The following is a 58,719-nucleotide window of genomic DNA, read 5'->3' on the forward strand; positions in this document are numbered from 1 at the left end:
AAGCCTGTAGTCTTATTGCTAGCCTTTTATTTTCAAATAAAGCATCAAAATTTTTAATTCTAGCACCGATTACCGTTATTGATCAATGGATTAAACAAATTAATGAGTTGAAACCAACACCAAAAATACATCGAAAAATTGACCCTAACTTAGATGGTGTTTTTATTATGAGTTATGAAAGTTTTAGAAGCATATCAATTATGCCCAAATTTAATTGTGTATTTTTAGATGAGGGGCATAAAATTAAAAATAAAGATTCATTAATTACTCAAGGAGTAAAACGAATAAACTGCGCAATAAAATTTGTAATAACTGGAACACCCATTCAAAATAATCTTAGTGAATTATGGTCAATTTTTGACTTTATAAATCCAAACCTTTTAGGCTCCTATTCAAGTTTTCAAGAAGAATTTGAAAATAAAATTAAAAATTGTAAAACTGAACAAGAGAAACAAGTTTCTTATAATCATTCTGTAATGCTAAGATCTATGATAGAACCATTTATTATGAGGAGGATGAAACATATGATTGATCATAAATTGCCAAATAAAATTGATAAAGTGGTTTTTGTATCACTCTCAGAAAAGCAGTATCGTATGTATGCTAGCACCTTGGATTCTGAAAGATTTATAAATTGTGCTATAAACGGATTTTCTGCCAAGTGCTCTTTTCTTACAGCTATTACATTTTTAAGAAAAATTTGTAATCATCCAGTTCTTATTAATAACAATTCTTCATTTAATGATTATGATTTCAAGAAAACGGAAATATTAAATAAAAAAGAAAAGCTTTCTAAGATATCGTACACTTTAACATATAAAGAAATTGTAGAGGACTCATCTAAACTAAGAATAACTTTTGAGATGTTAGACAAATGGTATTTAGAAAAAGAAAAGTGTTTACTGTTTTTCCAGAGTGTACAAATGCTTCAAATGGCAGCAAATGCACTTTCTAATTTTAGAAAAGATTTTGAATTCTTAATAATGACGGGGTCTACCCCACTAAAAGAAAGAGGCAAATTAATTAACAATTTTAATTCCAACAAAAAACTTTTTATTTTCTTATTGACGACTAGAGTAGGTGGGCTTGGCATTAATTTAACGGGTGCTAGCAGGGTGATTATCTATGATCCTGACTGGAATCCATCAACTGATAACCAAGCAAAAGAAAGAATTTATAGATTTGGACAGAAATCGGATGTGGAAATCTATAGATTAATTACCCGAGATACTTTGGAAGAAAAAATCTATCATAAACAAATCTATAAAGATTGCTTAAGTAAAAAAATATTATTAAATCCTGATACTGTTTTCGAAAAAGATTATTTTTTTGATTTATTTAGCTGCCCACAACATATAACTGAAGATATTAAAATGGAAAACAATAAGATGGTAGAAATCATAGATGATGAGCTTGTAGATATTAAACAAGAGGATATAAAAACGTTTTCAATGTTAAAAAATTTTAATTCTATGGCTTTTTTATCAGGCCCAGATTTAATAGAATACATTAAAAGAAGAGAGGTGAGTCTTAGTGAATAAAAACACGAAAGAACCAGTGGAATTTGTTTCTGTTATTGGGCCAACAATCCAAAAGTAAATCTATTTTATAATTTTTTAGCAGGTAAAAAGTTTGAGCTAAATAAAGCAGTTTAAATATAATTTTTTGAAAGCCTGTTTTAAAGTTGTTGTGTTATCCTCTATTAATATAATTTAAATAAATACCCTTAATGACTAAATACTTTAATAATGAAGAGCTTACGCCATCTTCGATGGCACAAGACAAAGTAAATAATTTTACGATTTGTCTGTTTTTTGTTTGTTAAACATATCTATTAAAAGCCAATTCTCTTTATGATTGACATACTCTTTTAAAACTTAAATGTAAAGTTCAATTAATTTGCACCAAAAGACTAGAAATAAGCGATAACAATCGGGGATCTTTGCATTTTTACTATTTTAGCTCTTGGTGCTTTTATACGCTCTTATTGTTTATTTGATCGTAAAAATTAATTTTTAAAGTTAGATTTTCAAGTCTAAGATAACCATACCTGAGGTATTTAATAAATATTAGTGGTTTAAATGGGTATAATACAACTATATATTGTGACATTTTCAATTATGGGGCTTCTTTTTATTTTAACAAATAACTTTTATTTTACTTAAACAGTAATTAGGCTACTGGAAAAGAAGATAGCAGAATTGTAAACATAAAAACACTCCAAAGATTCCTTAACATGAAAGATAATTGTTGTGCTATCCTCTTTTAATATAATTTAAGTAAATACCTTTAATGATTAACTACGTTAATGTGATGGAGAGAGCTTACGCCTTCTTCGATGCCACAAGAAAATAATGTCGTTTTAAACTTTAAAAAAAAAGTAAGAGGTTGTGGTTAGCATGGGTATTTATTTAAGTTTAATAGCGGCGTTGGGCTAGTGGTTGGCTTGCTGATTCACTCCCGAACTGCCCGGGTTCGAGCCTCGCTTTGGTAGGTAAAAGAACATTAACCGGGACGCCGTTACAAAAGTGGGCGCTAGTCGTAATAACCCCACTATAAAAAGACTAAGACAGTATGGTACTGTCTCTAATTATAACGCCAGCTCAGGGTCAATGGGACACTTAGTCCTAAGGCTAGCCGACCGTCGGCAGAGGGATTAAGCTGGCATAAGGGCCGTGGGGGGGTTTACGCAGCAATGCGGTTCCCCGACCGGATTACAGAGAAACACACGAAGAAAAATAACAAGTATTAACAACTACAGCTTAAATAAATCCGAACATTTTTTTTTTTTTTTATTTAAGTTTAATATAAATCCAACTATAAATAATTATTAAATTTAATTTTTAAAGATATCGATGTGTTACACAAAATCAAAGTTAAAATAACAATTATATTTATTTTAGCAAACAATAACACATGTTAGTCGAAAAGTGGTGCCAAAAAGTCTATTTTCTTCTTAAATATCACTCCTTTAACATCATCCACATTTACAATCTTTCGTTTTTCACCCAAACAAGTCAAATGTGACTCTTCTAAGATTTGAATAATGAAAATTTCTGTTTTTTCAGCTATACTTTCCATTGCTGCTTCTGAAACTTTAAGTCGATGATTTTAGATATTTTTCAATTTCTTCTGTTATCCCTCTACATTGACTCATTTCAGATTAAAAATTTAAAAATTTTTAATTTTATTCCTATGGATATAAATGTGACCAAAAGACTAGCCATTCAAGGATTGGAGTTTGAAGAAATCACACTTCCAACAATATTTAGAATATTTGAATCGGAAGTAGACCAAAAAATTGTAAAAATTGGTTTATATAACAGCGCCAATTCCCAAATATATGCTGTAAGTGAGTTTGCATCTAAAGAATCTGCCATGAAAGTTTATGATAATTTAGATGGTGTAGAAATAGAACAAACGGGCAACATATTTAGTTTGAGTTTTGTTCCAGATGACTTTGAACTTGGCACACTTATTTCTGAATGTACAAATTCTGATAGCTTTAAACAATTAGAAATCTCAAATAAAAAAATAGAAATGGATGAAAATATGATTGAATTATCAGAAAATTTACAAATTGATTTTGAAATCCCGGAAGAATTTAAATCTAAGGAAAAGGAGACTTTGGATTATGAAAAAGACTATAAAGTAGAAGCGGCTGAAAAGGAGGAAAGTAGTAGTCATCATGTCTTTGATGCTTTGAAAGCAAGTGAAGAAAAAGAGGAATCTGACTTTACATTTGACCCATTAGACGAGAGGTTCAAAGATCTTTATGAAGATGAAAATTTCATTTTAGATGCTTCAAACAAAAAGTTTAAATTACAAAAATCTTCAAAATCTATCATAGAAAAAAAAATGAAAAAACAGGCGAATAAATTATTAAAATAAATAACTTGCGCTTCTATATTTCTAAATAAACTATTCTTGGTAAAAAGCTCGATAACATTAAATCTTAGTTTCATTTTTGACAAATAATTTAATCTTTTATAGCACTCAAAGGCATTTAATTTATTTAAGGGCGCGTGCACTTATTTTAACCATCATAAGATTGCATATTACTATGAACCCGATCAAGACAGTATGGTACTGTCTATAATTAAACGCCAGCTCAAGGCCAATGGGACGGGACACTTAGTCCTAAGGCTAGCCGACTGTCGGCAGAGGGATAGAGATGCTATAGGGGCCCCCAGAGTTTTGTAGGAAACTTCTTTTTTTGCTGTAGGCAACCACTTTTCAATAAATCCGATTTTTTTTTAGTATGAACCCGATATTATCTTTGTGGCTAACTGGTCGTTGTTAACTTCTTCCACGATTTCTGTTTTAGTCATTCTGCTTCGCTCTGGTTTATTATCCAGTGTGGCGTTCTCAAAATTGGCAAATAATTAAATATTGATTTTTTTATTCAAAATAGTAGAATATTACTTAAGGCATCAATAGATTTACGAGAAAGCGCCTCTGATGCAAAACATTTATTTAATACGTATAGAGTTTATTGACTTAAATATAATATAAATTAAAAAAACCTGGGCCGTAAACCCATTAAGTATTGATAGTGGTTGGTTTTAGCTATTTAAGCCAATAATATTTAATAAATACCCCAGTTATGATTATATTCGAGTATATGTGGTTGGATTATACCCATTTGGGCCAATAATATCTACTAAATACCTCAGTTATGATTATCTTGACTATATGTGGTTGGATTATACCCATTTGGGCCAATAATATCTACTAAATACCTCAGTTATGATTATATTCGACTATATGTGGTTGGATTATACCTATTTAGGCCAATAATATTTAATAAATACCTCAGTTATGATTATATTCGAGTATATGTGGTTGGATTATACCCATTTGGGCCAATAATATTTAATAAATACCTCAGTTATGATTATATTCGAGTATTAATAATTAGATAAATTGTTATAAAACTATCTTTTTACAATTAAATCCAATATTTAAAAATAAAATTTTTAATAAATATTTATTAAATTAGAGAAACCAAGTCTTTGGACATTTTAGCAACGCACTCTTCATTTAGATCAAGAATGCCGCAAAGTTTGAATAAATGTTTAGCCATGTGCTGATCATTTGCTTCTTTTACAATATCAATAGTTTTAGTGAAAATCTTCTCATTACAAATCTAAAAGGTTTCAAATTAACACTTTGATCAAATAATACAGAAGCATTAAGATTTGATATTACTGGATTCTTATAAAACTTGTAAAACCCGTACATATTTTCGAGATCATTATAATCTTTAGATATTTTATTTTTAAGATATTCTTCAACTATTTGTGTGTCAACTGTCCCATCAATTAAAATAGCTTCTTCAATAGCATCTTTTAAGAATTGTATCATACTAACATCATCAATAAGATTGTATAGTTGAATTATTTTACTTTTATCACCCCTTTCTTTTAAAAGATTAAGTACACGAGATGCAATTTTATCATCTAAAGCAAATTCTATATTACCAGTAGATTCTCTAGATTTCCCTAAAATATCAAATAAATTATATTTTATTATATAAAAAGGTACAATATTATAGTATTCAGCGTGATTCTTTAACATTTCAACAAGTTTAACTTTATGTTCTCTTGTAGACATTTTAGAAACGATATTGAAAAGGAAATTAAGGAATACCGGTGTAATTGAAAATGTTTCTTTTTCATTAGTATAAATTAAGCTTGTAGTAGAAGAAATATCTTCATGAAGAACTCGAGTTTTAAGTTGTGGGATAGGAATAGTATTACTCTTATCAAACACACTCGTAGTTTCCAAAGTATGAGTATCAATTGCTTGTTCGAGGCATAATTCTCTCAAAAGAAAAAATTTAGGCACTATAGGGAAATCTGATTTGAGTAAAATATCAATAGCTTTTACATACTTTTTTGAAAACAATGCAATCATAAATTTGATTTTGTTATTTGAAAATTCTGTAATTGTGTTTTTAAGCTCTTTATTAGAAATTAATTTCAGCCATAAATAATCTTCCACTGTATTTATTATTAAACCATCAGATTTAGCCCTTTCGTCTGTAATTTCATACATAAACTTTTTGAATTTGTCTTCATTTCTAAAATTGTGAACAAAATTAGATTTCTTACCACTAATGAAATTATTAAAAATTGATTTAAATTTTGTGGTCATAAATTCAAAATAAATTTCATTTTCTGTAATACAATCTAATGCTAAATCTACTCTGCCTATTCTATAAAATACAAAAACTTCAGCCCATAAATATCTAGATTCATAAACTTCAATGTTATATTCTTCATTATTAAATCTTATTTTTACAAATTCTTTAACAATTTTTTTTAAAATTTTTATATCTAAATTGTCTAAATCAAATTTTACACCATCAATAGTATTTTCACCAAAATATTTCAACATATATTTCAAGTATGATTGATGCAAAAATACTAAAGGATTCATTTTTTTATTTATATATAAATAAAGATCAAATAATAAATCATCTTTAAAAGTAAATAAGGATGGTCTAATAAAAAGTAGTTCTTCAGATTCTTTGAGGTTCCCAATTTTATTTGAATACACTTTTTGATCATTTTCTGTTTTTATTTCTTTAATTTTAGATAAAATCGACTTATCAAAATCTTCAAAAATACTTTGTTCAAGATCTACGAATTTTGATTTTATTTTATCATGTAAAAAACCATCGAAAACACTTTCTAAATCCAATGTCTCTTTATAATTACCGAGTATATTGCTAAAGGCTGTATTTATTGGCATGGCTGTATATTCTTTGTATTTTTGCTGCTTTACTTTAAGTAATGCAATTAAATGTGTATAATTGTTAATTCGGTATGGATGCAAAATAAAAGGCGCTAATTTGGGTTCTTCTTCCATGGGTAAAAATTATGAACTAAATAAAATATAACAAAGAAATTATGAAAAAATGTAGGGAAAGTATTATAACCAAACAGAGATAATTAAAACAGAAAACTTGTTTAATAACGACGTAAATTCAAATACACGCCAGTGGGTTTTATTACAAAACATAGATAATTAAAACTGAAAAGTTGTTTAATAACGACGTAAATTCAAATATGCGCCAGTGGGTTTTATTACAAAACAGTGATAATTAAAACTGAAAACTTGTTTAATAAAGATGTAAATTCAAATACGCGCCAGTGGGTTTTATTACAAACCAGTGATAATTAAAACTGAAAACTTGTTTAATAAAGTTGTAAATTCAAATATGCGCCAGTGGTTATTGTTGCCAGGTACAAATAAGTGCCAAAATGCAGGTAGATTATTGTAATTTAAAGTTGTATATAAATGATATATGTTGTGTGATCCTATATTAATATAATGTAAAAACATCCATTAATGAAACATACTTATTAAATGAAGAGCTTACGCTATCTTGAATGACAAAAGAAAATTAACTTAAATAAATATCCATATTTTTTTCAAACTCTTACTTTTAATATACAAATGTATAAAATTAGATTTCGACTTTATGACGCAACCAGCCATTTGCAAGAAAACTATCTGTTTTTGATTGCCATAAAGCCCAATCCGAGTAATTTCTTTACTATTTAACTAGAACATTCTGAAAAATTTTAAAAGTCTTTTTGTAATTAGATTTAATTATAATTATGGAAATATATTGATCCAGGAAAATTATATTAAGCCCAAATATTATGCCCGAGTAATTTATAGGTGGAATAGCAGCTGCCTTGCGCATATTATGTATTTTTAAAGCTTTATTAATTCGGCTTTAAATTCTCTTAAAAATTTCTAAACAACCCTCTTTGTTTTCAGAAATATTTTTAAAGATAATTTTGGTGTTCTTGGGCAGCTCTTTAGAGTACACCAGTTCATTTTTTTCACGCTAATTTAGAGTTTGTAATTTGTGATTGAATAAACATGCACAGCAGTGCAAGGACCGGCAATTGTAAGTTTAAATCTGTTTAGTTTATTAAACTTCAAGAATTTATTTTGAATCATGGATATCATCATTTGAGATGGTGTTATTAATTAAAAATTATTAACGTTTTATTTTTATTTAAAGAAAAGGATAGATTAAGCCGACTCTCATTTAGAAAATCAATAATTATTGTCTAATGACCTGAAAACGCCTTTGTTTTATAAATTTATTAAAGAAATTCATACTTTTAAATTGCAAATTAGGTATTACCTATGCATTCCGTGGTATTACAGTAGGCAGTGAAAGACCTATTTTGAAGTCTTCACCTAATTATTTTGTTTGCTTGAAAAAGGTTCAGGCGGGTATTGTTGTGTAAGGTATTTCTTTTATTAATACTCTGACGTTTTCGCGATTTTTCGTTATTTTAATTTAAAAAACAAATTCTAAAATATGACAAGATTTAGCTTTTAATATAAAACTCCAAATATAATCATTGGCGCTGAGACCGTGTTTTAATTTTATCAAATATACGTCCGTTTCAAGCCCTTTTACTTCTTGTGATCCAATTTAAAAATTATGTTTTTAGCGTTTTTTGCCAATTATTATTAAACAATTAATGAGTTTTGTATGTTTTTGTAATAGAAAAACGTAAAATACATTTAATTTTGCCAATTCTTAAGAGTGAAAACAAGATCTTCTTTTCATTTTATTCTAAATACCATCCTTGATATTTTTTTACTTGCTTTTGCCTTAATAAAAATTTTAGCCCTATGGATTTGTATAGTCACCAGAACTTAGGGACTCACGAAGAAAGGCAGGATGATGCTATTAGATCTATAAGAAACGGCGTACGTCTTGTGGGGGATATTTTAAAAACAACACTAGGACCAAAAGGATGTCTAAAAGTGATACATGGTAGGGAGACTTCTATAACAAATGATGGAGCTTTTATTTTAAAAAATTTACTTATTGATAGTGCTAGCGCCAAAATAATAATAAACAGCAGTATTAGTCAAGACTGGGAAGAAGGCGATGGAACAACTAGCATAGCCGTTTTAGCTTCCCTTCTTTTAGAACAGGCTTTTGATTTAAGCATTCATCCCAATAAAATAATAAAAGGATATTCAATGGCTTTAACAAAATGTTTAGAAGTATTAAATAAACGAAAATTTGTTCCCAAGCCTGAAGATATTAGAAATCTTGTAAAAACTACACTTAACAGCAAAATTTTAGCTAATAATCTTGATATTTTTATTGATATTTGCATTAAAGCCGTAGATCAAGCAGATGATATTGGTTTAATTGAAATTATAAAGCTTGAAGGGGACTTGAGTGAAAGTATGTTATTAGATGGTATTGTTCTTAATAAACCATACAACATTAACCTTGAAAATCCTAAAATTTTAGTTGCTAACACATCCCTTGATTTTGATAAAACTAAAATTTTTAGTTCTAAGATTAACGTAGAATCAATAAAAGAGCTTGAGAATATAGAGATTGCTGAAAAGAAAAAAATGGCTGAAAAAGTCAACTCGATTTGTAAAACCCCATTTGATTTATTTATTAATAGGCAAATCATCTACGATTATCCAAACCAACTTTTAGAAAATCAAGGAATAAAAATTATTGAACATGCAGATTTTGAAGGTGTTGAAAGACTTAATAAAGTGCTAGGAGGTAAACTTGTGTCAACTTTTGAAGAAATAAATGAAGCAGATTTCGGAACATGTGCAAAAGTATCTTCAATTGAAGTTAAAGGGCACAAAATGATCAAATTTAGTGGAATTAAAAAGGGGGCATCGACCATTATTATTTGCGGAAGCTCAAAAGAAATGCTCGAAGAAGCTGAAAGATCGGTTCATGATGCTTTATGTGTATTAAAGCGCGTGAAACAAAGCCCTCTTTGCTTATTTGGAGGTGGTTGTACTGAAACGGCTTTGGCCCTTGAGCTTTCAAAACTTGCTCTTGATACAAAAACTAAAGAATCTGAAGCAATAGAAAAGTTTGCTAGCGCTCTCCTAAATATTCCTAAAATTATAATTGACAATTGCGGCTTTGATGGAGATGAAGCTAAAGCCCTTCTTAAAAATGATCATAGTTATAGAAGAACAGCATATGGTGTGAACATCGAGAATGGCAAAACAGCTTGTATGAAGGAAAAGGGTATAATCGAAGGTTATGAAATGAAAAAGAGAGTTATTGTTGCTGCATGTGAAACTGCACAGACCATTATCAAGTGTGATGGCCTTGTTACATGTAAACCAAGAGACAGATCACATGAAAATGAGTGTCATTAAAAAGTTTTTTTAGTTTTTTTACAATTTTTTTTAAGTAGGGTAATGATTACTCAACATTAGTAGTCAAATATATGTAATTTTTATTCTTGGTGATAATCATAACAATGGTATTTATTAAATACCTATAATCCGACCAGAAATGGTTGTAGAGAAGATAGCAGAAGCAAAGGCAGTTATAACCTCCCAATATTACCACTTAAAACTTTTTGAAATAAATTAATCTATACGCAAATTATAATGCACGACTTATCACAACGCTTAAAATGATTGCTTTTAGATAATTGGTTTTTACTGAAAGAGGCTATTATTGTAAAACACTAATCAGACACACTTTTATCCAAATAAAAGTTAAATTGATTCTCTAATATTAACATTTACTGGCAGGGGAATGAAAGCGGTAATATAACGAACATTTGTATTATTGTGTTTTTTACGAAAAGATTAATAATAGTTGTAAACAAAAATATTTGTTTTGGTTGGATTATAAGTATTTAGATCAGTACTATTTAATAACACCCCATTTAAGATTATCTTCGACCCTATTAAAAAATACCCTTTTAATTACCATTTCGACTGTTTTAAAAAAATAAATACCCAAGAATATAAATTTTCACAGATAATTTTAAACAAAACTACTAAATTTTATAAAATTATTTATTAAAAATAAAATCGAGTGATTTTTCACACATTTTAAAAGCACCTTCTTTCGTATTATTACCTCCTGTAAATCCACTAGCGTGTACAAAAGTACAATCAGGGATTCCTGAAATCTTTTCAAGTGCTTCATCGGCATGACCTCTCCATTCTTGATGTAAAGGATATCTAATTTCATAAGCACCTTTTTTTACTGGTAAAGTTTTTATTCTAAAAGTTTTATTAATTTTTGTAATTACAAATTTGATATCTAATTTTAACATTTCGTTAATATCAAAAACCAGATCAGTTGGTACATTGGTCTCAGTATAATAAATATCCCCTGTAAAGTCTTTAAGCTCTTCGTAGTAATAGGCGTAATTTACTGCATAATCTTTTAAAACGTATTCCAAATAATTATTCAAATCTATTTTAACCATTTCAGCTGCTTTTCTAAATCTTGCCATTTCTTCTTCTCGTGTGCAATCATAAAAATTAAAATTGTGAACCATATCAGCTACAGTTCTAGGTTTAATTTCTCCAAAAATACTATAACCATTGTCAATAGCATCAGCAGGTAAAAAAAATTCGAGATAAATTTTATCTACAATTATATCATAAATTGGAGAACTTTTGGTGAAATTATAAAGCTTAAAAAGCTCTTCATGATAGTATTTATAAATCAGACCAGAGGAACTCAATTTTATGTCGTATTTACCTGAAAAAGTTTCATTAAATGTGCTTTGATGATGATCGAAGCGGAGTTTTTTAGGATCAAATATTCGCCCTACATCATAAACAATATCACCTTGTGAAATCTTATTTTCATCTCTTGTTCTTATTAATTTAGCGCTTGGGTATATCTTTTCTAAGATTACAGTTGATAATGTTTCATCATAATGAAATCTACCATCGTGTGTAACAAGAAGCATGGGTTAGAAAGAGAAAATTTTTAAGTTTTTAGAGTGAGCAAGAAAATAAATGTCAATTTTAGAACTTTCATTTATTGATTGCATGGGTAAATAATCCATGCTTTATTTTAAAGCAAAATTTTACTTAAAAATATTCACTTAAGAAAGCAACAGAGTTACAAGATAACTCTACAGTTGCGACAATAAACTTTTTAAATAATCGCTCAACTCAAAAAAAAACATAAATTAATATTTAAATTTATTACTTTCTTTACAGATTTCGATGTTAAACTAATGTAAAATCACACGTTGGGCTTATAAGTCAATTATTTTTTATTCAAATTGGTACCCACAGATAGAAATAATTATGAAATTATTTTTGAAAAAAATAAGAAAAATCTTTAAGATTTGTTTTTCTAATAGCTTTATTGATTGTTTATGTAAATTTGTCTTGCTTTTTTGGAAACATTTCAAATAGAAACATATTTTTAAGATTACTTTATATTTGCCAAAGAGATGAAAGATAATTAGTGCTATAATGGTGCATTTAAAACGAGCAAACAGCGGGTTAAGATTGCTTTCAAGTTTATTTTATACACAGTCTTTATTTAAAATTTTTAATTGTAAAAGTTAGATTATAGATGTCTAGCTATTACTTTTTTTAAAACCCCTTTTAAGATTATATTCGACTGTACATACCCACTACATTCCAATATTTTTAGCATTAATAATACTAGAGTTTATATGTTAATGGTTAAACAAGCACTTATAGCCTACATAATGGAATTAATTGTATCGATCAAACGTGCATTTATTGTTACAAGCTTAAATAAATCCATTAATTAAAAAATGGTGATCTACGTTAACCCGTGTAGAATTTAAGACTACAAAAATGGTAAAGTATTGAAAAAAAGTTTTTCTTGGATTCCATACATGTGGGGGGATATTAGAAATAAATGGACAGTTTTTCATATTGCAGAAAAAGTCAACATCAAATACACAAATCAGTAATATCAATTATGTTGCCTAAAAAAGCATAAAGCGGCTCTGTTTCTTAAAAAAAATTGATTTTTTTGAATAGCTTTGGTCTAATAAAATTATAAAAAGGAACATTAACTTTTACTTGTAACCCAAATAAACTGTATATCCTGAAATGGCAGATGATTTCAATTTATTTCAAACAAGATCAAATCTCATAATTTTTTTACAATTTCTCGTATTTTTTGGCACAAAACCCAATTGAAATATTTCTATTGATTGTATATGGAATTTTTTTTCTGTTTTACAGAAAGTAAGAGTTTAAGGTAAACATGGGTATTTATTTAATTATAATATATATATTCAACTCTGAAAAAGGAAGCGTTTAAAAATTTAATTGCAGAAGGTTTTTAAATTACTATTTAAAAAGCACAAACCATGGTAAAAGAGCATCTTTCGACTTTAAACATACAATTACCGATTATTATTTTGCCAGCCTGCTCTTGGCCAAAGCTAAATAAGCCAACTTGTGGCATTTACTTAATTAATCTAGAAATAAAATGTCAAAAAAAAATTGTTTTGGAGTTTTAAAAAAAGCTGTATGTCACTAATATTACGAGTCCAATTTTTCAGATTTTAGATTTTTTGGCGTAGATAATATTTTATTTACTCTTGTTCAACAAATTTTCCCACCTGTGGTATTTACTAAATTCAATAAGGTAAATTATTAAAATTTGTGTGATTAACGAGATATATTATAATTAATACCCGTTTATTAGTGACAAATTAAATTAATAATTTGGTATAAAAGTCACATGTGTAAAATATCTTGAAACTTCACATATATGGGCCCTTTAGCACTTGATTTATCACAACCAGTTAATTTTTGGTTTAAACCGATATTTTGTTACCAATTAAAAAAAAAGTGTAATTTCTATTCATTTACGAAATTATTTTACTAAGGCATTGATTTATGAGTTTAATCTTCTCGGTATCAGGCTGCTTTTTCGTTTTTTCAATGTTTATTTTAATCACAATTATTTTGGAAATTTTTTCAAAATCTCCCTATGGAGGAGCAAGAAGAAAATGAATTGATTTTAATAAACAAAAGATTGATTACAATGCCAAAACTAACAAGCACTTTAAAGAAACTTGATATTAGAAGAAACAAGCTCAAAACACTGTCATTTCCTTTGGATTCGCAGTTAATATATCTCGATGTATCAGATAACTTGATAGAAACATTGGAAGGTGTATCTACATTAAAAGTTCTTGAAATTCTAGATTTTGGCTATAATCTAATACAAAACATTACAGATTTAGATCTTCCCAAACTCAAAGAACTCTATCTAATATCAAATGATATTAAAGAAATAAAATATTTAAATTTCCCCAATCTCATAAAAATAGATTTAGCAAATAATGAAATTGCGGTTTTAAAACAGTTTAATTGTCCAAAAGTTGAAGAAGGTTACTTTGGTGCCAATTTAATAGATCAAATAGAAGATTTAACGAGGTTTACACAAATGAAAATATTGGATTTACAATGTAACAAGTTAAAAGAGTTGGACTGCAGTATTCTACCCCCTAACCTTGAAACTCTACTATTAAATAACAATACAGAATTAAAAAAAGTAACAAACTTAGAGAAATTGAAGTTTTTAAAGCTTTTAGGGGTTAAAAATACACAAGTTTCCAATTCTAAATTTCCAGATTTTATTGAAATTTGGTAAAGTTTTAATAAAAAATGTTAAAATAATGTAATTTTTAAATATCATAATTTATAGACAGAATCCATTTTAATTGAACATAAACATTGCATTTATTAAAAACATCTAGTTCCGTATTTTAATTTTTAAGCAATATGTTTTATATTTGTGATGCTAAAAAGTATGAAAATATTAAAAAATTAACATTTTTAAAAGATGCTTTAATATTTTCAAACATATTTAAACAATACAACACATTAAAATTAATTAATTTTTAAAAAAACATGCGAAATAAAAAACAGCGACTTTAGATTGTTAATAAAATTTAATTTTTAACTTTTATATCGACTAAATAGTTTGTTTACTATAAATGTTTTTTTCCCCCTCAAAATAATCCCCAACTTTAAATCCCAATTTTTCATAAAAGTGATTTTTTTCTGACTCAGCATGAGGAGCTTCAGACCATGAATGTTGTAAATTTTGAGGCTGAGATTCTTCACGCTCTTCAATATTTACGGGTGTGAAATCTGTAGGTGATAATTTACACAAATCTTCGTCCTCGGAATTTGACCATCCAGCCATGTTGGGGTGGAATAATTATTGGTTATAAAGTCAAAGAAAATCATAACAAGGGTCTTTTTTTAATAAAATTGACTAAAGCAGAGTTATTTTTGCCATAAATTCTAAAAATGAACTCGAGCAGCACGGTATTTATTGATTAAATAATATTGACTAAAGCAGAGTTATTTTTGCCATAAATTCTAAAAATGAACTCGAGCAGCACAGTATTTATTTTTTAAATTCGGCGTTAAACAGATATAAAATCCAACCATAATAAATGATAGTAAAAAATTTTATTGGTTACTTAAATCTAATTGTTGCCGTAAACCCTTTTTTTTTATTTTTTAAATTTTTGCGTAAAATTTTTATTATAAACAATGTTATGTTAATATACGTTCGACATCTATATAAAGTAAGAGTTTGTGGTAAACATGGGTATTTATTTAAGTATAATATATATATCCAACTTATAATAATAAATACACATGCCTACTTCAAATTCTTAAAATATATAAATAAGACTCTTTTGGGTAGCACACAAGATTTGGGTGAAAATAGGCCCAAGAAAGCCTGAAAGTGAGTATTCATAGATTAAATCAACAAAGGCTTGTTAATTACCAGGATATAAAATTTACACAATACTTCTGTGCAATTATAAGGTGATAAACAAATACACCCGCCTCAAATAAAAAAATTATGTTAATATAAACAAAATTAAAAAAATGAATGAATCAATAACACTTTATTTGTTTAGAATCCCATGTATTTGGTTCCTAATCTTTTAAGGGCATAAATTACATCTTGACAATTTATTGTCTTTCTCTTGCTATGTGTGCAATAAATTCTGCAGCAATCTAAAAGATCTGTGAGGTAATTTACAGCTGCATTCTGTACTTCAGGGAAGCAACCAGCTCCTACTCTTGGGACACCTGCCCTTCTAGCAAGTCTTCTAATAGCTGGTCCACTTATTTTATTTGAATTTGCTGTTTGTTTTCTGTGCCTTTTTGCAGCCGATTTGGCTCCTCCTTTTGCGCTCTTTCCACCTCTTGCATTTCCAGACATGGGGTAAAATAACTTTCCAAATTTATAGTTTGTGGAGGGCAAATTGGGCGGGAAACACCTTTTTGAGAGGGAATCTATCAAAACAGCCTTTATTATTGCAAAAAAGACAACAACACAATTTTCTAGAAATTTTTAAAATTACCACAATAAGCACACGAAGGTGTCATCATATATAAGATAATGTAGTTTTGACCTTTTTTAAAAAAAATTTATTACACTAAGAACAAAAAAGGCGGGAAATGATTTATTGAAAACATTTCTGTTTTAGAAAGATGATATAAGTACTTTAGATAAGTATGCAATACTATTGCAATCAGGTTTGTAAAGATTATTGATAGACTGTTATAAAATGCACTGATAGTTTTGATAACACTTAATAAATTGAAATCTAAAACAAATATTACTATGTATTTTTATAATAAATTGTAGGTGTTGTGTTATCCTCTATTAATATTATTTAAATAAATACCCTTAATGACTAAATACTTTAATAATGAAGAGCTTACGCCATCTTCGATGGCACAAGACAGTAGGCATTACAGTGTTTAAATATTTAATAAAAAGATTTATTTGATTTATTAATTTTTCTAGAAATATAATAAATTAGAGTCGAAGACAATATTGGATTTTAATAAAAACTTTGATTTTGAAAAGATAGGGATTTATGATTTATTTTTTCATTCAAAATTCTCTTCTCTTTTTTAATGTTTAAAAATTAATTTTGCCGCCTTTTTTACGTTTTAAAAAACATTGCATATACAAATAAATAACATTAAAAGTCTTAAAAAATGTCATTGTTAAATATTATAAAGCTAACAAAATTGATTTGGTTTTGTGTATTAAATCAAGATTTATTAGATTTTAAAAGTAGAAACTTAAAAATAAAAAATTACAGCTTTTAAATAATAAAGTGCTGGGCCTGAGCTTCTTTCATGTTTAAATAAAATGATATTTTAAAACACTTTTTATAATTTACTTCTGATTTATAATTATTTGACTTAATAATATTTAATTAATACCCCCTTTTATGCCTATTTTCCTCATTAGGGTTGCCAACTTTTTAATCTCATTCAAATTTTATTATAATATTAAATTTCTAATATATTTGTTAAATGTAAAATATTGCCAATTCTTTAATTTAGAAAAACGCGCGCAAAATTCCCGCCAAAAACTACTTAAACAATTTGTATCTTTACCCCATGTCAAGAGTTAAAACGTTAGAAGTAAAAACAGGTGGTAAAAGACCAGCAAAGACCCTTTCTAGTAATGCAAATAAAAAAATCCCTGGGAGTTTGTCTCAAGGGAAAGCTAAGTTTAAGCCAGGCTCAATTGCACTCAGAGAAATTAGAAAATATCAAAAATCTAGTGATCTTCTTATAAGAAAACGACCATTTCAAAGACTTGTAAGACATTTAGTTTCTTTTAGCGATGAGTTAAGATTTCAATCTGCCGCTCTCGTAATTTTCCAAGAAGCCGCCGAAAACTTTCTTACTGGGCTTATAGAAGATGCCTATAGGTGTGCTGTACATGCTAAAAGAGTAACACTTTTACCAAGAGATATTGTATTAATTTATAAAATTAAATATTCAAGATATTTAAACACAGCCATGGTATGAAAAATAAATCAACAATAATATACTTATTTTCTTTTTTCTAATTTGTAGATTTCTTGCTTAAAATTTTTAGATTTTGTGTGTTAAACAGATATATAAATACATTATAAGTAATTTTTAAGATTACATATTGTGCCTTTCTTTGTTTCTAAGGTAAAGCAGATATATAAATAAATTAACAGTAATTTAAAGATTACATATTGTGCCTTTCTTTGTTTCTACGGTAAAGCAGATATAACAATACATTATTAGTAAATTTTAAGATTACATATTGTGCCTGTTCCTTCAAAATGTTTATAAAATATTACTTTTAAATGTATTTGTTCGGATAATTATAGAGAAAAGACTTGTAAGTTTCAAATACAAGCATAAATACTTTCTTTTATACTGCAAAATATCGTTTTGTGTGTTTCGCACGGCTACCTTAGAAGGTGGAATTCCTAAAAGGGATCTTAATAGAAGTCTACAAAGATCCGGTGGAAACCAGGTTACTATGGGCCTCACACTAAGAGACAATTACAACTTGGAAACAAATAAAACCTGCCTCAAATTTTATTTTATTTGAAATTTTTGTCTCTTTTTAGCTTTAGAAATGTTCTTGTGAAAAATTAAAAATGAATAGAAAAACTCCGTAATTTCAAAATCGATAAAACGCTATCAAGAAATACATGTTTGTCGAATATTAGAAATGTGATATTTTATAATAAAAATCCATGTTTAATCTATTTATTAATATTTGTATCTTTATTTTTCAAATACATTTATATCTTTAGTTTTTAAATAAAAAAATTACTTATTTTTTTCTTTATTAAATTTGCCCTAATGGATGAATTGGTTATACTTCAAACCCACATTGATTTTAATCAGAGCAATCTCAGTCTTGAAAGAAATTTGCCCATAATTACGTTATGGGGAAACACTATTGATGCTAAGCCTATAAAAGTGTTTGTAAAAGGATTTATTCCTTATTTTTTTATAAAGCCACCATGTGAAATTATTGATCCAATTGAACTAGAAAAAAGTATCCGCAATACTTTTAAACAAGCACAATGTTTAGGAATAGAGAAAGTGGTTAAAACAGGACTCTATGGATATTGTTCAGAGCCTTCTACATTTTATAAAGTGTATTTTAGCACCCCTGGTTGCTTTCGCGCCGCTAAATTAATGTTCGAAGATGGATTAATAATAGATAAACGTAAAATACGGTTTATTACTTATGAAAGTACTTTTCCATTTATTTTAAGATTTATGAATGATCTAAACTTAACTGGCATGTGTTATATTAAAATTAAAAATTTTGAAGAGCTTGAAGGTCATTCTAGAGAAATTTCTACAGATGTTAGTTCAATAGAGGCATTGCCAAGTATCGGGGAATACGCTAAGATTCTTCCTCTCACAATTCTCAGTTTTGATATTGAATGTTGTAGTGTAACTTCCTCATTCCCAGATGCCACAAAGGATCCCGTAATTCAAATCGGAAATACTTTTGGAACATTCAGTAAAGAAGATCAAGTTAGAACTATTTTTTGCCTAAAAGAAACAGCGCCTATTGCAGATGCCAATGTTTTCTGGTTTGATGATGAAAGAGACCTTCTTTTAGCTTGGAAAAATTACTTTATAGAAATGAATCCAGATATTGTTATTGGTTATAACATAAAAGGGTTTGATTTCCCATATTTGTTGGACAGGGCTGAAACATTAAAATTGAAAAATTTTGGTAGTTTTGGGCGGGGTGACAAAATATGCAAAGTAGTTAGCAAGCAGCAAAGTTCAAACAATTTTGGAAGATTTGATTCTAAAGAAATAACAATTGAAGGGCGACTTATTTTTGACCTTTTACATATTATACGACGAGATTATAAACTAAGGAGTTATTCTTTAAATTCAGTTTCTGTACACTTTTTAGGTGAGCAGAAAGAAGATGTTCCCCCTGAATCTTTATATGGGCTTCAAATGGGCACAAAAGAGACTAGAGCTCGTATAGCATCTTATTGTCTAAAAGATACATATCTTCCGATGCTTATATTTGATAAGTTAAATATTTTAATTAATTATTCAGAACTTTCTCGAGCTACAGGTGTACCTATAGATTTTTTTTCTACGAGGGGTGCTGCGATAAAAGTTCTCGCTCAAATTTATAGAGTGGCCGGTTCTTTAGGCTATTTAATTCCTGATAATAATGCTACATCTGTTGATGAACCATATGAGGGTGGATTTGTAATGAGCCCTATTAAAGGGTTTTACAGTGATCCAATAACTGTTCTTGATTTCTCTTCTTTGTATCCTTCTATTATGATTGGTAAAAATTTGTGTTATACTACACTTCTTACCAAAGAGCAATATAATAAAATTGGTGGGATTGCATCACCTACAGGTGATTTTTTCTGTAATCATGAAACAAGAGAAGGCATTCTACCTCGAATTTTAAAAAATCTATTAGCCTCTAGAAAGGAAGCAAAAAGATTACTTAAATTAGAAAAAGATCCCCTGATTAAAAAGAGTTTAAACGGAAGGCAGAATGCACTTAAATCCTGTGCCAATTCATTGTATGGGTTTACTGGTGCTGCTGGAGGAAGTCTTCCTTGTATTCCAATATCTTCCAGTACAACGGCTTTTGGTAGAGAAATGATAATACTGACGAAAAATTTGATAGAAGAAAATTTTTGCAAAAAAGCAGGGTTCACCCATGATTCCCAGGTTATTTATGGAGATACAGATTCTGTAATGATAAATTTTTTTGAAAAAGATCTGCATAAAGTATTTGAGATTTCAAAGATGGTCAGTCAATTTGTTTCTGATCGATTTGAAAAACCCGTATCTCTTGAATTTGAAAAAGTTTATAACCCATATCTTTTAATTAATAAAAAAAGGTATGCAGGATTAATTTACACCAATCCTGATAAACCAGATAACATTGATACTAAAGGAATTGAAACTGTCAGAAGGGATAATTGTGAATTAGTAAAAACTGTAATTGAAGGCTCGTTAAATAAAATTTTGTTAGAAAAGGATTTAGAAGGCGCTAAAAACATTGTAAAAAACATGGTGCGAGATTTATACATTGACAAAATAGATCTTAGTCAACTTGTAATTTCAAAAACAGTAACTAAAAATAACTACACGACAAAACAGGCTCATACAGAACTTGCTGAAAAACTTAAGAAAAGAGGAATTGCTGTTGGTATCGGCGACAGAATACCCTACGTTATTGTCAAGGGTGATAAAAAGATGGCTGCGTATGAAAAAAGTGAAGATCCTGTTTACGTGTTGGAGAATAATTTACCTCTTGATAAAGAATATTATCTTGAACAGCAATTAACTAAGCCAGTACAGCGTTTATTTGAACCTATTATGGACAACGTTTCTTCGTTGTTTCACGGGGAGCATACTAAAGTCATAAAAAGGGGGGTAACTATGCAAGGTCCAATGAATCTATTTGTACAAAAAACCGATGAATGTATAGGTTGTAAGAAAGCAGGAACTATTTTATGTGTTGCTTGTAGAGCAGAGTTCCCCAAATTGTTTTTGGCGCTTCAAACTAATTTAAATGAAAAAACAAATACTTTCAGTTCTTGCTGGGCTGAGTGCCAAAGATGCCAAGAAAGTATAATTAATGAAGTTCTTTGTGTAAATAGGGTTTGCCCGATTTTTTACAAGAGGACAAAAGTTAAAAATGAAATTGGCTCAATTAAAGATAAACTGGATAAATTAAAAGGATTGTCTTGGTAAATTAAATTTTAGTAAACTATTTAAAAAAGAATTAATGTTTTATATTTTCTTTTTAATTAAATAAACATCTATGAATATAATTGTTCACACTTTAAGTAATTTAGGTTTGTAATAAATTTATTTATCTTAGCAATTTCACCTCTACAGAATACTGCAAGTAGTTGTGCTATTAAGCAACAGTAATTTGTTTAACATGTAATTTTCTGCACTTTTTTATGTGGTAACAAAAATCTTTAAATCCTATTTTCTGAAGCTAATGTATTTGTTTAATTGAATTCTCAAGAGTCTAAAATGTTTTCTATATGATCAAAATCAAGTCCGTTGATTTTTAAAATAGCACTTCGTTTTTTTGTGAAAAAAATTACTCAATATTGTTAAAGTTAATTACCACTATCTTATTAATTACTTTTAACAAATATAATCATTATACAATGCAGAGTTTAATCAAAGACTCTTTTGGGGTTTTAATATTTTTTTAGATCGTTTTAATTACTTAATTATAATTTTATATTGAATTCTATAAAATGATGTATTCTTAGCAATTAAAATATCCAACTCTTCTGAAATTTCACCACCAAGTGCAATGAATTGTTTATCTAAGTTTCTATCAATATATAAAATGTGAAAAAAAGCCCGAAGCAGCACAACAAATTAGGAAAAAATATTTGAGGGGGAAGGCATTTATTCGAGCACAAAAAAAATGTTCGGATTTATTTAAGCTGTAGTTGTTAATACTTGTTAGTTTTCTTCATGTGTTTCTCAGTAACCCGATCGGGGAACCGCATTGCTGCGTAAACCCCCACGGCCCTTATGCCAGCTTAATCCCTCTGCCGACAGTCGGCTAGCCTTAGGACTAAGTGTCCCATTGACCTTGAGCTGGCGTTATAATTAGAGACAGTACCATACTGTCTTGGGATCTCTACAGACCCCTGCGCTATGCTTACGTAGGCTTTCTACTGCCATGGGAGTTATTGTTCCCGCCACTACCCAAGGAGAAAGCTTTGTTCGAGCACAAAAAAACTATTTGCCAAATAACAACCACTTTTTAATAATATTACAAATTATTAAAACAAGTGCATTAAAAAAAATGTTTTTGTTTGATATCTTTAAGTAAACTAGAGGTCGGCATTATTTGATTGATTACAAAAACTGAAAAATTCAAATATTTTTCAGAGGCGCCACTCTAAATTATTACAGAAAAAACTATTTTATAGAAATCGAACGCTAGTTCCTTTTGGCTTGCTGCAAAACTTTTTAATTGCATCCTTAGTTGCCTTTTTATAAATTTCTTGATAAAATATTATACATTTACGGCTTTAATTTGAAATGCCTCTACTTAATGAGTAAGGATCTTTTGACTTAAGCTACTAACCTGTTTAATTGCATCCTTAGTTGCCTTTTTATAAATTTCTTGATAAAATATTATACATTTATGGCTTTAATTTGAAATGCCTCTACTTAATGAGTAAGGATCTTTTGAGCTTAAGCTACTAACCTGTTTAATTTGCCCAGGTTTCACCAGAACTCTCTAAAAATGAACTAGTAGATCCCAAATAAGATATTGTTTCACTTCCCAATTACTTTTTTCCAAAAAAAAAATCAATAGATTATTTAATATAACCGAACCTAAAAAGTTATAATTTTATAAGTTCGAAAGGAATCAATTAAATCAACATCTTTTTTTTTGTTATCTATGAAAGATTTAAATTTTAAAGTTGCTAAAAAATTAGATGTAGCTAGCTCAAATTACCAACTAGGCTTTCAATCTAGTTAAATACTTAGAAATCGGGTATTAAACGTCTAAAAGTACTAAAATTATGAAATTCAAAAACCCCGCTTAAAATTCATTCTTTGGACACAAGTTTTAACAATTTATATTAAAATGCCAAGCACTTCTAACTTTTGATATAAATTTTAATTAATGGATGACAGCCTGGTTGATTTTTGACACAAAATCAAAAAAATCAACACCAAATTTGCTAATTAAATTTTTAATTTGTTTGTAATATAATTTTTTTGACAAATTAAAATTAAATTTTCAAAATTATTTCATACGGTCTATAGGAATCTAATATGTAATTTGATGATGTAAAACAAATACATTTACTCGTAGCTTAATTATGCTGTATTTAATTTTATAATTTTCTTAAATGTAATAATGTATGTTATTGTATGAAGATAGCGGCGTTGGGCTAGTGGTCGGCTTGCTGATTCACTCCCGAACTGCCCGGGTTCGAGCCTCGCTTTGGTAGGTAAAAGAACATTAACCGGGACGCCGTTACAAAAGTGGACGCTAGTCGTAATAACCCCACTATAAAAAGACTAAGACAGTATGGTACTGTCTCTAATTATAACGCCAGCTCAGGGTCAATGGGACACTTAGTCCTAAGGCTAGCCGACCGTCGGCAGAGGGATTAAGCTGGCATAAGGGCCGTGGGGGGTTTACGCAGCAATGCGGTTCCCCGACCGGATTACAGAGAAACACACGAAGAAAACTAACAAAGTATTAACAACTACAGCTTAAATAAATCCGAACATTTTTTTTTTTTTTTTTATTGTATGAAGACCTGAAGACAATAAGAATCATTTAATTAAAATTATGGAAGCAAAAAAAATATGAGGAGAAGTAAACTTGTTTACTATCAGCTAATAGCATATTATAAATGGCCTCTTTCTACCCCATTAGCTAACAGGCCTTTTTTAGCTTCTGCTACGATGCTACTTTCTGCCATTGTATCTTCACATTTCTATCAGTAATTGCGTAAAACACCTTCATGTGTATTATGTAGTATTAAAGATTGGATGCTTGCCTTGACTGGATCTGTGAATTTTCATAAAAACTTGAAATTATTTCTTCCCGTTTAAGTTTAAACGTAATGATATTCAGTTTAAAACCTGCGATCTAATGATAAAACATTGAAATATAATCCGTTAAACTTTATTTTAAGATTTAGAAGTCTGTTTATCAAATATATAATAAGTTGGATATATATAATACTAAATACCCATGCTTACCTTAATCTCTTACTTAATATATTACTAAATGTTTTTTACATGTTTAGATAAAATTTAATCAAAAAATCGTTTGTACTTTTGGCTTAACAAAGCATATTAACAGCCAAAACATAAAGTTAATTAGTGCTGTTACATGTTACCATATTTGGCTCGCTCTATATATGTCAATAATTTATTTAATTAAAAAAAATTATTTTAAAATGCCAAAACCAAAACTTTATAACATAGACAAATAATAATACTTCTACAATATTTAGTCGGCGCAGTTTTTAATAAATTCGCTTTTTTTTATTTTTAGATGATTTATTAAAATTTTATAAAACTAATGTCTCTGACTCTATCAACTAAAAATTGGTTAATTTTCTTATTAAAAAATAGCAAGTAATGAATTTATAAAGAAAGCTAATTACCAAACTATAAAAATCTTGTAAAAATAATTCAAAATTGTTTTTTTTCTAATCGCTGCAAAATATTATGATTTATGTACAAACATATTTGTTCTTGAGTAATATATTTATTGCTTATACTAATTTGTTTAATTATAAACAAATTACTACTAAATTAATTAATTAGTGCACTATATTACTCTAGAAAGTAGAAAAATTGAAAATTAACTAATTAGTGCGCTATATTATTTCTGAAAGCAAACAATTTGAAAATAACCAATGCTTTTAATTAATAAGTTTGATTACTCCTAAAAGTGGAAATTAAAAAATTAATGCACTTAATTAACCTATCATTGTGTTAATTAACTTTTATTGCGAATTAATTAATACATTTTCTTTTAATATAAATAGGTTTTGGCCCAAGCCCCCCATGAGTAGAATTAACACTTTCTGTGCTTTAAATTTATATTTCTTGGAATTCGGTAGTAGTAGCAGTAATATGCGAAAACCCACAAATGAAGGTACCCGTGGCAGAGGCAACGGGAATACAACTTCCAACCAAGCCCAAAGAAGTATTGTGGTTGATCCAGTTTACGGAGAAGTGGATTTAGATTGTTTAGATTGTTTTGATAGTTTTTCTAATGTCTCTGGGGATATTGAGAATTTAAATTTACAAAGTTTTGAAGCAAGTAACTTAAGTCCTAATACGGGGAATTTTGTTTTAGCTAGTCTCGATGATAGTGGAGCTAATGACCCAAACATAGAATCAAGACGTTCAGCTGATAGATGGAACACACCAGAAGCAGAAGCAATATCATCATTTACGTTTTACAATCCTGAAGAAGGACATAATTTTGATTCTGAAAATATTAGTTTGATGCCAAATGCAAGCCCATATTTCTCAAGTTCACAGCAAACTGGAGATCAAGCGAGATGCTTCTCAAGTACAAGTTCATATTTCTCAAGTTCACAACAAAGTGGAGATCAAGTGAGATACTTCCAAGTACAAGCTCATATTACTCAAGTTCACAGCAAACTGGAGATCAAGGGAGATACAGACCTGATGAAGAAGATTTGTCAACTTCCTTTGAACGATTGTCTAGTCCCGATCCCAGAGAACAATGTAGTGTCAATAGACCTTTAGTTTATCCTTATGCTTTCCAAGTACTAGGAAGTCAAGCCCCCAAAAGTTTGAATCAAAGCGAGCTGCTCCATCTCCTGAGCCAAATTTTGAGATTAAATTTACAAAATTACTTTTAAACGTATCTAAAACTCTTCTGTATTACAGATATGATTTAATTAGGGTTTGCCAAATGCTTAAAAGAGAAAGAAAACAATGGCTGGAAAAACTTCAAAGTAGTGATCAAAAAACAAGAGAGAATGCTAAAGAACTTGCAAGAAGTAAGGAGCCGGGTATCAGAGATGACCAATTACAAAACTTTGTTTCCGTCAAAAAACTAGTAGATCTCTTTGTTAAACTTTGTAGGGGCAATAAGAACATTCCAACTAATAAAAAAATCACACCTGGAACAGAAAAACCTGTTAGGTCTGAGAAAGAATTGGTTACTTATCTCGAAAATAACCCTCGTCATGTAGGCAAATTTGATAGCACGAGTGACATTAACAGACATTACAAAATGTTTTTAAATACAATAAAAAAATTCTTAATTTATTAGAAAAGGACAAAAAATTTGATTTGCTCAACAATTACATTTCTTTATTAGTTGGTCCTAACATTTCTATAGCCAGACATTTTTGTTTTTTTGATTTGATTTTAGATTCTATCTATAAACTCTCCAATGTCTTTGATCAATTTTTAAAATCTGATTTCAAAAAACACATGACTGCTCCTTCCTATAAACTCAGAAAGGTGGATTCTTATTGTCATGATACAGAATTAGACCAAGATTTTGTGTTCTACTGGATATTTGATTGGATGTTTTATTATTTTACAATGCCTTTCTTTATGAACCCAGGAGTGGATAATGAATTCGATTTTATTTAACGTTGGAATCTAAAGAAAATGGTATCATAAATTTTATAATTTTATTTTATTTTGGCCAAAATTCTCCAAGACTCAAGATTGACTTTGAAAATGAAGATTTTATGGAACAATGGAAAAACGAAGTTACAAAAGAATTATCCAGAAAAGAACTGGAGATGTCAGTTTTGAAAGGGTTTTCTTCAATTTTGTTTGAAAAGATAGAAGATATATTTAGCCCTAGAGAATATCTTCAAGGTGGTCAAGCTAAACTTAGAATTCTCAATACCCCCGAAGAGGAAATTATGCAGCTCGAAGAAATAACAGACGCGGTAAAAGAATTTATGTGTTGTCTGTATGAGGTAGCAAATACAGCTTATTCGAAATTAAAAAATGGGCAAGGTTCGCCCCCAGTTTAGAAATAAATACTTATTTCAATCTTTTTTCTCAACTGCTTTAAATATACGTTTTTTGAGAAAGGTTTTTTTTATATTTTTAAAAGTAAAGATTTATTTATATCTTTTAGATGCTTCGTTAAATTACCAATTTAAATATTAAAAACGTAAAAAAACAAAAAAATTATTTATTTCAGGTTTTAAAATCCACGGACCCGCCCGTACTCCTTCCATCTTATCTGTTTTAAAAAATATTATTTCTTTTAGGTTTAAGAAGGCATTATCTTTTATGTCTGTGAATCCCCAAGATTACTTTCAGTGCCTCGTCTATCTTATCTGCAAGTGTAACATAAAGATATTATTTATTTCAGGTTTAAAGTTTGTTCTACTTTTATTATAAGTCACACATTTTCACAAGAAAGGCTCTTCTACATTTTATTTTACTAATTATTCAACGTCTTTGTTGCCATAATACTCTTTTATACCCCTTATCTAGTAAATTATGATTTAAATAGCAATACTTTTCTAAATATCCAAAAGTACTTTTTTGCCTGCCTTACATCTTAACCTTCTTCTTGCGCGCATCTGTTGTTTATTTCAATATTTACTTCGTTTCTTCATTTAGTCCAATTAATTCGAGCTGACAGGTATTTTTGTAAAAATTGACTTTCAATTTTTTAAATTAAAAAAACTTTGCTGTGTGCATTCACGTTTTTTTCTCTTGATCAAGTCAATAAGTTCACAATAATTAGTGATGGCAATATTAATTAGCAATCTTTAATAGCACAAAAAAATGGATGAAGTGTAAGTAATAGACATAACCAAAAAAAAATCGGATTTATTGAAAAGTGGTTGCCTACAGCAAAAAAACAAGTTTCCTACAAAACTCTGGGGGCCCCTATAGCATCTCTATCCCTCTGACGACAGTCGGCTAGCCTTAGGACTAAGTGTCCCATTGACCTTGAGCTGGCGTTATAATTTTAGACAGTACCATACTGTCAATAGACATAACCATGTAAGTAATAATATAATTAGCAATCTATAATAGCACTTAAAAATGGATGAAGTGTAAGTAATAGACATAACCATGTAAGTAATAATATAATTAGCAATCAAATTACTCAAAACCCGAATAAATTTTTTTAAAATAAAAAACATTATTAACAAAATGTTCACAAATATCGAAATAAGAAAACCAATTTACAATTAGTTTTGTTTAAAAATCTGTTGGGCAGTTTTTCTACAAAATCAAAACAAGTTAATATAAACAGTCAAAGATAATCGTTACAAGGGTATTTATTAATTAGTATTAGTTTAAATAGCTGGAATACAACTATATAAATCAGAGTTAAATAAAACCCGGCTTATTTTATAATAATATTTGGATCAAAATAGTTTTAGTTAAGAAAACAACCGAATTGCATGTTGATCTACATTTCAACACAAGTTATTAAATAATTATGGTGTTTACGTTCACCTTGTAAATTTAAATAAATGTTTTCATTTTAAATAAATAAATGCACACACATTTTTTTTAATACAAGAAGGATTAACCTTCTAAATTAAATAAATACACATAAATTTAAATGCTCACATATATTTATTTTATTTTTTCTTTTGAAAATATTTTAAAATATTCAGCAGGACTAACATGAATTTTACTTGGCTCCATATTTATAAGTTTAGCACCAACCTGCGAGCAGCATTTAATAGCGTCCATTTTTAGATCCTCAATATCAGAATTTAATTTGACAAAATCATTATTATTTACAAAGGGACAACCAAAACATCCTGCTTCGTTTGAACAGCCAATTATTCTAGTGCAAGGAAAACTTAGATAATTTGCACGTTTACCTTCTAGCCCATAATTATGCCTTATACTATAAAGATACTCTTTATTAAATCTATCAGGGGTACAATTAAAATGGGATTTAAAAAATGTTATACTGTCATTTAATGAAAACCCAATATCTTTAAAAAATAGGCAGAGTATCTGCCTATCAGTATATTTTAAATGATTTTGTTTTTTTAACTTTTCCATTATACCTTTAATACACAATGGAAAAAATGTCGTGTTTTGTAAAATATCTCCCACAGGTGCCTCACTTGACATATCTGGTGTGCTAAACAGTTCTTTGTTCAATTTTATCAATCTTTCATCAGAATCGGTTGAAACCTTAACATATAATTCATCCATTGATTTAGAGAGCGTTTTTCTGAACAGATCTACCATAAATGAAATAATAATATCATCAGATTGGGTAAAAAACCCTCCATGTATTTTATGTGTTCTTTTAGAAAGAATATCTGAGCAACATGTAAAATGAAACATTGTCTTGTCATTTAGCTTTTCATTGTTTAAATATGAAATGTCATAAGTTGTATTGCCGTTTAAATATTCTTGGATATTTAAATGTGGCCAAATTTCTTTATTAAAAAACTTTTTTGATTCTTCAATATTTTGTAATAATCTGTACTTTAAAAGTTGTGTTTCTTGTGTTATAAACCATCTTATCGACCACCTTGTTTGTGCGGATACAAGTTTTAAGCAAAAATGCGTAATATTATCTTCTCCCTGTGTTTTTATTGAATTAAAGTCAAAAATATTATTTTCAACTTTTCTTAATATTTTCAATCTAGCAAAAACATTCTTCTTGAATTCTTCATAGTTGAATTGATCAGCATAAAGATGCTTATAAAAAGAGAGTCCCAGAGGGGATGCTGTTAAGTAACTCTGTTTTTTCATCATAGGGTAATTTTTTCTTCTATTCTTAAGGAAGGAGCATCTGTTAAATAAAAAGAAGTGAGAAAATGATATTTAACGAAACTAGCACATTAAGATTCACTGAATGCTGAAATGCAACCCCAAACATGAATTTTATTAATACGGCTGATTTTTAGTCTCTAAACTATTTTAAAATGAAATCTACGCAGATTAATTATAAGAGGCATTTCAATAATCAGCGTGAAAAAATAAAATTGCAAAATTCAAGAACTTAAATAAAAGTTACACAAAATTATTTGATTAACTCCAGTAATTAACTAAGTAGCATTTCCATTAAAGAGATAAACTCATATGAAAATCCATTTATGCCGGAATTTGGTAAACTTGTTTGCCTAATCAACTAAATAACCCTTTTTTTGTATTTTTAATTATTTTACAGTTTTTTAGAAATTTTAATTAATTCACCATTGTAAAAAAAATTCACATCAGCTCCTCGCACAACTTTTAAAACAAAATTTTCCGTTAAAACATAATAAGTTGACGAGATTCCATCGATTTCCTTTGTATTATCCGTTTCAATTAGCACTTTTTTTGTACAATTAGCAGTTAACCGGTCGGTAAAATATAGTGAAAGCAGTACAGGGATAGATTGAAGTATTTCTATTATCGCTTTTCCACTGAAAACCTCTTCAATAACCGAAGTGGAAATTTCATTTCTCAAATCACTGTATTCACTTTTTAAAACTACAGAAATCCCATTATTTTCATATTCTCCCTCTAAAACGGAGCAATCGATTATTGAAGGAAATCTTTCACTTGAATGAAATCCACAAAGTTCGATATCCTTGAATTTTATCGTGCAAAACAACCCAACTTGCTCCTTTTTATCTTTCAATCTACGGAATTCATCAAAATCTATATATTTTAATGGAGTTGTAGCTATTTGTACAGATCTATCAGAAATTCTTATTTCACTATTAATATCTTTTACTTCTGAATAAAAATTACTTTCGTCCTTAATATTTTCAAGAAGCTCTTCTATTCCACGCTCTAAAATTGAAAGTAATTCCGTGAGTATGTGTTTTTTAATATTTGATGTTGTTTCTGCAAACTCTAGACATTCATATTTCTTTATAACCCCTTTATTAATCAAATCATAAGCACTTAGCGCTGTTTCATTCTCCACCCTGGCATTCGCTAAATCAGTGTAAAACTCATTTTCAATAACCTCAGATTTATTTTCTTCTAAAGATTTCTCAGTGTAAAAAACTGAAAGCTTGTCCCATGCTTCTTGAATTCTTTCCCTGGGCATTTCATAGATAACTTCATTCTCAGTCGCAGTTAAAATTTTATTTTCTACAAAGAATTCAGATGTGTTAATCTTCATTTTGGGGTGCGGTATTGTAATGAAATACTAGAAAAAATTTAAAATTTTCAAAAACTTTAAAAATCTGTGAATTTATAAGAAATCATAACTTTCAATGCTTTTGCCAATAATTTTTTTGTTCTTTTGTTGATTTATTAAATGAAAACTTTTATTAAAATTATGCTTTCTTTAATAAAAATGATAAGTTGAAGATAATCATAACAAGGCTATTTATTAAATAGCTATAATCTACTTATAAGTGTTTATTTTAAGTTGAAAATCTATTGTCATTGAAAATACTAAATATGTGGTCATATAGCAACAATATACACAGATCTACAGTAAAGCAACCTCGAAACCAATAAAAAACGGGTCGAAAATAATCATAACAGGAATATTTGTTAAATAGTTTTGGTTTTAATAGCCGTTACAAAACCTATCGAGTTTGGTTAAGTGAGAATTTGCAACACCCTTCATGTTATTAATTAACATATAGATTTTTCAGAAATATCATAAGCTATATTATATAAAAACAAACGCCAAAAAAAAATGTTTTCATATATTACATTTAAACAAACTTCGAAACAATTTTTTTCAAAAACTTTGTCGTAATTGTAATATTTAAAGCAAAATTGCTAATCGAGCACCCATGTTTACTCGTTTTTAACAATTATAGTTTTTTATTAATAAGCAATTAGCATGGCCCATTGTAATACCAGTTTTCATTTGTCATCTACAAATTGTTAGCGCGAAGAAATTGAGATAATAAATTAATTTGTGATTTATAATCGAGGATAATCTTAACAGGGGTATTTTTTAAATATTTTTCACTTAAATAGCTATAATAAAACTTTTATTGATCAAATAAATAAGACATTTGATTAAATCCAGTGTATTTATTTAGATATTGATTTATGTGTTAAAGATTATTAATATTCAAATACCAATGGGTAATTTGCCTCTTTTTAAAATATAAAGTTAATTGATTAATTTAGTTTAATTTTATATCATTTCTTACACAATTCCTCCAATAATCCACTTAAATATGTTTTTTTGTTTGCTTTTTTAAATTATAATATCTTCTCCCCTTAAATGAAAGAAATAGTTCTTTCAAGCGAACTAAGATTTGGCCTGGGGCTAGCACTTATATTAATATCAAGCACGCAAAAGAACAGATCTTGTAGATTAAATACAATTTTGGCCGGGTTTATTATCTGGATATCTTTTGGACTTAAAAATACGCTATACTACCTTATGAGTGTTTTATTTAACATTATTTTGTTATGGAAGCTTAATCTAAATCATTATCACTTCACAGTAGTAAATATTTTTAATTTATACATATATAAGACTTTTGGCAGTCAGATAGACCCAAGAATTGGCGGTTCTTTTGACATTTCAGGAATTCTTATGATTTTAACTGTAAAAATAGGCTATCTTGTACTACATTTTGATAGAAATATTAAAAAATCACTAAATTATATATTTTTCATACCCGGCCTAATAACTGGGCCAATTATGCCATATAACATTTATATTGCACGTGATATGACAATAAAAGTAGATTTTCCTAAACAGGAAATGATGAAAACTGCTGGTTTTCTATTTATTTATGCTTTGCAGAAAGTGATTCCATTTAGAGATCACATTATATCAACAGATAATTTTCTGTTGCTTAGAATATTTGCCCTTTATATGGAAAATGTTTGTAGTAGGGCCAAGTTTTTATTTGCTTGGAATTTCGCTCATTGTTGTTTTACTTTACAAAATTTTCCTGAATATTTAAATATTGATTTTTTTAAGACTGAATTTCCAGAATCCGTTGATGAAATTACTAGAGGTTGGAATAGGTTTATTAGTCTGTGGTTAAAAACATTGTTCTTTGAACCTTTAAAACAGAAATCTATGGTTGCTGCCGTAGCTGTTACATATACAGTATCTGCAGCACTACACGGAATAAATCTAGGATACATAATATTTTTTTTATCTATAGCACTTTATAGAACTTCAATCAAAAGAGCAAATAAAGCCATTCCATTTAAGATTTTGAGACATGTTCAAACAGTAATGTTTATAATGTATTTTTCGATGCCATTTTATTTATTAAATGTTACTAAACTGCTCAAAGTTTGGAAAAGTGTGTATTTCTATGGGCATTTTTATTGTTCTTTCTGGCTTATAGTGAGTTTTGTAGAAAAATTTTTAATTAAAAATGACACAAAAACTCAAAAATCTCCCGGAACCCAACTAAGTGAGTCGATTGATGAATATAATAAAATAAAACAGGGTGTTTTAATTAAAAATGTAATTGAAACTAAAAATTGCAGCTTAATTAGTAAACCTGATGAAATTAACATCCAAGATATTAAGCAGAAACAAGAATAAAGTGATTAAAATGTTTTTAAAAAAAACAGATTTCTATTTTAAGCTATATTTAAACTAATATCTATGAAAAATTATTCTTCTAGTTATATTAAAAACCTTGAAAATCTATTACTAAAAAGGCAAGTATTATACTTTGTGGTATGTAAAGATATTCTGGTTTCTTACATTTTCACCATAAAAAATATTTGAAATTAAATTTACGGGGTGATATTAAGAACCCGCTTTTTATTAAATTTTTATACTTTAAGTAAATCGATTATTTGCATACTTGTGTTGGCACACAAAAGCACCATTCTAAATTAGGCAAATACAATAAACAATATATTTTTCGTTTTTATAAATACTCTTTGATAATTTAGATCATATATATACCTTTTAAACTCTGATAGACAGTTGCATATTTACATATTAAGAGTTCTTTTACATACTATTTGTTATTTAATTGGTCTTATTATGTTGTTGAGTATTAAGTTGATATTGTTATATTTAAAACACGCCCTCTAGCCGACTGTCGGCAGAGGGATAGAGATGCTATAGGGGCCCTCAGAGTTTTGTAGGAAACTTCTTTTTTTGCTGTAGGCAACCACTTTTCAATAAATCTGATTTTTTTTTTAAAACACGCCCTCTCAATTGAAAATATTAAATTAAAAAGTAATCATACAATTATATGCATCATCTAAATATATCTTTATTTGATTAATATTAATTGTTAAAGATATAGAATATTAAAATCCAAGTTAATTTTTAACCAAATTTATTAATCTTAATAATATTTTAAGTCTAAGATAATCATATAAAGAGCATTTATTAAATATTATTAGTCAAAATACAGCTTTTTATTTTAAACATCAAAATCTGCTTAATTAATTCCACCAGTGTGTGTAATTATTTAAATTATCTGTTGAATTTATTTTCCTTTTCAGGATCGAATAATGAGCCCTTTCTTTGGATTGTATATGTATCATCTGTGTATCTTGAAGAGCTTAACTCTCCTAATGACATTTTTCTGTTCTTTATTTGACTTTCATCAGTTTCCGGCCTTGCACCAAATCTATGTGTATCAACGGAATCAAATGATGCTGCAGCAGGTTTAAAGAATGGATGGTGTAATAATGTATGTGGAAGTGCCCGTTCAAGATAAGAAGGAATCAAACATTTAAGCAGCAAATCTACAAAAGCATTTCGATCTTCTTCACTTCCAGCTTTTGCAAAAATTTTATTTATCATTTTATCTCGCGTAAATTTATCTGGATTGCTTTTCGATTTAAGAGTACTTGCATCATCAAAATATAAATTTGTGTGTTCTCCATGCTCTAACATAAATGAAGGAAGCCCATTTGGAAAAAATTCGTTAATTTTATAAATTTGATCTTTATTATTTTTTCCGGGAAACAAAGGCCTACCACAAAATAGTTCAAATGCTAGACATCCAAACGACCACATATCTATTGCAGAGCTATAAGGAATGCCTAAAATAACTTCTGGTGCTCTATAATATCTTGATTGTATATAAAACACAGATGATAGTGTTTTGGTTGTAGATGATCCGAAATCAATAATTTTTACTCTATAACTCAAGCTATCAGCAATGAGAATATTTTCAGGTTTTATATCACAGTGTATGATGCCTTGACTATGTAATGCTTGTATTCCTTCTAAAACTTGGCGCAAAAATGTCTTTAGAATACTATAACCCAATCCAACAAATCTAAAAACCTTTGTTACTTCATAGAGGTTCAACCCAAGAACCTCTAAAACAATACACAAATGTTGTTTAAAAACAAATGCATCTCTAAGAATAGCACATCTTTCTGTAAGTCCATTATCTTTCAATCTTCTTAAGATTCTAACCTCATTCATACCATATTGGAAATATTTATTAATGGCTTTTATCACCTTAATAGCGACTTCTTCACCTTCATTACTAACACATCTAAATACTTGGCCAAAAGTCCCAACACCTAGAATTTCAATCACCATATATTTAGTTTCATTAGATTTTACAATCATATCACCTTTATAAACTACTAAGTCCCCCTCATTATTATCTGAGGTTGGATAAACATATTCTGAAGGAATCGTCAGAACTTTTCTCATCTTCTGCCCATTTTATTTTTTTCAATTTTAAAAACACACGTAAATGTTGTATAAAAATTTTTTTGAAGAAAAAATAGAAATAAGAAAAGGAGAACTAGAGAAAGTACATGGATTACCTGTCATAGAACAGAATATCTTTGAAATTAATGGGAATTTTATTTTATCTCTAAAGCCACATGATAATTTTAATGAGAAAAACAAAGACAATAATAAATTAGAAATTCCAGAAGAGTTCAAAACATTGGGTGCCACACAAAAAGACTTTAATTATTTTTATAATTCTGGTTGTGATTTAGAAACTACAAAACGATGTATGTTTCCTTATCTTTTTAATGATTTAAAACAAAATAAAAAAATTCATAAATTCGGCATAGAAAATATTGAAAAATTTGTAAACGAAATCCCCGGAAGCAACAAAAAACTAATTTTACAAAATATCAATGAATATGTTGATTGTTTTTTTGACAGCGGTTACAAAGAAAAAGAGTTAAACCATTAATAAATTCTTTAAAAAATTTAATTTTCATTTGAAACTAATTTTCGTTATTTTTTATCAAGAATATCATCTTTTAAAAACAATGATTGATAGATGCATTTAAAAGCGCACTTAGTTTCTTTTTCTTTTAAATAAGTAATTAACATAATACACTTAAAAAATGATTGAAAGATTAATTGAACAGGCCATTGTATTGTTTTTTTTAATTAAATAAATTATACAAGCCCTTTTCAAATTAAAAACGTCCATTACTCTTTTTAGAATTTGGGACCAGTTTTTTTACAAGGCTGTGTTTCAAAAGCCCTTGTTTTTTGTAGGTTTTAATTAAAAATTAGATATTTGGCCAAACATGAGAATTTTATGTGTTTTTTTAATATCCACCCTGTAACAGTAATTATAACATGGCAGAGATTATCTTATGAATTATCGGTTAAATTTAAAGCTTAACAGATGTATAAGGCAACTTATAGTTTGGTAAATGGCAATGCTAATTAAAATTTTAATGGGAAATAATTAAACTATACCTTTATAAGCCAATAATTAATGCCCTTGTTGTAATTATCTTTAGGTAAAACTTCTATTTAAACAAATTTTAACTTTTTGTATAACTTCTTACAATTTTTTTTCTTTTAATTAATCCTATCCAAATCTACTATTGAAATGTCTGAAAGAGAAATCTAAGCAGAGCAGTCAAAATAGACCTGTTAGCTATAAGTGCAGTTTAGCTCCAATATTAATATACAATTATAAAATTTTAAACAATTATATTCAGCTTATAATAAATTATGTTATCAAACCCCACTAAAAATTCTAATACTAATGATTGGCTATAGCTATTTAAGCAAATATTATTTAATAAAAACTCAGTGTTCTTGATTATATTTGGCTTTAATTTATAATTAGTTTAAGTATGTACTACACTTGAGTATAATATTTAGATATATATTATACTCAAATAAACCCCATGTTTCCTATAAACTATAATAATTAAAAATAATTGTTGTTTTTATAGCTGATTAATCTAATAATATTTAATTAAATACCTTTGCCATGTTTATCTTCAGCTATTTATTATACTCAAATAACCCAAATTTTTGCTAAAAACTATAATTATTACTACTTAAAATATTTATTGACATTAGGGGTATTAATCTTGGCTGATTATAACTGTTACTACTTAAAATATTTATTAATATTAATCTTGACCGATTATAACAATAATTATTAAAAAAATTATAAACTTTTATATTGGATAGTACCCACAATTATCATATAAACTGCGGTTATCGTGCTAAAAAAAAGATTTTCATTAAAATAAATTACAATTCATAATTTGCATGGTTTTTATTGATTCATAATGTCATTCTTAGTCTTTCTGATCTCTGAAAGTGAAAAACTGAAAAAATCAAGAATAATTCGTTGTGTTTGTCCACCTGGTAGATTTGGAAACATAAAATCTTTTGGAATCTTAACATTTTCATTTATAACAAATCTTTTTGGTTCTAAATCTTTAAAAACACACCAAGAAGTGTTTTCGATTCTTATTTTTTTCTGAGGCTCTTCATTTTCTTTTCTTACATGTGTAATTGGATTTAAAATGCTGTTAGTATTTTTAATTAAAGTGATTTTATCTTTTATTTGTGCTTCTATTTTCATATCTAAAAGTTCAAAGAGTGTGTTTTCATATTCTTCTAAATAATCGTAGTATTCAACTTCTGTTTCAAAATCATCCAGATATTTAACAAAATGGCGGTTCATAAATTTTCTCATTTTTATTTCTCTTTCCACTTCTACATCTTCAAAAGTCGAACTAATAAAATTAATTCTTCGTAAAAGTGTTCCACATTCTGGACAAGGAGCGTGGCCTTGTTGGAAATGTTTATAAAGACACGATTCACATATTTTATGAAAACAAGGACTAACAAACATTTTTATTCCAGGATTTAGATAGGAATCGCTTTTACAAACAGGACACTTAAGTTCTGACATGGGATCTAAAATAGATCAAAAAATTTGGGTGTTTTTTTTGCAAACAAATGAATTTTCACAATAGAAATTATTAATGTTGTCTCTGAAGACCTATTAGACATTCGGGGTAATTTATTTAAGACTTTTTCAACATTTAATGTTGAAAAAAAGATTTCAATTAATAATATTGGGGATTAAAACACCATTCCGACAATTATGGCTGTATTATAAATATTTATGTTAATTCTAATTAATAAATACCCTTTTTATGATTATCTTCGACTTTAAAACCAAAATATTAAAAATAGATTTAAAACTGATAAAAGGAATTTAAAACAATAAATTGTTACAATGTAAAGCTTTATATGTAAATATGTTCTAATTAAAATTAATGATGAATTGTTTATAAATTATTGCTACTACTTAAAAAAAAATCGGATTTATTGAAAAGTGGTTGCCTACAGCAAAAAAAGAAGTTTCCTACAAAACTCTGGGGGCCCCTATAGCATTTCTATCCCTCTGCCGACAGTCGGCTAGCCTTAGGACTAAGTGTCCCATTGACCTTGAGCTGGCGTTTAATTATAGACAGTACCATACTGTCAATTGCTACTACTTAAACTATTTATTGACATTAGGGGAATTAATCTTGGCCGATTATGACAATTATTAATATTTCAAACATTTATTTTTAAAATCCATAAAAAATTTAATTTAAAAGGTTAAATTATAGCTATTTAAGCCAATAAAATTCAATAAATATCCTTGTTATGATTATCTTCGACTTAAAATATTAAAAAATATACAGATATTGTAATTTATAAATTTAGTTGTAATCTCAAATATTTATTAGTTGTTTCTTGCATATTCAAGTATCAATGCATCTGATTGCCCAGCTTTTCTAACAGATCCACAAATATCAAGAATATCTACTTCTCCTGTAGTTCTTCCATTTTCATCAAGTTTAGCAAGGCATAATTGTACGCTTCCTTTGTCTTTAGCATCAATTGGTTGTTTGGTGAAAGAGCACATTCTTCTTTCAAAATAAGCCATGTTGAACCCTTCTGAAAATTTTTTTTAAAAATTTATAAATTTTTAAATAAGCAACCACTCCTTGTTACATAAAACTATACAGCAACAAAATTCATTAAAAGGTAGTGTTCATTTAGAAACTCCAAGATTGACATTTATAATTGTGTTTTTAGCTATTTAATCTAATAATATTCAATAAATATCCTTGTTATGATTATCTTCCTTTTAATCTCTTATTTATAAAAAAAATATAAATAGCGTTGGATATATATGATATGCTTAAATAAATACTTATGTTTAGCTTAATCTCTTAATCGTAGTGTAACATGTTACCATTTAATCATCAGTTCTAAAGAATAGTTTTGAGAGTTTTTCTTACGGCCAAGAGGAAGTATTGAAGAGAACAAAATTTACAGAGAAGGCAAAGAACTAGAAATTTAGATCGTCAAGGTAAATTCTATAATGAAACCTGAAATTTAAAAGTTTGCAACATTTAAACCCAACAAATAAGTGGAATGCCTGCCTGAATCTTTAATGCAAGTATTTAATTAACATATAAAAATTATGAAAATTCATTTTTTTTACAACGGGATCAAAAAAGACATGCCGATTACCAGAAAAGAATCAGTCACATGTTAGTATACACTTATACGTCAGTAAACAAATATACTCCCCGTTTTTTTATTTTATTAATCGGAGATTTTAATATTTAAATTAAATTATAAAAACTTTAATTAATGCGAGAGCCTGTACTATATATAACAATTTATAATTTTCTGTATAAGCAACAGTTATTTTTGCACAATATCATGCTTGTCTAGTTTGAATTTATAAATGCCAAACCATAGAAAATCTATTTTTTGAATTTTTTTAAGAAAAGGGTGCTACAGCTATTAAATAACACAATTTTTTAGATATTCTGAAATGAAAACGTATATTTCGTTTAAGTGGGAAATATCTTTTCTATTGGTACATTAATCAGAAGTGTAAGGGGTTTTCGATACAAAGCTTCATTTATTTCTCTTTTTCTTCTATTCACAATACCTGTTAATTATTTAACTTTTTTTTAATTGCAATCTGGCTATATAAACGAAATGATGATATTTTAAGAGGTCAGTTGCAACACCAAACTACGAAACATCATTTTCTATTAAACTATTTTATAACTGTAAGTATATTTTTGGATTAGTATTGTTGAAATAGTCTTTTACCCCCAATGTCTAATAGGTCTTCAGAGAAAAACAAGTATTATTAAACAAGTTGGCTAATTTGTATCAGTCTTTTTAATTTTGTAACAACGAACACCACACGTATTGCCTAAGTTATATATGACGCTATATTAAATACATATAGATATAAAGCTGAATATTGAGCAATAACACTAAATACATTTACAATGGGCAAATAACAACAGCGGTCTTTTATCTACCATAATATAATTTTGAACACTTTTTTTTATTAAGGTTGTCTTGTGTCATCGAAGATGACGTTAGCTTTTCATTAAATAGTATTTAATAATTCAAGGGGTATTTATTTAAGTTATAATAATAGGGGATAGCAGTAAGCTCTTCATCATTAAAGTAATTAATCATCAAGGGGTTTTATTAAAAATTATATTAATAGGAAATAGCAGTAAGCTCTTCATCATTAAAGTAATTAATATTTAGGGGTATTTATTTAAATTATATTAATAGGGGTTTACACAAAAAATACGTCATTTAATTATATAAGCATTACAGAGTTTTTTTTGCCAAGATCTACTAAGTTTAGTACGCAAAATATCAAAAAACATTTAAGTATTAACAGTTTGACTAAGGCCATTTAATATTATTAGTTGGATATATATATTATACTTAAATAAATACCAGGTTTACCTCAAACTCTTACTTTATTTGAAAAATACCTTTGCTATGATTATCTTTAACTTTTACTATAAAAATTTATTTTATTACTTTTTTAATTATCTTGCAGTCAATACAACTAAAATCACAAGACCTTATTTCCAATTAAGTCCCAATTCATAGGCGCTTGATGTAATAAATTTACCGCAACTTTATTATTTGTTTTTTCTAATTTAATTTCTAATTTTTTCTTGTTGTTGTTTTATCTTTCCCTCGTATTCCTCTATAGTTGTTTTTACGAAATTTTTTATAGTTCATTTTTCAATCCCTCATATGCAAGAGATTCTAAACTTAAACAATGAATTTGATGTTAAATTATTCGATGAAGTAGTTGAAAATGCTTTAAATCCAGCATCTCCGTCCAAAACAACGGCTGAAGGAGTTCTTCTTCAATTTAAAGAGCTTCCTAGTAGTTGGACTAAAATTGATGATATTTTGAAAAAATCCACATCTAAAAAATCAAAATTCATTGCTTTGCAAATTTTAGAGGAAAATGTAAAAAGTAAGTGGGTACTTTTTAATGAAGAAGCGAAGGCGGGGCTAAGACAATACGTTTTTACCACTGTAATAGAAAGATCTGCATTACCACCTGATATAATTTTGCAAAAATTTAACTCAGTTTTAGTAGAAGTTGTAAAAAGGGATTGGCCTAAAAAATGGCCTACTTTTATTAATGATTTAATTTCTGTAAGTCAATCAACATCAATGCAAGTTAGTATGAATTCTTTAATTATTTTAAAAAATATGAATGAGTTGATTTTTATAGTCGAAGATGATATAACAACGACTAAAAAAAGATTATTAAGAAAAACATTAAAACAAGAATATTTTGCAATTTTCCAATTTATTTCTATGATCTTAGAATTCAGTGAAACTCAAGAAATGGATGACACACTCTTAGAAAGTTGTTTGAATGCATTTAAATCATTTTGTAAATCAATGCCTGCAGAATTTGTTTTTTCTACTAGAATCGTTGATTATATTTTAGGGCATTTGAATTCTCCACATTCTATTGCTACCATAAACTGCCTTATGGAAATTATTGAAATGAAAAAAACTAGTCAAGAATCTAACTCTTCTGAGAGATCTTTGGAAGTAATCGAACTTGAAAAACAGAAAATGTCTCTTATTCATACAGAACTCTTGAATTTTTTTAAAATGTATTTAAGTAAATTTGATTGTCCTACTGGTAATACTAAAATACATATTGCTTATAAAAATATGCCAGAACAAGAAAGGATGTTTGTAAAAAAGTATACCCTCATATTCTCTTCTTTATATTCAAATTGGCTTTATGATTTAAACCTTGAACAAGCAAAACAAGGCCTTGGATATTTAGTACAACTTTCTAAAATTGAAGATTCATCCCTTTTTTATGAAATATTTCCATTTTTGTCTAAATTTATTTATGATATGTACAGTGAATACCCTATGAGGATTCCTACCAGTAAACCACTGAAGAGAACATCTTTTAATTTTATATTTGAACAAATTTTACCAAATTTAGTAAATAATATGCCAAGACCTGTAGAAGTGTTTATTTTAGTAAATGACCTTGGTGAAATTGTTAGAGATAAAAAAGTTGAAACGGTTGAAATTGAATTTTATAAGAAAATGCAGATGTGTATTTTCTATCTTTCTTACTGTATTGAAGATTTTATGACTGATTTTTTTCAGAAAAAAATTGAAAAATTTATTTCTATGTCGAATTTTGATCATGTTTTGCTTAATAAAATTTGTTGGGCTATTGGATCTATTTCAAATGCACTTGAAGAATCTGTTGAACGTGATTTTTTTGTTTTAATTTTGAAAAATTTATTGACAATGTGTGAAGTAAGAAACTTGAAAGATGAAAAAGCTATAATTGCTTCTAACATAATGTTCGTAATTGGTAGATTTCACAGATTTTTAAAATATCACGGTGATTTTTTGGCAGTTGTTGTAAAAAAGTTATTTGAATTTATGTCTGAAACTCATGAAGGTATTAAAGAAATGGCTTGTGATAATTTTTACAAGATTTGTGAAAAATGCCCCAATCAATTTTTTTTAAAAAAAGATAGAGTTTATTTTTATGAAAGCGTTTTAAATGAATTGGGATCAGTTACAATAAATCTGGATTTTTATCTTCAAAGAATGGTTATTGAAGGGCTTTTAATTGTATTAAAAAACAGTCAAAAAAAAGAATTAAAATATATTGAAGTTATTTATAACACTTTAACCAACAAAAAAATATTAGAAGAATCATATATTACCAGTATTCATACAGTTATTAGTGATCCACACCAATTAAAGATGACAGTGCATATTATTGAATCTTATGCTTTAGGTTTTAAATTAGTTCCAGAATTATTTCATAATATAAATGTACTATATTCATTTCTATTCTTTTACAAGCATATTTCATCACCAAATCTTAATTTTAACGCACTTGTAGCTAAAAATCTCAATATTGTAAAAACTTCTTTGGCAATGCTTTTTGAAACTATTGTTTCTTCTGGTTATAACAATACAGAATATCTTACTAATTTATGTGAAAATGTACTATTGGATTATGAAACTTCATTAAATCCCGCCCTTCTTTCCTTAGCCGTTTCAATTGTTAAAAACACAAAAACTCCATTTACTCATCTTGATATTCAACGATCGCAGTTTATTATTAGTAATTTAATTGCACCCTCTGTGCAATATGTTCTAAAGGTAGATGAATTTCCAGAGCTTTCTTCAAAATATCTTGAATTAATTAAAACAATGTCGACAAAATCTTTTGAAGTATCTTTTCCTTTGTTTACAGAGAGCCCTGCATACGAATCTATCGTCAACTCTATAATATTTTCATTGACTGGCCTTCGTGAAGTATCTCAACTTGCCCTTGAAAATTTACAACTCTTCTTTTTGTTATCTTCTGAAAATAAAATTTTTAGCTTTTTTAATAGATTTTATTTGATTTGCCTCGAAAATATCCTTGGCTTAATTTTTGATAAAGACATGAGGCAAAATTATGATAACCAGGTTGATTTATTATTCGACTTGATGTCATATTTAAACAAAATTCCTTCTTTAGACAATTCAAGTAATAACTTTTCCATCATACGTAAATTCACTTCAGATCTTTTTGCTAAAAATTTCAAAAATTTGACAAACAACTCAGTACAGATTTTTATCGAAGGAATAATTGAAATTAAAAATAAAGTTTGTTTTAGAGAGCATTTAGATGATTTTAATGTGAAAATTTATGAATATGGTGATGAAGAAGACATTCAAGATGAGTACGACCTTCTTAAAGAAAGGGTTGCTACAGGTACTAATTAAATATTTTAAAGAATTTACAGTTTTTTGTCTATAAATTATGAATATTTTATTAAATATTATTAAAACTGAAATTCGGGACAATAAATGTCTTAAAAAATTATAAATAAGGGATTTAATAAAAGTTTTTGTTATTTATAACCTAATTTGAACATTTCAGCTTGGAAACAAAATATTCTAGTTGTTTTAACACGTTTTGCTGACAAGATGACATTTTAAAAAAAAATATAAGAAAAATAAAAATTGCAGCCTTTTTCCAGTTAAATCCCGCTTAGCTCATCAAATTACAAATTATACAAGTGAAAAATTAAAAGCCCATTAATTTATATTCAAACTGCTATAATTAACAAAAAAGAAAAGCATTAGCTCTGTTGTGTTATCCTCTATTAATATAATCCCTAAATACCCTTAATGATTAAATACTTTGATGATGAAGAGCTTACGCCATCTTCAATGGCACAAGACAAGCTCTACTAAGAAACTAGAAAACTCTATTTGCACTATTCTCACTTTTAAATTTAAAAAACAAAATATTTTTAAGTGTTTTTAATGGTGTAATCAAACCGAATTATTTGCTAATCTACTTATCAAGGTAAAAAGTAACTTTTATACCCCCAAATTTATTTAACTGCTTTATTTCTATTTTTTAGTTTCATTTTAGCTTTTAATTAAATTCAGGTTGTAATTTAATTATTTAATAGTTTTCAGGCAAAATCTTTTTTTAAAATACAAATACAGCCAGTGCTCATGTAGATGTGGTGAAAGATTACATAATTCTAATGTCATCAATCCAGAACTTTTTAATAGCTGCACTAGGATTCACCTTGGAATCTTTCAAATTTAGCTTTTCTTTAATGGAATATCATAATTAACCGCTTCGTTACAAAATTTGAATAAACTTGACATTTTTTTGATGTTAAAATCAACACAATGTTTCTGAAACGCCCTCTAAATAAGATCGCATTGTTTATATCATGCTATTCTATTTCGTATTGGTATTCGCATTGGATTACTTGCCAGATAAACTTGCAGGAAGATACACAAGATTATTATTAAGCCATAATCCAGAACTGGCGATTATTTATGATCCAAAAATAAAAAAATTTCGCAATAATAAAATTAATAGATTTGAAAGTTCTATTATTAAAATAAATAAGGAAGGTGAGTTTTTTACATTTAAAATTGATGGTGAATATTTATGTAATCGTTCAGTTTTGAAAATATGCTCAAAGCCTACATTGTTTTCATTTGATGAAAACGCTTTTGGGTTTAGAATAGTCGATTCTTACAAATGTTTAACCGGTGGGTCAGTTGTAAAATTTTTAGAATGTGATCCAAAAAATAAAAACCAAGTTTTTGTATTTGATTTAGATTCTTCTGTTTATTGTAAAAACGGAGAAAAAAATTATGATGAAGATGATGATGAAAGTGAAGAAGGGTATTCGGGTACTACACAAAAAAAGGAGCCTCTGACTTATGAAGAAAAAAAGGCCATAGCAGAAAAAGAATTTGCTGCACTTAAAATTGAGCACCCCAAAACGAAAAAAATATTAGAGAAAGCATTTCTCAGTAAAAAGTCTGATTGGCCATCGTTTAGTTGGTGCTAAACAATCCGTTGAACTAACAGGAATTAAGTTTAAAGCTACGATTAATTATATATTTGTCTAAAACTATTTAATATAGCAAAATATATATTATTAATTATTAAATTCGTTTAATTCGTTTAATTCACTTAAGATAAGTTTTGCCCCCTTATATTTGATTTAATGTGCTGCGATTAATTTATATTTTGCAAGATAAGATAATGTTGATTTAATTTTTTTATATTTGACTTAATAATTAACCTTTAATACCTTAAAACAGCAATAGCCTTATGCTTCATATGTATTAAGAAGCCAATTGTTTTATATTAAATTTAATTTTGGGCTTTTTTACCTTAAAACAGCAATAGCCTTATGCTTTATATGTATTAATAAGACAATTATTCTATATTTATTAAATCTGGGCCTTTGTACCTTAAAACGACAATTTACAACTGCTTCATATATATTAAGAAGACAATTATTTTATAATTATTAAATTTTTAAACACTTTTTTTGTTATTGCTGGAAAGTAAGTTTTGGAGGGGATTTATTTTGCTATTTATAGCTTAATTCCAACAGTTTTTGAACCCAATTAATATTTAGAATGGCAACCCAGCTTTAAAGTTGAATGTCTAAAGTACAAAATATTTGCCAAAATCTTTTATTTTACATATGAATTGTTTTAGATTGCAATTAAAGAGGCGAATATTTACTTAATCAACCCAATAATATGATTCATTTAATTATAATTGCTTAAATTAGTATTTTACTGCCAAAATATAAATTTATAAAACTACCCTGCTCATATAAAAATATTTAAAAAAATTAGTAAAAATTACCCATGGAAAACCACAAAGAGCTCACATATTTCGGAAATGAAGATAACTTGGAGGAAGTACTCACAGCCAACCCACAATTCTTTAAAATCTATTTTAAAACTGCATTGGTTAATGGGATCCCCACAGTTAGCTTGTCTAAGGGGAGTGGGGATGTTTTGTATTGTGTAAGTAACATTGATCATACAGATCTCAGGCAATATTTAAAAAGAAAAGACAAAATCATCGAAAAAAGACCGCAGGAGTCACAGCCAACTGCTACCCAAGAACCTACAAAGAAAATGAAACAGCAGAGTTTGTTTTCTTTTTTTGCTAAAAAATAGTGTCTTTTTATCTTTCTTGCATTTTTAAGTGAAACATCTTGATATATAATAAGAAGGGCTAAATTCTACATGCTTTCTGTCTTGTGCTATCGAAGATGGCGTGGGTTTTTCATCATAAAAGTATTTAGTCATTAAGGATATTTAGAGATTATATTAATAGAGGATAACACTTTCATTAAATTTTTCATTTAAAATGTAAATACACCAATTTAAATAAACGAAATTTAATATAACTTGTTATATTTTGTAATTAATAATTAAACACGAAAAAAGTGTTTAGAAATCTCGTTGGTAAAAAAATATTACTACAATTCTGCCATTCATAACTCGGAAATTTGAAAAAGTAAAGCATTTGATTAAGCCAAAGATAGACAAAGTAGCCGAACTACTTATGAAAAGAGATCAAATATTAGTTTTTTTAGTTTCTAAAAAATAATTAAATTTGACCATTTTGTTTAAATTTAAATTAATTTTCTTGATTTAACGGGCAAGAAAAGTTGTTGCTTTATGTTGAAATAGTTTTAAATAAATAACCGCTATGGCTACAAGGCTTAAATTAACTACATTAAATATAAGTGTAAATTGAATTTTATGGCATAGGGGTAAGTTTAACAATAACAAAGAAAGTAAAATTATATAGTTTTGACTTGTTTTATAAGTTGTACACAAATTAATTAAATCTTGAGCTCATATTTTTATGGGTTGCTTCCAAATAGCCTATCAAGGCGTTCAAATGTTTTTAATTAAAATAATAAAAAAATTAACTGTTAAATTTTTAAATTAAAATTATTTATAAAATTAGATTTATTACTCTAATTAAATTCTACGTCAAATTGATTTAACTGTTATTACAAGAAAAATAAGTAAACAAAGTATTCATACACCCTTGATCCTCAGCATCTTCTTCTTTATTTTCTTTATAAATCACATCAATATTTGGATGGTTTGTAATAAACCCTGTAGATGTTGCCATTTTAATCATATCTTTCTCAGTATTAAAACATTCGTTTTCTTTATAATTTTCGAAAGAAGGAATTGAGGGTGTTTTATAAGTGGCTGTGTCAAGTTTAGAGGGGAATGCCTCGATAGGAAAAGCTTCATTTGTTAAATCTGTTAAAGTGTGCTGGATTATAATGTTTTTTCTTGAATTGTTTCTCGGCTGTGTAGACGTGTAGATTTTCTTTTTATCTTCGATGCTTGTTTTCGATTCAGCGGGCAATTGATTAGACTCATTATCACTGGTGCTTGTTTGCTTAAAAACCAATTCATTTAATTTTTGATTAGTTTCAAGTGCTGCTGGGTTACAATTTAATGCTTGTGTAATTGCCTGTTCGGAGATGGCTTCAGTTACGACACCTTCTTTTAATATTTTCGTTTCGATTACTTCTTGGCAGACCCCGTTAGTGGTCTCTTGTTCATTAATTTCGACAACTTTTTTATTAATTTCTTTGAGCTCACAACTTTCAATAATTTCATTATTGGTGCATGTCAAATCATTTACTTCCTCTACTCTATTCTCTTCCTTTATTTTAGCCTCTTTCTCAATTAAATTGATGTGATCAACTATAATGTTGGGGGTAGTCTTAAGAAGTTCTTCAATTTTCTCTTTGAAATCTTTGATTTCAACTTTATCGGATTTCTTGTGAGTAATGATGTCTTCAGCAAATTTATCATCAAACTGCCGAACCAATTCTTCTACTTCTTTAATTGTTCTCAGATCACTGCTTTGATCAGATCCCGGGGATTTCAAGCCAGATGTTTCAACCAAATCTTCTCTTTCTTCATTTCTGAATTGCTCAGTTACAGGGGATTTCAAGCTTGATGTTTCTGCCAAATCTTCTGCTTCATCAATTGTTCTCAGATCACTGTTTTGCTCAGTTACAGGAGATTTCAAGCCTGATGTTTCAACCAAATCTTTTGCTTCATCAATTGTTCTCAGATCACTGTTTTGCTCAGTTACAGGGGATTTCAAGCCTGATGTTTCAACCATATCTTTTGCTTCTTCATGAAATTGGACATCGACGCTCTCTTTGATGTTGTATGAGTCGGCTGTTTTATTCTCGCATTCAATATCTCCACCAATATCTTCGGTGTTAAGTGGCAAAGTCGTTTCAGTTATGGAATCCATAAATCTGTTTATATCACTGCTTAAGTCTACATTCAAAGATTCTGAATCTATCACCTCATTATTAGCCTCTACAATAATTGCCGAATTATCTTGTTGTTTTGATACTAATGGACTTTCTTCAATTTTCTTTTTAGTGTGGCGGATGAATGGCTTCTCTGTAAGCAGACTGTCACTTGTAAGCTGCTCGAACAAGCTTATTACTTTATGTGCCGATCCGATTTCTGCATCTTCATCAATTATGTCATTTTTGGGAATGTTTTTTTCGCCTGCTTCAAAAGTAAAAGGGGCATGCTCACCTTTTTTAATGTTAGCGTCATCTTTTTCTATTTCTAAAACAGCTTTGTCCTGTTTTGAATTAGTCTTTTTATTTTTCTTAGTAGGCTTTATTACTCTTACCATTTACTCTGTTTATTTTTCATAGAATTTATTACCATCTGAAACTGAACATAAACAAACCAAAGATTATTGCAGATAAAATTGAATTAAAAATATAGTTTTGATCAAATGGATTATTACTAAAATCATTAATTTAATTTAAACTTTTTATTTAACGGAGAATAAATTTTGCGCATAAATTTAGATGAAGTTTAAGGCTGCAACCCAAATTTCAGTTACATACTAACTTAGTCCCCTATCATTACTTAAATATTTTTAATAAATCAAGTTTTGCCATTAATTTTAAGAGGTTTTAGCAAAAGAAAATGTAGAGTTTGGAGTAGATACACTAATAAAAACAGACATTAAGATATATGGTATGAAAATGTAGATTTATTCGCAAATACAATAATAGATAACGTTAATTTAAGTTGGAATTGCTAACCTTGAATTTCATGACAACTAGAACTCGAACCAATTTGTAATTTTGGTTTAATAGCAAATGAAATAGCCGCTACATATAAAATTAAGGCGTAAATAAGTCCATATGTAATGACACAGGCAGTCACATTCACGAAATTCCACTTGAAGTACAGCTGCGAAATAGGTATTGTGCACAAGATTGAAGTAAAAATCCGATCATTAGTTCTTAAGAAGACTTTTGAAAGCATTTATTTTGATAGATATTAAAGCTTTGAAGAAAAAATGTGACTGAAAAGAAATTAGCAAACTGCCAGAGAATATGATTAGAGAATAAACTAAAGTCGGCTTCGTTGGATTCTAAAACTTAAAAGATAATGTCATTTTTAAATCTTAAACAAAAACCTAAAATTGTATTATCTTAACGCGAAAAAATAAAGTGGCTTAAGTCATATAAAAGTTTAAGGTTGCATTTATATCTTAATGAATAGTGAATCCTTAAGAAATTTTGTATATTTGGGTTTATAAAAGTTGTTAACACACTTATTTATAGTAAGAGTTTGAATTAAACATGGGGATTTATTAAATAATTGTCTTATGCCATTGGAGATGTTGCAAGTACTACATTATTAAAATCTTTAATTATTAGGCGGGTTTGGTGGTTAAAATGATTACACATCTCTCATATTATTTATTGTTAAAGTTACCCCCATGTCATGAAATTCTATTTACAGTTTTTTTTATAAAAAAAGTAGTTGTTTATATGAATAGGCATACCGACAATTGCTCAAATTAATCTATAAGGTTTAGACAAAATTTGCTAAATACAGCGCATGTTAGAAAAGCGGGAACCCCATCAAAAAATTGTTTTTTTATATTAATGGCATTAGTAAAAAAAACTATAATATTATTTAATTGTTTAAAAATAAACATTTGCATTTCGCTGATCAAATCTATCTTTGAGCACAGATAAAATAAACAAAAGAATAAATGCAATATCTATACAGTTTATCACTTCCCTCTTCAGAATTCTTTTTCCCTACAAAATTTATGATAATGTTGGCACAAAAGATCATAAGGGCATGCAATAAAACGTATTTCTATTTATAGCTTAATTATAAAAATTAATATTAGTAAGAATAATGTTTTAAGCGAGCTTTTCGTATTTTAATTTCTAAAATATTGTAAATTAAAACATAAAGCACATCTAAAATCCAAATTATTGAAGTTTTCTGAACATTTGAAATAGTTTTGGTCATATCTAGGGTTAATAATTAATAGATATTAAAAAAATTAAGGACTGAAAAGATCACACCCAATGGTAACATAAACAAGAATTAATCCTAAAAGAGGATCCGTAGCTTAATGGCAAAGCGTCGGTCTACGAAGCCGAAGACTGCGGGTTCGACCCCCGCCGGATTCGATTTTGAAAGTATTAGAATTTTTTTTTCTTTTAAAATTTTGGCGAGAACATTTTCTTTATTTTTTAACAAAGTGCTTTATATAAAAACTTTTTAATTTTTATTTTGGGTTGTTCTTAAACAATAAATTTTATTAAACATTGCCATTCATTTATACAGCAACAACCAATCTAAAACCATATTTAGAAAATGCAAATTATTTAATTTTTTTATGCACCTCATGTTAGATATTAGAAGTTTTATTTATTAAAAGGTTTTTAAGATTTTAAAAGCCCACAAATGCTTCACTTACAAGAAAACTTCACCATTCTTAAATACTGAGGTTTCTTCTTTCTGTGGCTATCATCTTCTCGATGCCTGCCTCGTTTCAAAAGAACTACTTAAGGAAGTCTTGCTAAAAACTAGTATGTGGATGTATCATTCAGCCTTGTTTCTTGCTTGTCTTAATCGTGTACTCGTTGTAGAATTTCATGACCAATTTCTAGCAGCCATTACATATAAAATTATTGTTACCCCTTACCTTTATACATTCTGAGAAAAGTCACTTAACATATAAAACCCATCTCTAAAAAAAAAAAAATATGGTTGGATTTATTTAAGCTGTAGTTGTTAATACTTGTTAGTTTTCTTCGTGTGTTTCTCTGTAATCCGGTCGGGGAACTGCATTGCTGCGTAAACCCCCCACGGCCCTTATGCCAGCTTAATCCCTCTGCCGACAGTCGGCTAGCCTTAGGACTAAGTGTCCCATTGACCTTGAGCTGGCGTTATAATTAGAGACAGTACCATACTGTCTTGGGAGCTCTACAGACCCCTGCGCTATGCTTACGTAGGCTTTCTACTGCCATGGGAGTTATTGTTGCCGCACTACCCAAGGAGATCGGTTGTTTTTTACAAGGCCCGATCACGGCCTGATGCTAGTCTTTTTATAGTGGGGTTATTACGACTGCCGCCCACTTTTTGTGACGGCGTCTCGGTTATTGTTCTTTTACCTACCAAAGCGAGGCTCGAACCCGGGCAGTTCGGGAAAAAAACCCCATCTCTAATCTAAATATATACTTAAGACATAAGAGCAAGTCCTCTCTTGATTTTTAATTTTTGTTGTTATTTGAAGAGGTTTAGACTTTAAGGGTTATGCTTTTAGCCTATTTCAGCAACCTTTATACATAAGATATTAAAATAACCCGGGTTTTATTTGAGGTTTATAGTATGTTATAAATTAATTATATTTACCACTGAGAACACTTCTAAGTTCTACATGATTAAATTCTTTAACTTCACTGCAGTTATCTTCGAGGGAGATCAAAATATTAAACATTAAATTTAGAAAAAAAGCTTAAAATTATCTCAAACTTTTTAAAAAAATAATAGTAGGAGAAAATAATCTATACCCCGGCATTTGGTTAATATTATAAGCTTTATTGACTATAATTTAACTTTTTTCGAATTTTAGCAATTTATTTTATAATTCCACAAGTAAATTTTATCAAAAGCTAAATTGAAGTATAAATTATGAATGAATTAAACAATAGAGTTACACAAGTTTCGTTATATTTAATATAATAAAGAAAATACCCATGTTTACACCAAACTTTTACTTAAACTAATTCCTTGGTTGTTTTTTCAATTGCTGTTTGGCTATGGCATGATTTATAAATTGAGCTATTTACCTAATACACAACGAAATATTCACTAAAAAGTAAATGAATAATCTTGCAAGATCAAATATTTTATGAAAGTTGCTGAAATTAAATTAATTAACCTTTAATAGGTCTTTCAAACAACGAAAAAATTAAAAAATTCTATTATAAAGGTTGGATTATAGCTATTTAAGCCAATAATATTTAATAAATACCCTTGTTATGATTATCTTCGACTATATAAGGCTAGATTATAGCTATTTAAGCTAATAATATTTAATAAATACCCCAATTTTGAACATCTCTGGCATAAGTTGGTTAGATTATAACTCTTCAGCACTTACTTTTTAATAAATACCTATTTATGATTATCTTCGCCTATAAATATAAAACAAGGGAAAATTTTATTAAAAAATTCATATTTTTATCCTAATTTTAAGCTCTAAAATTGTTTTTTATTAAATTTTTTAGTAGAAACTATTTATTTCCCATTAAATTGTTTAGCTTTTTTCCTGATCCTCTTTGCTGTAATATCTAATACACAGCAGAGATCAGCGTGCTTATCTTCATCAAAACCACTCATTTCCTTAATATATCTTAGAATAATGCTAAGATCTTGTAGTTGATCAATGCTTAAATCATTAATTTCTAACTCCATAAGGCAAAAATAAATGAGCTTAAAATACGAATCCTTAGGTGACTTTTTGACCAATTCGTAAATCTTTGAGAGAAGAAGAAAAATAGAATCTGAATCGGCATCTTCTAGAGATGTAGCATTAAAAGAAGAAATATGAGCAGGAAGTTCATGATTTTCTAATTTTAAAAATTCTTGGATTGCTTGGGTTATTTTACCTGAAGCAATCATCTTAGAAAAAGAATGTTCTTTATTTTCTGATACTTCTAAAGCAGCGGCTGTTAATTTCTTGATTTCCGCAAGAATTTGAATTCTCATTTCATTAAAGCAGGCTTCTACACACGGTACAAGTGTTTTCAAAATAACATCTTTTATAATTGGCTCAATTACATCTCTCCGCGGGGCAGAGGCGACTTCCACTGATTGAATTGTTTTTTTCTGGGATTCTAAAGTTATTTTTTTAAACTCATTTAAAACAGAATCAAAAGCTGCAAATTCAACAGGTGTATTTACGGGTGAATCACGTCCCACATCAACTGTTTTCTTCGAGCTTTTTAATTCAAATGGATTTCTAAGTGATGCTAAAGGTGGTTGTTCAGAATTAGTCTTAGAAAACTCATCAGATAAAAATAGTGGATTAGAAGAGAGTGTCTTTTTCACCTGGGGACTTTTAGAGGTTGGTGGAAATTGTTTTTCCGTCAAAGGCCCTTTAGAAGCAGGACTGAAGACCTGATTCGTGGGCAGTCCTTTAGAATTTGGAGAAGCTACACTTTTTTCAGCTTTCACATTCTCTAAACTCCCCACTTTTACACTTTCCTTGTTGGGGGATTTTTGATTTTCTTGTGCTGGCGCTTCTTCAATCAACACGCCTTCATCATTATTTAATTCAGCAAATTTTTTAAATCTGTCAACATCAGGAAGAGTTTCCACTTTTGCAACTCCGACAGATTTATAAGGAGTTTTCTTTTTGTTTAATGTCGCTCGCACCTCTTCAAGTAAATTATTCTTTGGTAACATAATAGCGGGACGATCTGCTAACTGTGGTGTCAATGACATCGATTCCATTTCTTTAAAAATAGATGATTTTTTTAAATTTTGATTTTCATAAAAGAAACTTTCTTCTCTACCATTTGATACGGATAAATTAATTTCACTATCATCTTCAATTGATAAATTTGATGTATTTTCAGTTTCAACAGATGAATTATTGCTATTAAATAAATTTAAATAATTTGTAGCATCATCTTGTATTGTAATATCAGTAGAAAAATTACACCCACTTATTATTTGTGTTAAATCGGAAAAATAAGTATCTGAAAGAATATTAAATATTAACGACTTTTTCTCTTCATCAAAGTAGAAATCAAAGTTGTGAATAGTTTGAGAATAAGATAATTTCCATTGAATAGAAAATTTTTGTGTTTCTAAATCAATTATTAAAATAAAAAGATCGTTTAAAGATTGTAAAACAATAGCATTTGAATGTGCTAAAATATTATAATTTTCATTAGTTGGTATAAAGAAATAATCGGTCTCTTGATAATTACTGGAAATATTAAGTATCTTAAATTCAAAATGATCTTCATATGACAATCCTAAAATTAATAAATTTTGATATTTATGTATAAAATTAGCCCTAAATCCCATAGAAACCCCCTCATTATTATGTACTTTTAAATCTGAAGTATAAAAAAAAGTGCCACCAGTAGCAAACATAACAACTTCGTGCCCAATTATGTTATGACATGCAATCTTACCTATCCACCTTTTACCATCGAATAAGCACTCGTCAATAAAATAACAAGTATCTTTTTTAAACATAAAAAAAACTCTGTTTTCTGTTTTTTGTACTTGTATTACATTTCTTGTAATTGTCAAACGGGGACCATTAATTATATTTGAATATTCAATAGATTCTAATTTATTTTTTGAATTCAACATAAAACAAAATAAATTGTTTTCTTGTAGTTTAAACACTACTTTTCTTGTTTCTTCTGGTACAGAAATCACTGGTTCTTTTTGTTCTCTTGAAAAGAACAATGCCCTTCCATTGAAGGTATAAAATAATTCATTTTTAGATAGCGTTATTGCAGAATTGCTACAGGGCATGAACTTTGGCTTAGCAATTGTTTTTATTGTTATAGTAAGCTTAGGGATTTCTTGCCTGTTTAACATTATTTGCTCCATAAGTTCATTCATATTCATATGGGATAAGAATTAAATAAAATATTTATTTACAGAACAATAAAGAAAAAAAGGGATCTTACAGCGAAATTAAAAGCAAAAACAAAGGGAACTTGAAGAAAGTAACACTCGTATTATTGTTTGTACTTTTTATTAATTAATTGGAAAAATTAAAAAAGCAAACTAATAATTGGAGGGAAAAATATCAAAGAAGTTATAAAAAAACGATAAAATAAAATGGGAAGAGTAATGAGGATTAAAACATCATAAAAGAGCCCGTTACAGTAATTATCTTGCCATTTAAAGTAGACCAATTGTGTTTCTGTTATAGTGTTCTTAAAATCAAGAAAAATAAACGAAAACAGAGCTTAAAATAGTGCTAGAGCGCCTATAATGTAGAAAAAAGCTGTTAGTAAATAAAAATATAAGTTGGGTATATAACATACTTAAATAAATACCCACGTCTACCTCAAACTCTTACGTTTTATATGTGTTATTTAATGAAAAAAAGGAAAGCATGGTTTCTAAGGAAAAAAAGCTAACAAAAACATCTCCTTTAGGTTGGTTCACACCATTATAAGTGATGAAATTATGTTATAAAACAGAATATTTTTAATTTACAACCTTGGTGTACTCTTTTTCTAACCTTTAATATTTTATATTAAAATTAAAAACTTCTGCTTCACTCCATAATTATATTGTGAATAATGACAAAATTAATCATTTTTGTGATATTTTGCGCTTACGTTATATATTTATTGATTAAATTAATTTAAAACGCCCTCGTATTTATTAAATTTTAGACCTGTCAAACCTATTCAAATTTATATTAAAAATAATATGTCTTGAAAATAAAAATTATTTATTTAATATTTAAAACGGCATTGCCCTTTATATTTAGAAATACAACGGGAGCTTATTTTAGTCTCTTCTTGTTCAATCTTTTCTCCTTGCTTTATAATTTCATTTCGCTCATTTTTTTCCTTGGGACTTTTCGTCCTGTCAAACAAGTGATTTCAAAAAAAATCTAAAGAACTAATGATCGGGTGTATGTGTTAAAAGTATTTAATGCAATAGAAAGAATTTTAACACTATGATCCAATCTTGGGTTGATCCCTATATTTTGGAAATATAGAATTAAAGTTTTAAATAATTTCTTTTTTTTAAAGTTACCACTAAATCGTTAAATTCTATTTACACTTATTATAATGTCCCACCTTGCCTTGTTATTAAACACAACTTAACCCGTATCATTTTTATAAAAAAAATTTCTACAATTAATAAAAAAACTCTTTTATATAGTTGTAGATAATCATAACAAGTGTATTTAATAAATTATTTGGCTTAAATTGCCACAATTCAATGTATATTACCGTATTTTGTACCATAAATGCTGCTGACTCATTAAAGTTTTAAAAAAGCATTTCAATATCTTTTTTTAATTTTTGACAGATTTTTATTTTACAAAGGTGGTGATAATTAATAGAAAATATACGGAAGCTTTTTCGTAAGTGTAAGTCTAGCAAAAACTCACTAAATAGTGTAAAATACCCTTTAAATCTTGTAAAATTAATTAATTTATAATATAAGCTGTTGCCAAAGTTTCAAATAAAATAACCGTTAACGTCTATTAGGTCTACAGATATAGCAACATAACTCTTATATTGTTGTCTTAATTATAAATAAAATAACCCTTAATGTCTATTAGGTCTACAGATATAGCAACACAACTCTTATAATGTTGTCTTAATTATAAATAAAATAACCCTTAATGTCTATTAGGTCTACAGTTAACAACATAACTCTTATATGAATTAATCAATTATTGCAATAAATTATTATTTAATTAAAAATAATTGTAAATAAAATCCTGAAAAAGTAACAAGGCTAGCATCATTGCCTTTTTTCACCAATTTTAAACTTTTCTACCCACTGAACAACACTTCCAAGTAATTTTGATGCTTTTCTTTTATTCCCTTCTATTGATATCGTTTCTTGATTTCCACTTAAACTGAAAAATGTAATCATTGGTGTACTCCAAATAATAAAATAACAAATAAATATATTGAAGCCACTAATTAAATTCTTTTGAAAGATTGTAATCAGATAGAAATGATTAAAACATGTAATTAAAAGTGGAAGAATAAATCGAATATCTTTCAATTTAATGTGTGGATAATCATTAAAAAGTGAAAAAAGTATTCCCTGTGCCAATAAACTAAAAAAAGCAAATTTTTTAGAAAGGGAAAGATACAGAAAATAGAAGTGTGAAATTAAACAAAAACAAATCAAAATTCTTAAACATTTTTCTGCCTCAAAAGGATTTCTTTCGATGTAATCCAATGATTTTTTCATTGTGATCCCTATGGCAACAAAGAGAAATGCAAGCAGAAACATAGCAAAAAAAAGTTTTAGAAATCCTGGGATCATTGGGGGGAAGAAAAATTTATTAAATTTTAGTGAATAAACAATAGAAATCTACAGGGATAAGAAACTGGAAAAGGCGAAAACACAAGAAATAAAAAAACATAATAATTGTTTTTTAATTAATTAATAGAAATTGTCTTGTGCCATCGAAGATGGCGTAAGCTCTTCATTATTAAAGTATTTAGTCATTAAGGGTGTTTAGGGATTATATTAATAGAGGATAACAGTAAGCTCTTCATTATTTAAGTATTTAGTCATTAAGGGTATTTATTTAATTATAAAGCGGCTTAAACAGAATGAAATCA

At 28.1% G+C, this 58,719-nt stretch overlaps 2 protein-coding genes and 1 pseudogene across 2 annotated transcripts; 1 reads left to right on the forward strand and 2 right to left on the reverse strand.

Annotated features, from left to right (window-relative positions):
- Positions 1-10,702: 10,702 nt before the first annotated feature.
- Positions 10,703-11,765, reverse strand: LOC143922011 (MYG1 exonuclease-like). The gene is made up of 3 exons (XM_077445295.1): positions 11,552-11,765; positions 10,919-11,437; positions 10,703-10,773 (listed from the first exon to the last, which is right to left on the reverse strand). The coding sequence occupies exons 1-3, from the start codon at positions 11,763-11,765 to the stop codon at positions 10,703-10,705; spliced, it is 804 nt and encodes a 267-aa protein (XP_077301421.1).
- A 3,977-nt stretch (positions 11,766-15,742) lies between these two features.
- Positions 15,743-16,054, reverse strand: LOC143922012 (uncharacterized). The gene has a single exon (XM_077445296.1). It carries the CDS (start codon positions 16,052-16,054, stop codon positions 15,743-15,745), a length of 312 nt encoding a protein of 103 aa, XP_077301422.1.
- A 2,435-nt stretch (positions 16,055-18,489) lies between these two features.
- On the forward strand, positions 18,490-21,396 carry LOC143922013 (uncharacterized; annotated as a pseudogene).
- The last annotated feature ends 37,323 nt before the right edge of the window (positions 21,397-58,719 follow it).

This window comes from Arctopsyche grandis, unplaced genomic scaffold, assembly GCF_051622035.1.
Source record: "Arctopsyche grandis isolate Sample6627 unplaced genomic scaffold, ASM5162203v2 HiC_scaffold_149, whole genome shotgun sequence".
Taxonomy (NCBI): domain Eukaryota; kingdom Metazoa; phylum Arthropoda; class Insecta; order Trichoptera; family Hydropsychidae; genus Arctopsyche; species Arctopsyche grandis.

Bases quoted from the DNA above. Each gene is read 5' to 3' on its own strand.
- LOC143922011 (XM_077445295.1), bottom strand. From the start codon at position 11,765: ATGCTTCTTGTTACACACGATGGTAGATTTCATTATGATGAAACATTA. The intron at 11,438-11,551 runs GTAAATACGACA...ATATAATTGTAG, and splicing joins ATTTAATGAAACTTTTTCAG to ATAAAATTTATCTCGAATTT. The intron at 10,774-10,918 runs GTAATAATACGA...TTTTTAAAACAG, and splicing joins CGCTAGTGGATTTACAGGAG to TCGAAATGGTAATTAAAAGG.
- LOC143922012 (XM_077445296.1), bottom strand. From the start codon at position 16,054: ATGTCTGGAAATGCAAGAGGTGGAAAGAGCGCAAAAGGAGGAGCCAAA.